Source organism: Salmo salar, chromosome 12, assembly GCF_965601325.2.
Source record: "Salmo salar chromosome 12, fSalSal1, whole genome shotgun sequence".
Taxonomy (NCBI): domain Eukaryota; kingdom Metazoa; phylum Chordata; class Actinopteri; order Salmoniformes; family Salmonidae; genus Salmo; species Salmo salar.
The window spans coordinates 68,547,709-68,619,797 of NC_138302.1; the positions used below are offsets into that span (position 1 = coordinate 68,547,709).

The 72,089-nt window shown below is 42.2% G+C and overlaps 3 protein-coding genes across 3 annotated transcripts; 1 reads left to right on the top strand and 2 right to left on the bottom strand.

The window, feature by feature from the left end:
- Positions 1-1,124: 1,124 nt before the first annotated feature.
- On the top strand, positions 1,125-22,831 carry LOC106565531 (5'-AMP-activated protein kinase subunit gamma-1). The gene is made up of 13 exons (XM_014132768.3): positions 1,125-1,407; positions 3,328-3,379; positions 18,844-18,944; positions 19,043-19,124; positions 19,236-19,294; positions 19,525-19,570; positions 19,660-19,714; positions 19,870-19,996; positions 20,257-20,422; positions 20,518-20,555; positions 20,717-20,863; positions 21,101-21,206; positions 21,374-22,831. Exons 1-13 carry the CDS (start codon positions 1,399-1,401, stop codon positions 21,382-21,384), a joined length of 999 nt encoding a protein of 332 aa, XP_013988243.1. The 5' UTR covers positions 1,125-1,398; the 3' UTR covers positions 21,385-22,831.
- Positions 22,832-23,080: 249 nt separating this feature from the next.
- LOC106565530 (activin receptor type-1B) lies at positions 23,081-46,964 on the bottom strand. Its single transcript, XM_014132767.3, has 9 exons — positions 46,791-46,964; positions 28,847-29,092; positions 28,370-28,636; positions 27,857-28,087; positions 27,529-27,696; positions 26,982-27,138; positions 26,754-26,878; positions 26,349-26,479; positions 23,081-25,991 (listed from the first exon to the last, which is right to left on the bottom strand). The coding sequence occupies exons 1-9, from the start codon at positions 46,879-46,881 to the stop codon at positions 25,866-25,868; spliced, it is 1,542 nt and encodes a 513-aa protein (XP_013988242.1). The 5' UTR covers positions 46,882-46,964; the 3' UTR covers positions 23,081-25,865.
- A 3,569-nt stretch (positions 46,965-50,533) lies between these two features.
- LOC106565607 (ankyrin repeat domain-containing protein 33B) lies at positions 50,534-55,362 on the bottom strand. The gene is made up of 3 exons (XM_014132910.3): positions 54,674-55,362; positions 53,544-53,684; positions 50,534-52,227 (listed from the first exon to the last, which is right to left on the bottom strand). Exons 1-3 carry the CDS (start codon positions 54,792-54,794, stop codon positions 51,419-51,421), a joined length of 1,071 nt encoding a protein of 356 aa, XP_013988385.2. The 5' UTR covers positions 54,795-55,362; the 3' UTR covers positions 50,534-51,418.
- Between the last annotated feature and the right edge of the window lie 16,727 nt (positions 55,363-72,089).

The following is a 72,089-nucleotide window of genomic DNA, read 5'->3' on the forward strand; positions in this document are numbered from 1 at the left end:
CCGACACGTTGGTGTGGCTGGCTTCCGGATTAAGTGGGCATTGTGTCAAGAAGTAGTGCGGCTTGGCTGGTTCGTGTTTCGGAGGACGCACGTTCTTGACCTTCATCTCTCTCGGGGGAGTTACGGGAGTTGCAGCGATGGGACAAGACTGTAACTTCCAATTGGATACCACTAAATGATGTCTCGCGGGCCGGATTGAAGTGCCTGGTGGGCCGGATACGGCACGCGGGCCGTACGTTCCCCCCCTTGTCCGAAAAGGTCCCATCAATCAAAACCACAAGCACACCTCAGACACACACAAATCATATTTCTCCTTTCCTAAAACCATAGGCCTATTCAAAACCTAGGCTCACCGTCAAATGTTGGCTGTAGTCTGGGGATTCCCTGCTTTGCGATCTGTTGCCTCTTCAACAGCCAGGGTTTCATTAAAGAGGCGTAGTCAGGATACTTTCTTATTGCATATTTAATTAAAGTGCATCGCATTTGGGGACGTTGAACTTAAATTCATTGTCACAAAACGTGCGTCAGACAAAAAATATGTATTTTGTTTCTGGCTGGCATATGTGGTGGTCGCCTAAATTCATTGTATTAGGCAAGGCCTCATATATATATGATATATATATATATATATATATATATATATATATATATATATATATATATATATATATATATATATGATAGCAAACGAATGCTGGAATAATAGCCCAGCCTATGAATGAACCTTGCGCTTGCTTACAGCGAACTGGCGGGGAAGTTTGAATGGGTGAGAGCTTCTCTGGTGTTATGTGATGACATTGACTGGAGGTAAAAAGGCAATAAATGTAAATCCTCTGTTCTCCCCACGCCCAATGTTACAATGAAATGAATTCCGTTAGAATGCCCAATGTTAGAATGTTTCAAATCAAATGTATGAATTAAATTAGAACGTTTTCTTATCAGTGTAATTTCCATAAACCTTGTGATTGGATGAAAGCAGGGAGGGTTATCGAATCAAGATCAAATCCACTGTTCTCCTCGAGCTCATTAATGATAAAATGTTAATATTTGAAGATTGCCAAAAGGCCAGTCTCATTGGCAATGACAAGGAGTGGCAAGGAATGGAATGTTAGCTAAATAGAATGGTACCCAGGCTACCCCTTTTACCCCGTCTCACCCTTTCTTCACGGTCATGCGCAATCAGAAGGAAGTACTGTTAGCGGGGGCAATCGCAATCTCTCGCGTTTCCGGGGGAGTTCCAGTCATTCCAAGGCATCTTTCTCGTCGTTCATTTCAGCTATCAGTCCAGCTAAGTTTAACAAACAGATACCTCGGGAAGAAGTCCGGCGTGAGAAGAACATTTTGTGGTTTACTTCGCTACCTTACAGGACCAAGCAAGGACGAGACAGTGAATGGAAAATGGAGTGTGTAAGTAGCTTACACCGCCAGCAACGTTCAAGCTGACACATATTCGTTAGCTACAGCTAGCAAGATCAACTTCGTTATCTATGGTTGTGTTTCGTAACTAGTCAGCGTACCAAGTTCATTAGTAGTGGCTAGCTAACGTTAAATGGTTGCATCCTTGTTGTTGTCACATTTCAGTCAGTAGCGTTCACTTCTTAGCGCTAACTAGTTTACATGGATACTTAACATACCAAATTGGTGGCCATCGTTGGCTATTGACATTGTCAAGCCCTACTAGTTATGTCAGCAGTTCATAAGTTTTATCTTATTCTACTTCGCTAGGTGAACTAACGTTGGATAGCTATTGTGTTAGCTAACGCTACATTGACAGCAGGAACTGAACTGTCTAGTACCGTTATCCTAGCTAGTGTTTATTTTATTTCACCTTTATTTAACCAGGTAGGCTAGTTGAGAACAAGTTCTCATGTGATCCAGCTAAGCCTGTTGTTGGCGAACGCGTTATCTTTCTGTCCAAAGGTTCTTCTATCTAAATGCGACAAGGACAGTTAGGCAATGACTCCCACGTGTTAGTTACATTTTGGGTTAGGAATAGCAACCCAACATGATTGAACCACTTTCACGACAGCAGTATGTTTGCTAGTTCATATTCCTGATATAAGGCAGGCGATGATTAGCCAAGACTAACATATTGGTGGTAATATAAAAAGCACTGGGTTTTGTAGAGGAAACATAAGTGATGTCATTTCCTTGGCATTTCGCAGCAATTACACTGAACAAAAATATAAACGCAACCTGCAACAATTGCAAAGGTTTTACGGAGTTATAGTTCAAATAACGAAATCAGTCAATTGAAGTAAATTCATTAGTCCCTGATCTATGGCTTAAACATGATTGGGAATACAGATATGCATCTGTTGTTCACAGATGCCCACAAAAAGGTAGGGGCGTGGATCAGAAAACCAGTTAGTATCTGGTATGACTTATCTTGCCTCAGGCTGTTGATTGTGGCTTGTGTAATGTTGTTCCAGTCATCTTCAATGGCTGTGCTAAGTTCCTGGATATTGGCGGGAAATGGGACACGCTGTCGTACATGTCAATCCATAGCATCCCAAACATGCTCAATGTGTGACATATCTGGTGAATATGCAGACCATGGAAGAACTGGGCCGTTTTCAGCTTCCTGGAATTGGGATGATGGTGGCGGATGAATGGCACGACAATGGGCCTCAGGATCTCATGACGGTATCTCTGTGCATTCAAATTGCCATCGATAAAATGCTATTGTATTCATTGTTCGTAGCTTATGCATGTGCATACCATAACCCCACCGCCACCATGGGGGACTCTGTTCACAACATTGACTCCAGCAAACGGCTGGTCTCAGATAGTCCCGCAGGTGAAGAAGCCGAATGTGGAGGTCCTGAGCTGGCTTGGTTAAACATGGTCTGCGGTTGTGAGGCTGTTTGGACGTACTGCCAAATTCAATGTTGGAGGCGGCCAATGGTAGAGAAATTAACATTAAATTCTCTGGCAACTGCTCTGGTAGACATTCCTGCAGTCAAATGCCAATTGCACGCTCCCTCAACTTGAGACTTCTGTGGCATTGTGTTGTGACAAAACAACATTTTAGAGTGGCCTTTTAATGTCCCCAACACAAGGTGCACCTGTGTAATGATGCTGTTTAATCAGCTTCTTGATATGCCACACCTGTCAGGTGGATGGATTATTTTGGCTCACTAACAGAGTTGTAAATACATTTGTGCACAAAATGAGAGAAATAAGCTTTTTGCGCATATGGAATATTTCTGGGATCTTTTATTTCACCTTATGAAACATGGGACTGGCACTTTACATCTTGCATTTATATTTTTGTTAAGTGTAGTTAAAATGAATCAATGAACCAACACTCTGACCCTCTTTCAGATTCCACTTTCTGTTGATGATGTGGATTGTAAAAAGGAGCCACTTCTAGAAGGTAAAGAACCTTATTTTACTTTTAATGCGTAGCCTAGCTATTTATCCTTTCATTGCTGTCTGTAGCTATCCTTTAGGATAAATAGCTAGGGTATGCATGATGGAGCAATCTTAATCCTATGCATGGTGAGAAATTGTTAAATGGATAATCCACCCTAGAAATGAAATGTGACATACTATGTCATAAGGTTCCCCTCAATGGAGATTGTTTGTTATCCCCTATCACATTTCATAACGCTTTTAAAACGATTACCTGCACTCCAGATCGCCAAATCGGTTAAAAGACGGTATGGGCATATCTATCCGTCGATCAGCATTACAAAGTATACATTTGCTGACAACTAAACAGTGGAGCAAATTATTCAGCTCATTTATTCCTTCAAGTACCATCGCGCAATGTGTTTTTCCTCCTCCCAGCTCGTCCTCTAGTCTTGAAAACCCGACCCTAGGCAACACAGTGGCTATGGTCTGGTTTCAATGATGGACCCTTTTGGCATAGAGGAACTACGTCTATGGTCATGTTTTCAAGACTACTTGACCTCTAGCCTGGTTGCCTTCTCTGTTCAGCTATTACATTCCACTCTTGTCATTTGCCAAAGATAATGCCTTTTCGGCAGTTTTCAAAAATTAACATTAATAATCTCGATGAGGTCAGAGGATTTGATCCTGATTTCAAAACCCCTCAGAGCTATCATCTAAATGTTTATGCAAATAAGTCTGATAGGAAAACGTTTAAACTTAATTCATACGTTTGATTGGAAACATTCTAACTAGTGATGCACCGATATATTTTTGGCTGATACCGATATCTGATATTTTCCTTGCCTAAAAAAACAATACCGATTATAATAATTTTGCGGCCTTTTTAAGCATTCTAGTATAGTTAAATAGTTAACACACACCCATGGACGCAGCGGTCTAAGGCAATGCATCTCAGTGCAAGAGGCGTCACTACAGTCCCTGGTTTGATTCCAGGCTGTATCACATCCGGCCGTCATTGGGAGTCCTATAGGGCGGCGCACAATTGGCCCAGCGTTGTCCGGGTTAGGCCGTCATTGTAAATAAGAATTTGTTCTTAACTGATTTGCCTAGTTAAAGGTTACACACACACCACACTGACCAAAAAGTTACTTTGTTGGCATTTACGTATGTCCCCATTACCAGTAAAACATAATCAAAACCTATTTCTTTCACTTACTTGCTGTGCTGTTTCGTTGTTCATTTGTTCAGTCGTTTCATTCTCAACCAGGATTTCTATGGAACGCCGTTGCATGTCCAAAAAGATACATGTCAAATAACACTATTTGACCAGTCAAATAACACTTTGACCAATCAGGACCCGAATATGACTGCACGTCACATAATAATTTAATGCGTTCATACATTTTTTATGTAGTTATTACACATTAATTACACTATCACTTGTATTTCATATGTCGCAACGATTCATCGATACGTATGATATGATGCTGGTAAAGTTGTCTCGCGCACCTACAGTCCTGGTCATAAAAAAAGAGCTGGCTAGCTCGTGGATGCAGACAATGTTCTTCCCCAAAAACATAGCTACTGAAACAGATTGTTGTTTTGCTTTAGTTAGCTAGCTTACTATATAGCTAGGTGTCATCATCTAAAATAACCCTAATTTATAAGACTGTTCATATTTGATTAATGGTGGTCGGACCCATCTATGTGAAGCTAGCCACAATAAGGATTAGCCACAATAGTGGACTTTGTGGTTAGCAAACCACAAATTCCACTATTGTGGCTAATCCTTATTGTGGCTAGCTTCACAACACATAACACGGTCCGGTCGAGCCTCACTAGCAAGATGAAGCTAGCTAGCTTTGGGCAACAGGGTTAAGTAGCTGGCTAGCTATTTATTTTCATGAACTGAAGTTCAATTTCAATAGGCGAACAACAAGTGGCAACCTAGCTAGTACTTACAAGGATTCCTAAATCATTGCTAAGAATGAAAATGACTGTAGTTTCTACTGGTCATTTGTTTTCAGGCTGGTTGTATTGGTGCTAGCTAGGTACCAAGCTAAAGCTAGCTACCCCAGAAGTTGCGGTCGAACAAATTATGCGGTATTGTAAACACATCGTTCGTGGCCGGTATTTGCTTATTTGCAGACTTTTTTTGTACAGCTTTGACAGTGCTCCTGTATCTTTTTTGACACACAGACCCAAATGGTGTTCCATAGTATGTATGTCGTGAAGCTAATAGCAGTGATGCTATTACTGTGTAACTCCGGTAGGGCAACATCTGAAAAATAGCGCTCTTGGTAGTGTGTACCAGTGCTCGACCAGTCGGCGAAAGTCAACATCACCCACGACAGAGAACTGTTGATTGTCAAGGGCAATGAATTCCATTATCTTGGCATTATTAATGGATTTCACCTTTTGAGTTGTCTCGCTGAAATGTTCTTACTCTTTCAAATGACTGCTCGACTTGTTGACTGCTTGATCCACACAGCAGACATTGGGCTAGGTTTGGAATGCTGTGTTGCACGTGTAGCGGGCAATTTTACGTGGCGTCATTACGTCATGTACCTACGTTGTGAACTTTCATGTGCCTTAATAACAAACTTAATCACACACTTGTATGCCATCTGTAAATACAATTGTTCAATTACGAGCCTAGAAGCGTGCCATATAACACGCTTCTGTCTGTTTGAGCTGGTCAGTATTTGTAGGTAAATCCCGTCTAACGCAGCTTTAAATTTTTTTTTGTTGTGTAGTAAAACTGCATAAGTGTTGCTCTCCACTTTCTGGAGGACCCAGTTTTGAAATCAGTGGAATTCGAGTATGATAGCTAAGGGGATGGAGAAAACACCTGTCTCCGGATTATATCTTCAAACTAAGGGAAACCATGGCATCCGACAGGAGATGCGTCCATCCATGAATGATGTATATGGGTAAGAGCTAGCTAGATACATTTTCAGATATTACACATTTCTAATTTTGACAGTGGTTTCATTTCAAGTTAGTGTACTGTTAGCTTGCTAGCGTTAGCTTGCTGGCTTGCTAGCTAACGTTACATTTATGATCTTATTATTCGTATCTCAGACCCGTTTGCTTAGCTAGCTATAGCCTAATGTTAGCTATCTAACATTGAACCTGGTTGTTTAGCTGCCTGCAGGGTAGTAACGTCATGAGTTGGGATTATAGTTCATTGGCATCTGACAGGAGACGAGTCCATCCATGAATGATAGTCTAGCTAGCTACATTTTCAGATATTACACATTTCTAATTTTGACAAACCCTAATTACATTGTTGCCAGCAGCAGTTAGTCACCAACATTCTGGATAACATGAAAACAGCCTAAAATGGTCAGAGTGGGGTGTTCTCTCATTTGTCTGGAAGTAGCTAGCAAACTAGCCAATGTTAGCCAGTTATCTTGGTTGCTTGACTGCCGTTGTGAGGTCAGAACGCTCGGATCAACCCTACTCCTCGGCCAGAGCGTCCAGTGTGCGCTCTGAATGCTCCAGAGAGCGAAACACTCTGAATTTACAAACGGACAATTTGATAGCACAGTTGCAGTCACCAACGTCTGGATAACATAACAGCCTAACCAGCTCTGCTAGGGTGAGTAATGTTCAGTGAGCTGTTCTCTGATTTGTGTCTGGAAGTAGCTAGAAAGTTAGCTTTGGTGCTTGACCGCTGCTGTTTAGTACAGAATGCTTGGATACACCATTAAAGAGGTTCTTCTTCGGTGGGCTTTATCGGCAGTTGGCATCCAACGTTATGGTGCATTACCGCCAGCTACTGTACTGAAGTGTGGGCCAGAGACAGGAAGAAACTATATAGACTATCTAATGACGTTCTACTCAATATACTATTTTAAACCTAATTTCCTGTATCCCCTTCTCCCTCATACTAGATCTCAGCCTCTCTCTTTCCCTCTGATACTGCCCACACTGTAGCAATACATGCTCCACGGTCTCTGTTTCCTGGCAATAATCACACTTTCCTGTTGGATGCTTTCCTATCACATTTAAGGACTTATTCAACTGGCAGTGTCCCACCATTAATCTTGTAAAAATAGCCTCTTCTGTCCCTTCCTCTGTACTTGAAATAAATGCCTGCCCTTAGTATCTCTATTCCCCCTTAAAGAGATGGGTGGGGCTAAACCTTAAGGGGGTGTAAACGATGCTGAATGGGTGTAGACAAAGAACGTCTCTCCAATAGTAGTACCAAAATATTAAAAGCAGAATTACTTTCCCATTGTTCCTCAACTGTAGTGTACGCTGTACCATTTTGTAGCTCTGAGTCTCTACTGTTATCCAATGTAAAAAAACTTTTTTTCAAATTTTCCTACATAAGACCGATTTGAGCCGGTCTGTCACATTTTGGCTCCATTCATTGTTCACTATCCTTACCAGTCTCCCAGTCCCTGCCTCTGAAAAGCATCCCCATAGCATTATGCTTCCACCACCATGCTTCACGGTAGGGATGGTGTTAGATGGGTGGTGAGCTGTGACTGGTTTTATCCAGACATAGCGCTTTGCATTCAGGCTAAAGAGTTACATTTGTCATCAGACCACAGAATATTTGCCTTATGCTCACTCATCCATGTGCCTTTTTGCAAACTCCAGGCGTGCTGTCGTACCTTTTTTTCAGGAGTGGCTTCCGTCTGGCGACTTTCCCATAAAGCCCAGATTGGTGAAGTGCTGTAGAGACTGTTGAGCGTCTGTAGTGACGCCTCTAGCACTGAGATGCAGTGCCTTAGACCGCTGCGCCACTCGGGAGCCCCAGTATGTTGACATCCATTGTCAACTGTGGGACCTTAAATAGACAGTGTTTATTTCTGAATGATGTTCCAAACAATTGAATTGGACACAGGTGGACTTTTTTTTTTTCTTAATGTAAATTATATATTTCTGTATTTTATTTTCAATAAATTTGTAAAAATGTCTAAACATGTTTTCACTTTGTCATTATGGGGTATTGTGTGTAGATTGGGGTGAGAAGTATTTCGTCTTTTTTTTTTTTTTTTCAGTCTAACACAACAATGTGGCATAAGTCAAGGGTTATGAATACTTTCTGAAGGCACTATATATTAGACCTAGCCTACTCCAGTGAATTTAGGCGACCGCTATAGTCCATGAGCCAGGCCCCCAAATTTGGGCCGTTCAGCTCACTTGGGCCAACGATGTCTGTTGTTTTTTTGTTTTTTTCAAGGTCTGTCACTGGAGTTGGAAAATGTGTGAGAGCAGTGCAGCAATGGTAGCTTTCTGTTATCACTTTTTTTTTTACAATTGTTTATCATAGTGTAAAATCCCAGTATCAGTATACAACATGTTCTTGCTCACGTATAGTTGCAGCAAAGTAGTCAATGGAATGTTCCATTGACCAAATTGGCGCACATTCAACAAAGTGGATATTCGTAAAATCCATCATGATTTATGTATTGTAACAGGCTCACAATGTGGCTACTTAAGTCTGATTTGGCTATTTTCACTGCTGAACATGTAGAAGTTGTCCCTTTTCAGGTTTAGAAGTAACTGCTAAATGCTAACTCCCGTTCGAATAAGCTGGTATATCGAATAGCTAGCATACAGAAATCGGTGGTGGTAGTCAGTCGTTTTTAAATTTAATGCAGTTGATTGGTAACGATGACATGAACATGTGTTAGGGTTGCAATTTTTCTTGACATTTTCCATGGGAAGTTAACCTCTCTGGGCTAGGCGGGACGAATTCGTCCCACCTACGTAACAGCCAGTTGAATCCGGTGGCGCGATTTTCAAAACCTTTGAAATGCTATTACTTCAATTTCTCAAACATATGACTATTTTACAGCTATTTAAAGACAAGACTCTCGTTAATCTAACCACACTGTCCGATTTCAAAAAGGCTTTACAACGAAAGCAAAACATTAGATTATGTCAGCAGAGTACCCAGCCAGAAATAATCAGACACCCATTTTTCAAGCTAGGATATAATGTCACAAAAACCCAGAAGACAGCTAAATGCAGCACTGACCTTTGATCTTCATCAGATGACAACCCTAGGACATTATTTTATACAATACATGCATGTTTTGTTCAATCAAGTTCATATTTATATAAAAAACCAGCTTTTTACATTAGCATGTGACGTTCAGAACTAGCATACCCCCCCGCAAACTTCCGGGGAATTCGCTAACAATTTACTAAATTACTCACGATAAACGTTCACAAAAAGCATAACAATTATTTTAAGAATTATAGATACAGAACTCTTCTATGCACTCTATGTCCGATTTTAAAATAGCTTTTCGGATGAAGCACATTTTGCAATATTCTAAGTACATAGGACATAGAGATTCTAAGCATCACAGGGCTAGCTATTTAGACACCCAGCAAGTTTAGCATTCACCATAATCAGATTTACTATAAGAAAAATGGTCTTACCTTTCCTGTTCTTCGTCAGAATGCACTCCCAGGACTTCTACTTCAATAACAAATGTTGGTTTGGTCCCAAATAATCCATCGTTATATCCGAATAGCGGCGTTTTGTTCGTGCGTTCCAGAAACTATCCGAAATGGTAAATAACGGTCGCACGCATGGCGCATTTTGTGACAAAAAAATTCTAAATATTCCTTTACCGTACTTCGAAGCATGTCAACCGCTGTTTAAAATCAATTTTTATGCCATTTTTCTCGTAGAAAAGCGATAATATTCCGACCGGGAATCTCCTTTTCGGCAAACAGAGGAAAAAATCACAAAGACGGGGGCGGCCAGGTCACGCGCCTAAGCCCACAGTCCCTTGATCGGCCACTTGAGAAAGGCGATAATGTGTTTCAGCCTGGGGCTGGGATGACGACATTCTGTTTTTTCCCGGGCTCTGAGCGCCTATGGACGACGTAGGAAGTGTCACGTTAGAGCAGAGATCCTTTGTAAAAGATAGAGATGGCAAAGAAGTTCCAGAAATGGTCAGACAGGCCACTTCCTGTAAAGGAATCTCTCAGGTTTTGACCTGCCATTTGAGTTCTGTTATACTCACAGACACCATTCAAACAGTTTTAGAAACTTTAGGGTGTTTTCTATCCATATATAATAAGTATATGCATATTCTAGTTACTGGGTAGGATTAGTAACCAGATTAAATCGGATACGTTTTTTATCCAGCCGTGAAAATACCCCTAGCCCCAACAGGTTAAGCACGGGAATTTTGGGAATTTTGCTTAAATTCGTCAAAAAAGTTAGCTTAACAGTGAACCTTTTTTGTGGGATACACAAGGCAATTCTAGGTCTTGTGGCATATTTTAGTTAAACTATCCCCAGTTCAATAGATTTGCAACCCTTTGCATGCACAGTGCATTCTTCCATCACGTACAGCTGACTCTCAAGATCTTGCACACTAATGAGATGCTATTGAGCCCACACTACTACACTGTCTGAGCCAAGGACTACATGCTTTCTGGTAAGTTTTGATTACAATACTGGGTGGGGTGAATATATTTAATGACGTACATTATTATTTTGTTAACTAGTAAATAGCCTACAGCAAAGTGTGTTTAAATCATTTCTAACTTGTTAACAATTTCTGCTAGTTAGTTTTTGCCATCATGTGGGTTTTAGCTTGCTTGAGCCTGCTAACGGAGTGTTAATTCACATGTTTCCGTACGTTTCATTTTAAAACGTGTATCTTAGAAAGGAGTTGTTTAATCTAACTGCGGAACTATATCTGTACATGGAATTGTATGTTTGTTTTTTACTCATTTTTTCCCTAATCTTTACAAGAAGATGTCACAGGCACTATGTGTGGAGACATTTCACTGCAGCTAATGTAGAAGGAAAAGCTGTGTATATTTGCAAATACAGGGCCAAATCGTATGTGAAATCAACAAAGATGCAGAATCATCTGGCCAAGTGCATAAAGTTCTCTCACCGCTCTCAACAAGCAACCCCTGACAAAAGTCCCTCTACTTCTATTCGAGGTGAAAATGATGAATCGGACACCTTATCGATAGCAACAGCACATGGTCCTCCTGGAATCAGAAGTTTTTTTGACTCAATGGAGGAACATAGTCAGAAATGCAGATGAATGTCTTGCTCGAGCTGTGTATGCAACTGGTTCACCTCTGATGCTCACAGGCAATGTATATTGGAAGAGATTTCTGAATGTTCTCCGCCCAGCATACACCCCCCAACCAGACATGCTTGATCTACTCATTTGCTGGATGCAGAGTTAAACAGAGTTCAAGTGAAGGTCAAGCAAAGCATATCGAAAGCAGACTGTATTACAATCATCACTGATGGGTGGTCGAATGTTCGTGGGCAAGGAATAGTTAACTACATCTCCACCCCTCAACCAGTATTCTACAAGCACACAGACACAAGGGACAACAGACACACCTGTCTCTACATTGCAGATGAGCTGAAGGCGGTCATCAATAACCTTGGACCACAGAAGGTATTTGCACTGGTGACAGACAATGCTGTGAACATGAAGGCTGCTTGATCTAAAGTGGAGGAGTCCTACCCTCACATCACACCCATTGGCTGTGCTGCTCATGCATTGAATCTGCTCCTCAAGGACATCATGGCACTGAAAACAATGTATAAACTCCACAAGAGCCAAGGAAATGGTTAGGTATGTGAAGGGTCATCAAGTTATAGCAGCAATCAACCTCACCAAGCAAAGTGAGAAGAAAAAGAGCACCACATTGAAGCTGCCCAGCAACACCCATTGGGGTGGTGTTGTCATCATGATTGACAATCTCCTGGAAGGGAAGGAGTCTCTTTCCAAGAAATGGCCATATCACAGTCTGCCCATTTGGACAGCCACATCAAGAGGATCCTCCTGGATGATGCATTTTTGGAGAGAGTGGTAACCAGCCTGAAACTCCTGAAACCTATAGCAGTAGCCATTCCAAGGATTGAGGGAGACCATGCCGTCCTGTCTGATGTTCAGACTCTGCTTGCAGAGGTAAGAGAGGAAATCTGTACTGCCCTGCCCACTACGCTTTCTCCAAGCAGAGGAAACTGCAGTTCTGAAATGCATCAAAAAGCTTGAAGACTTCTGCCTGAAGCCCGTACACGCCGCAGCATACATGTTGGACCCCAAGTATGCTGGCTAGAGCATCCTGTCTGGTGCAGAGATCAACAAGGCCTATGGTGTCATCACTACCGTGTCTCGCAACCTTAGTCTGGATGAGAGCAACGTTCTTGGCAGTCTGGCCAAGTAAACTTCCAAGCAAGGGCTTTGGGATGGAGATGCAATATGGCAGTCATGCCAACATCTCATCAGCCACCTGGTGGAAGGGACTTTGTGGATCTGAGGCTCTTTCCCCTGTTGCCTCCATCATCCTCCAAATTCCACCAACATGAGCTGCCTAAGAGCGCAACTGGTCCTTGTTTGGGAACACACACACCAAAGCACGCAACAGACTGACCAATTCAAGGGTTGAAAAATTGGTGGCCATCCGGGCAAATTTGAGGCTTGCTGAGCCTGACAACGAGCCATCTTTAACAAGATTAGAAAGTGACAGTGAAGATGAAGCCTCAGTCTGATGTTCAAGAGGTGGACGTTGAGGTCCAGGGAGAAGACATGGAAGCCTGAGAGGAAGACAACCAAAACTTGAGTTTCTACAGATGTAAACTCAGCAAAAACACTGATATTCCTGTCTTGCAGGAAATCACGCACAGAACGAGCAGTATGGCTGGTGGCATTGTCATGCTGGAGGGTCATGTCAGGATGAGCCTGCAGGAAGGGTACCACATGAGGGAGGAGGATGTCTTCCCTGTAATGCACAGCGTTGAGATTGCCTGCAATTAAAACAAGCTCAGTCCGATGATGCTGTGACACACCGCCCCAGACCATGACGGACCCTCCACCTCCAAATCGATCCCGCTCCAGAGTACAGGCCTCGGTGTAACGCTCATTCCTTTGGCGATAAACGCGAATCCGACCGCCACCCCTGGTGAGACAAAACCGCGACTCGTCACTGAAGAACACTTTTTGTCAGTCCTGTCTGGTCCAGCGACGGTGGGTTTGTGCCCATAGGCGACGTTGTTGCCGGTGATGTCTGGTGAGGACCTGCCTTACAACTGGCCTACAAGCCCTCAGTCCAGTCTCGCTCAGCCTATTGCGAACAGTCTGATCACTGATGGAGAGATTGTGCGTTCCTGGTGTAACTTGGGCAGTTGTTGTTGCCATCCTGTACCTGTCCCGCAGATGTTGTTACACGTGGTCTGCCACTGCGAGGACGATCAGCTGTCCGTCCTGTCTCCCTGTAGCGCTGTCTTAAGCATCTCACAGTACAGACATTGCAATTTATTTCCCTGGCCACATCTGCAGTCCTCATACCTCCTTGCAGAATGCCTAAGGCACGTTCACACAGATGAGCAGGGACGCTGGGCATCTTTCTTTTGGTGTTTTTCAGAGTCGGTAGAAAGGCCTCTCTAGTGTCCTAAGTTTTCATCACTTAATTGCATACCGTCTGTAAGTTGTTAGTGTCTTAATGACCGTTCCACGGGTGCATGTTCATTAATTATTTATCGTTCATTGAACAAGCATGGGAAACAGGGTTTAAACCCTTTACAATGAAGATCTGTGAAGTTATTTGGATTTTTACGAGTTATATTTAAAAGACAGGGTCCTGAAAAAGGGACGCTTGTTGAGAATGTTTGTTGGGAGATGCGATGGATCGTTGGGGATCATTCAATATTCCCTTTTGTTGTTCCGTGAAATCATCCCATGTGAATAGTCAACTCATTTCATTAAAGTTAAATTCGTAACTTAATTGTTTTATTTCTATTGGAAGAATTTAATTATTTGCAATTGTCTATTCATCATAGGGTTAACCTCTCTGGGCTAGGCGGGACGAATTTGTCCCACCTACGAAACAGCCAGTTGAATCCCGTGGCGCGATTTTCAAATACCTTAGAAATGCTATTACTTCAATTTCTCAAACATATGACTATTTTACAGCATTTTAAAGACAAGACTCTTGTTAATCTAACCACATTGTCCGATTTCAAAAAGGCTTTACAACGAAAGCAAAACATTAGATTATGTCAGCAGAGTACCCAGCCAGAAATAATCAGACACCCATTTTTCAAGCTAGCATATAATGTCAAATAAACCCAGAAGACAGCTAAATGCAGCACTAACCTTTGATCTTCATCAGATGACAATCCTAGGACATTATGTTATACAATACATGCATGTTTTGTTCAATCAAGTTCATATTTATATCAAAAACCAGCTTTTTACATTAGCATGTGACGTTCAGAACTAGCATACCCCCCCCGCAAACTTCCGGGGAATTTACTAACAATTTACTAAATTACTCACGATAAACGTTCACAAAAAACATAACAATTATTTTAAGAATTATAGATACAGAACTCCTTTGTGCAATCGAGGTGTCCGATTTTTAAAATAGCTTTTCGGTGGAAGCACATTTTGCAATATTCTCAGTAGATAGCCCAGCCATCACGGCTAGCCATTTAGACACCGACCAAGTTTAGCCCTGACCAAAGTCAGATTTACTATTACAAAAGTTTGATTACCTTTGTTGTCTTCGTCAGAATGCACTCCCAGGACTTCTACTTCAATAACAAATGTTGGTTTGGTCCCAAATAATCCATTGTTATATCCAAATAGCGGCGTTTTGTTCGTGCGTTTAAGACACTATCCGAAAGGGTAAATAAGGGTGACGAGCACGACGCATTTCGTGACAAACAATTTCTAAATATTCCATTACCGTACTTCGAAGCATGTCAACCGCTGTTTAAAATCAATTTTTATGCCATTTTTCTCGTAAAAAAGCGATAATATTCTGACCGGGAATCTCCGTTTAGGTAAACAGAGGAAAGAAAACAAAGCTTTCGGTCGACGCGGGCACGAGCCTGAGTCTCACAGTACTGTAACCAGCCACTACCCAAACGCGCTACTTTTTTTCAGCCAGAGCCTGCAAAGCCACGATTCAGCTTTTTGCCGCCTTCTGAGAGCCTATGGCAGCCGTAGGAAGTGTCACGTAACAGCAGAGATCCTTTGTAATGGATAGAGATGGCAAAGAAGGCCAAGAAATGGTCAGACAGGGTACTTCCTGTACAGAATCTTCTCAGGTTTTGACCTGCCATTTGAGTTCTTTTGTACTCACAGACACCATTCAAACAGTTTTAGAAACTTTGGAGTGTTTTCTATCCAAAGCCAATAATTATATGCATATTCTAGTAACCAGATTAAATCGGGTACGTTTTTTATCCAGCCGTGTCAATACTGCCCCCTAGCCCTAACAGGTTAAGGAAGTCTCGACGTTTCGCTCACCAGAGTTGGAAGAGTTTTCATCTATATTTTTCATAGCTGTCTATTTACCTTCACGAACCGACACTGGCACTAAGACCTCTCTCAAGGAGCTATACAGGGCCATAAGTAAACAAGAAAATTCTCACCCAGAGGCAATACTCCTAGTGTCCAGTGACTTCGGTGTAGGAAAACCAAAATCCGTTTGACCTAATTTCTACCAGCATGTTACCTGTGCCACTAGAGGCAAAAACACTCTAGAGCACCTTTACTCCACACACAGTTTTATACAAAGTTCCCTCACCTTCCATTTGGCAAATCTAACCATAACTCTATCCCCTTGATTTCGGCTTACAAGCAAAAAGTCAAACGGGATGTACTAGTGACGAGCTCAATTCGGAAGTGGCTGCAGAACTACATGACTTTCTTTAGCACAGACTGGAATATGTTCCGGGATTCATCCGATGGCATTGAGGAGTTTACCACATCATTCACCGGCTTCATTAATAAGTGCATTGACAACGTCGTCCCAACAGTGACCGTACGTACATATCCTAACCAGAAGCCATAAATTACTGCCAACATCCGCACTGAGCTAAAGGCTAGAGCTGCCGCCTTCAAGGAATGGGTCACTAATCCGGACACGTATAAGAAATACCGCATGCGGGGGACCAGTACGAAAAAACTATGAAAAATGTATGCACTACTGTAACTCGCTCTGGATTAGAGTCTACTAAATGAAAAATGTAATGCAACCTCTCCATCAGCAAGACAGGAGCTGATCGTGGACTACAGGAAACGGAGGGCCGAGCACACCCACATCGACAGGGCTTTAGTGGAGTAGGTCGAGAGCTTCAAGTTCCTCTGTGTCCACATCCCTAAGGTATCATGGTCCACACAGATAAGATTTGACATGGGCCTTCATATCCTCAAATTTCTACAGCTGCACCAATGAGAGCATCTTGATTGGCTGCTCATCGCTTCGTATGGCAACTGCTTGGCATCTGACCGCAAGGCACTACAGAGGGTAGTGTGTATATCCAGGACCTCTATACGGGGCAGTGTCAGGAAGGCCCTAAAAATGGACCGACTCCAGCCACCCAAGTCTTGGACTGTTCTCTCTGCTACCGCACAGCAAACGGTACCGATGCACCAAGTCTGGAACCAACAGGACCCTGAACACCTTCTACCCCCCCGCCCCCCCAAGCCTTAAAACTGCTAGCTAAACTTGTAGCATCATACCCAAGAAGACTTGATACTGTAATCACGGCCAAAGGTGCTTCAACAAAGTACTGAGTAAAGGGTCTGATTACTTATGTAAAGGTGATATTTAAAAAAAAAAAAAATACATTTCAAAAATGTATAAACCTGTTTTCGCTTTGTCATTATGGGGTATTGATGGGGGGACGTTATCAAATTTAGAATAAGGCTGTAACGTAACAATGTGGAAAAAGTCAAGGGGTTTTTACGAAGGCACTGTATGTAGGTAATTTTGTGACCTTTCAGAAGAACCACGTGTCAAACATGATTCAAATGTATCAGGGTTTTCTTTTTTTAAATAATCTATACAGGCAATTCTGATATGTACCCTAGAGGTCAAAGGTCAAGGTTCTGTTGACTTGAATATTCAAAAAATGTCACTGATAGCTGTGAATGAAAGCTTTCCAAAGATATATGATTAAAGGATATACGTGAGCAATAACTTTTTGTATACTGTCGTTATTTGTCATAGGGTAGAATCTCGTATGGGGAAATCATTTCTGGGATGGAGGAATGAGAGTAATGCACACAGTTACCACTGCTGCACTGCATTTTCCAACTCTAGGGACATAGACCTTCAAGAAAATCAGAGACTTGTCATGAACTTCCACCTGTGCTATGCAAGCCAGGGACCCAAAAATGATTTTGTCTGATGCACGTGCCAATGAATTGAAGTTGAACATCGCCAAATGCGTCAGTTTAATTAAATGTGCAATAAAAAAGTATTTAATGAAACATTGGCTGTTATAGCATTATGCTATAATGTAGCCTAGGGCTACTTTCTGATGGACTACAGCCAAGATTTGAGGTGAGCCTAGGTTTAGAAAATGTTTTATGGAAGGAGAAAGTGATTTGTGTGTTTGAGATGTGCTGGTAGCTTTGAGTCCTTTTTAGGATGTGTGTGAATTCACTAGTTCTCTAATGTCCATTCAGAAATGTTCCTCAAGTAGCCTTTCTAGACTCCATCACTTAAGAGAGGAGGGACAAATAATATAACTGAAATTAGCATAACATTAAAAAAAAATCAAAGCAAGTCCTGATGATCAGCTTTATGTGCGAGGAATGACGACAGGTGCCAGTTTTGCTTTTATTTTCTCTCATAATTAGGCCTTTGTAGCCACTTTGAACGACATGATCTTCCATTGACACTGCCTCCTGACGAGAATGACTGCAGCAGGTCGTAACAGTATCGTTTATTGTTCATAAAATTCAAATTCTATATTGCGCCAAAATTTGTTACGCCCATGTTCCGTAACATTGTTATGGAAAATATGAATGTTTCCAACTACCAATCAGCAACTGCGCTGTAAATCCGGCTGCATATTGAACGTTGAAATTGCTGAAAGGCAGTCTCTCTGGCAAATGACAGGAATGGAATGTTAGCTAAAAAAGACTGGTACCCAGACTCACGAGGGACACGTGATCTAAACCAGGGGATCCAAAAACTTTTCATGTGTGTAGTAGCCATGTTAGCTTTCCAGCTTGACCAGAGAGAGAGCACCGCATTGTGTGTTTTGTGGTCGATTTAGCTGCAACAGATTTCCACAACGATTCTCACGTTGCCCCCAATTTTATTATAACGACAAAATGAAACTTATGTTCACCAAAAATGTTGTTCTCATATATTAGTTATTCAGGAATGTAAATCATAGGAATTATTGGTTTGGAGTGGATTGCTCTTTTATTTTTATATAGATATATAGATAGATATAAATAGATATTAATTTAGATATAGATAATTTATATAGATATATAGATATAGATATATAGATATAGATATATATAGATATAGATATATAAACACACACACACTTGAGTTTGTAAAAGTATTATGTTGCCTGTGTAGGAAGGAATCCTCAGTGTTACATTGACAAATTTTGGAATGTATTGAGGCAGCTCTTAAAATTAAATATATAATATATAATGAATGCACAGTACATTGAACCCATTTCCCTCTTGTCCTCAGACTCGGATTATAATGTCTACACCAGGTTTATGAAGTCTCATCGGTGCTATGACTTGGTGCCTACCAGCTCCAAGTTGGTGGTGTTCGATACTTCACTGCAGGCAAGACCACATCCTGATTTTAACTCTTTTCTGTCAAATGAATCTAGACCTAAGACGCTGCTTTGTGTTTGTCTATAACTTGGTTGATCTCTCTGTAGGTAAAGAAGGCATTTTTCGCTCTGGTGTCCAATGGGGTGAGAGCAGCACCACTCTGGGACTGTAAGAAGCAGTGCTTTGTAGGTAAGAAAGACAGTTCATTGTTGCCTGGGCTTTTGGGTGTTTTAATTTTTTTATTTTTTTATGCACAATGAGTGGAGTTGACTCTGTTCTCCTGCTGATCTCTCACTGCAGGCATGCTGACCATCACAGACTTCATCAACATCCTCCATCGCTACTACAAGTCTCCTTTGGTAAGGCCTAGCTTTCAGCCTGCCCTCGTCTTCCACTGTTTCTATGCTTGCTTGTTTATAGCATTCCCTATCTCAATTTCACATTTTAATCATATCAGTGGTGGTGGAGGTTGGAAAGGTGCGACAAGTGATTTGCAGCACTTACATCCTATCTAATGAACAGTTGACCTTCATGCCTCTCACTACCCTTCCTCTGTTAGTCAGCATTTTCACCTGTTTTAATGTTTCAGGTGCAGATATATGAGCTGGAGGAGCACAAGATAGAGACGTGGAGAGGTAAGGGCATTTAGTAACTGTGTAATAAGTGATTGATCATCTACTGGCATAAGGCTAACAAGTGCCTATTCTGTTCTCCTTCATCATAGAAGTCTACCTTCAAGACTCCTTCAAGCCCTTAGTCAGCATATCCCCCAATGAAAGGTAGGTCTACTGCCATGGTGAGGGTTGTCACTGGACAGTTGGTTCAAGTAGCCAGAGCTCAATTCAGTTACTGACTGGCACTAATGTTTGTCTGAAAGGGCCCTGATACGGTCACAAAAGTATTTTAATTTCCCCTTTCTCCTTCCCTGTTTCAGTCTGTATGACGCCGTGTCGTCTCTGCTGAAGAATAAGATCCACAGACTGCCTGTGATCGACCCTCTGACAGGGAACACCCTCTACATCCTCACTCACAAGAGGATCCTCAAGTTCCTCAAGCTCTTTGTGAGTCTCTTTTGTGATCCTCTTTCTCACGCTCTCCCCGTTCATCTCTCTCACCACGTTTTATCACCTGCTGTTCCTTGACATCTCAAGGTTGCATTCTCGGCAGGATAGAAGTTAAGACGAACAGTACTAGGACTGTAGGCCTTGTTAATGAAATCCACACCCCAATGTTTATTGATTGTGGTGAGGTAATATATTGTGTTTAATTTGGGATTTTTTTTCAAGCCACTTACATTAGTGTAACCTTGTGTTATTCCCAGATATCGGAGATGCCGAAACCTGCTTTCTTAGGCCAGACTCTAGAGGAACTGGGCATTGGAACATTCCATAAGATTGCAGTGGTGCGTTCTGACACACCTCTTTACACAGCACTGGGCATCTTCGTGGAGCAGAGAGTGTCTGCCCTGCCTGTCGTCGATGACAATGGTGAGTAGGGGGGACTTTTTGTTGAATGAAGGGATAAATATGACTTCTGACCCTGATATGGTATGTAGTACTCATGTCTTTCTCTCAACACACAGGACGAGTGGTGGACATTTACTCCAAATTTGATGTCATTGTAAGTACTGGACAGCTGTGCTACCAATGAGCCGTATTTAAACAGTATAGTCACTGATCAGCAGAAAATATAGTTGTTTTAGCTCTTTGTGGGTGTTTGAGAGACAGGCAAAGAGTACTGAAAACAAGCAGCATTGAGAAGTAATAATGTCCCCCACACAGAACCTAGCTGCAGAGAAGACATACAACAACCTGGATGTGACTGTGACCAAAGCACTGCAGCACCGCTCTCAGTATTTTGAGGGAGTGCTCACCTGCAACACACACGACACACTGGAGTCCATCATCAACAGACTGGTAGAGGCAGAGGTGAGAGAGACGGAGACGCCTGTGTAAACACATTCTATTACTGTTTGGGTCCACAATTTAAACAGTTTCTTGGGAGTTTGTCAAGGTCAATACAACTAGTACACACAATCATAATGTAATATATACACCGGTGCTGAGATCTAACCTTGCCATTACTAAGTCAACATCACCTTACTTGAAGGTGGAACAACTGCTAAGCCTTTAGTTTGTGTAACCTATGGTTTGTCTCTCTCTCAGGTGCACAGGCTGGTGGTGGTTGATGAGCAGGAGGTGGTGAAGGGTATCGTCTCTCTCTCAGACATCCTCCAGGCACTGGTGCTCACTAATGGAGATGGAGACAAGGGTAAACACAAACCTGCGCTATGCACTGACCTTGATGAATCAAATGAAAACGTCATTAAGTTTCAACTCAGTCCCTGTGAAGCAATGTCTTAAAATAGTTTTGTGGTTTTAAAGGAATGAAATACTTTAAGGTGAAATAAAGTGATTTATCTGGTGTTTGTATTTCAGGAACTGCTTAAGGGAGTGATGAAGGGAAGCCTCCAAAAAGATGAGGATAAATAGAGAGGAGGATGATCCTGGAGGAGTGGAAGAAATTGGAGTGACGTGGGAGAGGGAAAGATAGGAATCTGTCAACATAACCCCTCCTGTACAAATGTACGTCTTGAACACGAGGATCTCTCTCTGCACAAAAATGTGAATCCCATTGACTCTCAATTCAGCAATATAGACACATACTGTACCAAGGGACACTTTAAACCAAGCCAAAACCAAACAAGAAGCCGGACCAGAAGTGGCCAATGGAGTGGAGCTATATGTGTATTGTCCACTCTGAGTGGCCCAACACAACCTAGTGTCCCTCTATTGGTGCAGGTGATGGACCGATTCAGTACAGGAATGATGTCTAGTTATGTGAAGGGTATCAATTATCCACTTTTCAGACAGATCCATTCCCTATCCGTTCTCTCCCATTTGGTCTGTAGACACTGGAGAGAGGAGTCGGTAACTTTCCACCCTGGCCCTTAACTGAGCAGCATTCCTTTTCCCCCATCATCCTATAGGGCTGGAGTCTATAAAGCACAACTAGCCAATCATGGAGCAAAAGATCATGTATGTCACAGTGGATATATATATATTTTAGTACTGGAAGCTACCACAGCAACTCTGCTGTTTTGGTTACAGTAGGTGAAGTCTGGAATGTCCGAGTTGGCACTGCTGTAGATTAATTTTATTTCTAATATATCGATGCACATACAACTGACTTATGTAATCACGAGTTGTTTCTGATTTGCTATTTGGCATAGCGTACATTTCACAATGTTTTCTTATTTCCTCTTCAGTTTGTAAAGTGTCATGTGAATTGGAGTGTTATGGTTTTGCTCAGTGTGTCCTTGTTTGATTTGACACTCACATTGTCTGACCCAGAAGACTGGAGACATTTTTATGGCAGTAACACGAGTCTGTGCTTTTAGGGTTTGCTTAGCGGTGTTCCTCAAAATCCTTCTAGCGCTAGATGAGATTATTTTGCCTTTAAGTTTTACTCAAGATTTCTTTCTAGAAAGTTTAACAACATGCAGTGTGAGTGTGTGGATTGATCATGATGGATTCAGTCACTTTCGCTTGTGAACAATTGCCTGTCTTCTGATTGGATGTATCCGAGTGCTTCTGAGATATTCATCCTGATTGTGTTGGGTAATTCGGTGAAGCAGTTGACATTTTGGACAGTCCCTTTATTCCATTTTAGCCTTTCATTACTACCCGTACTTTCCTTTTCACGTTCTCAGAGGGCAAACCATGTATGAAAGGGACTTTCTTGGGCCATTGACTCAGTACATTTAACTTTTCAAAATGGACTTTTGCTCACTGGTTTTAAGGTATGAATAAGATGTGTACAAGTATGTAAATATTTTTTTTTCTTCCTAATGTGAATTGTAATTAAATGCATGAGCAATAAATTGTTTTTCTGCAGTTTCCTGTAATTATTTGTTATGTACGTTTTGGTGGAGCAGTAGGGTTGTGTAACTGGGGCTGTAGGTTGTGATACAACACTAACTTAGGGTAATGAGATGATCAGGGGATAGACCTTAAGCCAGAACTTTGTTCTGATTTGAATGAGGGGTAGAAAGGTTGCATTGGAAGACACACCAAAAGGCACTAATGGAAATCGTTTTTGCATTAGATGTACATACTGGTATGTGTGAGTAAAATAGACAAAACTTAGGAAAACGTTTGTATTATTACTCTAGGCTATATACATGATTGGAAACTAGTCCTGAAACGGTTCACAAAGCTTGATGTCTGGACAGAGACCTGGGTGTTCATAATTCAGTGCTTAATTAAACACAGTGCAATACAACAGCATATCATCATCATACCACCCCTTAACAGTGTGTGCTCAAAACAAGGCCATAGACACATCCCAACCATGGCCTATGACATTTGCATAGGATCACTCCCCGACCAGACAGACAATCTCACCACACATCCGCCTAACAGTATGCAGACAAACACCCAGGTCCCGCCTTACAGCCATAAACGTAAGCAACCACATTTTCAGGAAGAACATGTACACAGGCCATGTCCTCTTGGACATCTCCCAAGAACTATATAGAAGAAAAAAAAGATACAGTACAGATGACATGGTCATAAACTAACACAAATCAAATAAATACATACAGTATTTCCTGTGGAACAGCAGTGATAAGTATCAGTAGTATTTCTTTTTCACAAAGGTTCAAACCCTATCTGTTTGTGCTATAGCCATACTGAATAAGCACCCTTTACAGAGGGTCTGGTGAATCCTCACTCTTGCTTAGCTTTCTGAAAATGTGAAGAATTCTGGGAGAGGTATTTACCTATCACTAAATGAGGAACTGCGATTAAAATGCTTACTGACATATTAAACACCCTCTGCTTTCACTGGTATAATCTGCAGTAAAACAGTGAGGGGTGTTGAACAGTTTGGTTGTGATGCTGTGGAGTTAGGGCCCTGAAGAGCCTTTTCTAGGAACTCACAGCAAACTGGCAGGATTAAGAACACAAGGAAAGAGGCTTTATGTCTGCAGTACCTTTTGAGTTAGTGGTCAACAAAACAAACATTTTAACAGTACATAGTTTTCCTGAAAACAACATTTGGTGATATGATTTGACATTAGATAAATCATTATGCAAAATAGGTGGAGAAGAATTTAACAATATGGAGTGGAATATTGACTCAAAATCAAATACTGTTCTATAGTCATGTGAGACATCAAATTGGAGGGACTCAGTATGCGCTTTCAATGAGTGTACAGTAGCGTTGGTTTGGAGAATAACCAATGGAATATCAGTGGATGATTGACAGCACAAATAAGCCCCTCCGGTTGTCTCCCATCCAAGAACAGTTACCAGTGTTAAACTTGTCAAATGAATCTAAAACATTCAATTATCAATGGAAACTCAAATCATAAAGGGTAATATATACAGACAACCACACTAACCATTTAAGGTGAGACTGTGGTTAAGCTTGGCCCGGGAGAATATAACCTGAGGGGAAACGTACATGGAAGTATTGTGAGGAAATAAAATCTAATTCATAACAGCAACCCACCATTAGAGCGTGTGTGTGCGTGCGCATGCACACACACGAAATGGCTATACAGTCCGTCGTCATGAAATACCATAGAGCCAGGTGTTTGTATGGACCATTCCTGCCTCTAAGTAGGCAATAGGAGTTACAAAACACAACATTGGTTGCTGTAAACCTACGTACTGGTAACCTGATCTCTGTGACTCACAGACCACTGCTCCCATAAATGATACATAACATGCCCACATAAATGAGGAAGACTTGGTCTTCATGGATTTTAAAATCAATTTCTCAGTGTGTATGTACATACAACGGAGAGATCAGTATACAGTATTCAAAGACGGACCTCATCTTCCACACACACACACACACACACAAAAAAAACAATTGAAAAACGGACCTCTGCCAACAGTGATTCAACATGGCATCAATACAGTATAAAGGCAAACAAATACAAATGTATAGCTACTTGTGAATCGAATAAAAAATATTGTATAAAATTAATTTACACATCCTCTTACTAACTAGTTGTATACAGTATACACTGAGTGTACAAAACATTGTCTTTCAACGGCAGACTGACCAGCTGAATCAAGGTGAAAGTTATGATCCCTTATTGATGTCACTTCAATTAGTGTAGATGAGGGGGAAGAGACAGGTTAAAGAAGGATTTTTAAGCCTTGAGCCATGGATTGTGTATGTGTGCCATTCAAAGGGTGAATGGGCAAGACAAAGGATTTAAGTGCCTTTGAATGGAGTATGGTAGTAGGTGCCAAGCGCACCGGTTTGAGTGTGTCAAGAACTGCAACGCTGCTGGTGTTTATCCCGTGGAATATCAGTGGATAATGGTCCACCACCCAAAGGACATCCAGCCAACTTGACACAGCTGTGGGAAGCATTGGAGTCAACATGAATTGAGGCTGTTCTGAGGGCAAGGGGTGGGGGGGTTCCACCCCAATATTAGGAAGGTGTTCTTAATGGTTTTGTACACTCAGTATATATCCTGCCATTGAGATTATCATGGGCATTATCGGTAGTAGTAGTAGTAGTAGTAGTAGTAGTAGTAGTATCAGTAATTGCAGTCAGCCATTTTAGCAGGAACAGAATGGAGAAGGGGGGCTGCAGGGACAGGTTTGTGGGTCAGAATGGTGGGATAGGTTGGGGGCAAGGGAAGGACAGGGGTGTCAGTAGTTTTGGCTGAATAGACGAGGTAGGGTTTGTCACAACTCAGGCGGTGGTGGCTTTAAAAAAAACTGGCAGGAGAATTATGATTATTATTATTTTTTAACATTTTGCTTTTGTCATTGCGTTCTTATTTTCTTTCGTTAGCTTGTGCATTCTTTGAAAAGACCCTGTCCTTCTATCTCTCTCAGTATTCTTTAGTGCAGGACAGAGTCCCCAGTGCTCTCCTCGGGTCTTTGGGATAGGGCCCTCTCAAACTTTGATGTCCTCCTGGACACTCAGCTGGGACAGGGTCTTCTTGATGCGCAGGGCAGTGAGGCGGGCGGCTCCGTTGGCGTACCAACACTCCCTCATAATCTTCCCCATCACACGCAGGGTCTTGGGGGATGGGGAGGGAGAGAGAGAGAAAAAAAGAGGAAGATAAAGTACAGTGTTATATAAAGCTCAGGAAAATTGGACCAACGGTTGAGCGAACAGGAAAATGAGGTTAGAGGAAGTCATACATGAAAATATGGTGCAGATATGCACAAGGATAAATAAGCTTATCAAAACCATCAATGCATCCCCAGAGAACAAGTTCGCTAAATGAACATACTTCATTTAAAATACACCAGCATACAATTTAATACTTATAAGAAACCAGTGACACTTTCATATTAGTGAGTGACTGCTGTGTTATCATAATAGGATTGTTTGATTGACCTCAAATGAACATGCATATCCAAGTGTCCCTACCTCGTAGCTCTGCCACCAGTTGGGCACGTTGGGCCGTAGCTTCTGGTCACACACCAGCTTCCTCATCTCTTCTATGGAGGGGTCAGAGGGCACCAGGTCAAAGTATGGTAGCTGGTACTCCTCATGGATACCTAGGGGCAGAGGTCAAAGGTCAGGTAAGGTCCAATATCTGGGTTTCTAATCAATGGTGAATTAAACTTAACTACAGTGAGATAGAGAGATGCATCCCAAATGACACCATTCTCCTTATATAGTGCACTACCACTTGGAGACCAATGGGCCCTCGTCAAAAATAGTGCATTATACAGGGAGCCCTATGGGCCCTGGTTAAAAGTAGTTGACTATATAGGGAATAGGGTGCCCTTTGGGACCAGCCAGAGTGTGCTGAGGGGGAGCCTGTCTGACCTCCAGCGTTGCAGCGGCGTGCGATCTCCCAGTAAACCAGGCCCAGAGCGTAGATGTCTGCACACTTAAATGAATCAAAATGCCTCATGTTGATGCTCTCATCCAGAACCTCAGGGGCCATGTACCTTACAGAGAGAATGCATGTTTTTATTAAGCTGGGGTGGCATGAGGGTTGTAAGTTGAGAAACCAAGTACTCCTTAAGGTTGAGGACATGTGTGTGTTTGCACCTCTTTGTGCCCACTCTCTGGTTGGGGGCGATGTCTATGGTGTCGGTGGTGGACTCGTGGCGCACGGCCAGCCCCAGGTCAGCAATGGCACAGGTACTGTTTTTCTTCACCAGGATGTTCTTAGACTTGAGGTCCCGGTGGGCAATACCAGGCTTACCTAGAGGAGGGCTGAGAGAGTGAGCCTACCTGACAATTACTGCATTCCTGGCAATCAATGGAAGTCACGTAACTGATCATTAACATGTTTGTGTGAAACGTGTGTTTTTTGTTGTCCAATTCATTTGAATCAAACAATCATGGATATCTGCAGTATACCATTGTATACTACAGTAGACAAAAATGTAAATGTTCTTCCAGAATGACATCAATAATTGACCTATCAAGGAACATCTCTGTTGGTCTGAGTCGGTGCACTCAACAGAGAAGCTTTAGTTTAGAGGGGCTGCTGTGTGACTGATACGGGGCAGATCCATAACCCAGACTCTGACCAGGCTACCAGCCTACCAGCTATGAAGCATGGCCTACATTTACAGAGGCACACCCTCACCCTGTGTGCCCAGGATCTCCATGTGCAGGTGTGCCAGCCCGCTGGCAGCAGACAGTGCCAGTTTGATCATTCCCTCGATGGTGATGGCGTAGCGGTTCAGGTAGTCAAACAGAGAGCCGTACTCGTGGTAGTCTGACACCAGCCACAGCTGGGTCCATGTGCCATTATCTATGACAGAAAGATTGTTGGACAATAAGTTCAGAGACCAATGTTCAGACCCTACACCTAATCCGAAAAACTGACCTGAACACCAGAAATCTACAAGCAGTGCTCTTCGAAGGGGAATATTTGTTGTGATGTCATAGGACGACAGCCAGTATTTTGTTACCTTTGTTGTCGGCGGCGATGAATCCCAGGATGTTTTCGTGGCGCAGCATGATGGTCTGGTAGATCTCGGCCTCGCGGAACCAGGAGCGTTCCTCTCTGGACGAAAAGATCTTCACTGCCACGTCTCCTCCTCTCCAGCGGCCGCGCCACACTTCCCCGAAACGCCCTTTCCCTATAATCTCCTGCAGCACGATGGTCCTGGCCACTGTTCGCTGGACAAACAGAGGGAGGCCTGTACAGAGACAGAGGACGGAGAGGACCAAGGCATACGGGACACAGAGACAGAGGACGGAGAGGACCAAGGCATTCGGGACACAGAGACGAGGCAAAAAGAAAGAGGACTATACAGTTAGACAATCACATTGTGACACATGCCTAATATCAACCACATTTCCCCCTATGCATTTTGTTTTCTTCTATGGAAGACATTATTAAAGCTACAGTCACTAATCTTTTTTTCCCCCTGTTTTGTGACTGCTTGAATTGATCAGAGCCCTAGCGTTGCTGTACTGACCGGAGCCTGATCCAGAGGTGGACATGTCGTAGATGAGGTCCTGCAGGGTCTTGTCCTTGGCCATGTAGAGGTGATCACAGGAGGGGTCCTCCACCTCCAGCCTCTGCCTGTGGCTGTAGGCCCTCTGGTGGTACTGGAACAGGAACACAGCCATGATTAGCAGCACACACAGCAGGCAGACGGGCCCTGCGACCACTGCTACCAGCTCCACTGGACCCCATTTACCATCAGGGCCAAAGACGCCCCCCAGGCCCGGCCGCGATGTCACTGAAAGAGGGAAGAGAAAGAATCAGACTAAATACATATTTCACGAGTGAACATAACAATTCACTGAACTGTGTTTGAGACCCTTGTCCTCTATTGTAGCAGACATCCTAGCCCTGTGGTTCGTAACGTGAGGGTGTGCAACCTGGGACATGCGCTTGTGTGTGGCGGTATACAGCTTATATTCCATGGTCGAGGTCGAGGTCGACTCACCAGAAGTTACTTTGAGGTCGAGGCTGTTGCAGTAGTTAGTGTAGCAGCAGTGTGTGTAGAGGAGGCCCTCAGCACTCAGGCAGTAGAAGGGCTGGCCCGGGGGCACCAGGTTGTCCCGGGTGATGCAGATACGGATGTGCTGCTCCAGCCCATTGATGAAGGACGTGGAGGCCATGCAGGCCCCGTCTGTCTCACACCGGGAGCCAGTCTTCTCACACTGGGCTGTGGTGCAGTTACACCACAAAGCTGTACAGACAGAGAGAGACAGAGAGAGACAGAGAGATTATTTCAATATTTTGGAATAATGGTTTGGGTAAACTCAAAACACGCTCAAAGCTGTAATTTCATAAGAAGTTGTGCTGGCACTGCCACATAAAAACCACTTCAAGGCAATTTCACTCCACTGTATGAGATGCACGTTTATATACAGCAGAGGGCGCTCATAGACAGCAGCAGTACCACACAGGGGCCCTTTGACAATTACATTTCCCTGGCACCAACTTAGTCCAGCGTGATCAAACGCACATCCTTTACCGCGGTGCAGGGCCAAAGAAAGTTGGTATAAAATGAATAGAGGCCGTACAATCAGAAGGTCCAGCAGGTATCTTTGTTCACAAACAACATTTAGATCCTGCAAGGATGACCTGATGAAGATCCTTGCTGGATCAAAATGTTGTTTGTGGTGGAGCTTCTGAGTGTGCTGGCTCTATTTATTTTATACTGACACCAACTCGCCCTATGATCATACCCCTGTAAGGTAAAGCATAGGACTACAGAAAAAAGGATTCACTATTACATTTTTCCTCCAAATAAACAACACCATTTCCCAGAGAACACCCAAAATATTTCAGCTTTTCTCTTGGAGAAAATCAGACAGACGTCAACACTACTTTTTGTTCTTTGACCTCGAGCCACACACATTGCATTTCTAAAGGACACGTTGAAATAATAGCCAGTGAGTTTATTTGAAAATAGCCCGAGATTTTAAAGAGAAATATATCTCCTTTTGATAAAGCTGGTAGCATGCTCCATCAGGATAGAGAAGGCACCAGAGAGTGATTCAACATCTTGAGTATTTTGGGTCGTAGGGACTAGGACTAAGTTGACATTGTACAAATCTTTAGTCGTTGAAGAGGTAAACAACCCTTTAGTTTGATGAACCTTTAAACAATCTTTTGAACTTTACCTCTCAGAAATGTTTCAATTATTTACCATACCCCAAATGGCATAATTTCACAAAACTAAGCAGATGCAGAAAAGTGTGTTGTTTGAAACCATTCCATATGGGGACAAATATGTTTTTAACCCAAACGGTCACAAAATTGACCCTATTAGCTAACGGTGTTTTTAACATCACAAGAGTACAACAAGACAACACAATACCCCTACAGAGGTGGTTCATCCTGGAAATAGAGGATCAACAGTAATCAAACTGCGTGCCAAAGCTGGCCATTTCAAAAAGACACGTTCAGCGGCAGGCCGGGAAACAATTCTAGCCATTCCAGAGATGGATTGAGATCTCTACTTGGAAATAACCTGATTTTGCATGGACATTGGCAGTGTGGTGCCAGGGCAACAACCTCTCCCTCAATGTGACCAAGACAAAGGAGCTGATCGTGGACTACAGGAAAAGGCGGGCCAAACAGGCCCCCATTCACATCAACGGGGCTGTAGTGGAGCGAGTCGAGAGTCTTAAAGTTCATTGCTGTCCACATCACCAACGAACTATCATGGTCCAAACACACCAAGGCAGTCGTGAAGAATGCACGACTTCCCCCTCAGGAGACTGAAAAGATTTGGCATGGGTCCCCAGATCCTCAAAAAGATCAACATCGGCACCATCCTGACCGGTTGCATCACTGCATGGTATGGCAACTGCTCGGCATCTGACCGTAAGGCTCTACAGAGGGTAATGCGTACGGCCCAGTACGTCACTGGGGCCAAGCTTCCTGCCATCCAGGACCTATATAATAGCCGGTGTCAGAGGAAAGCCCATAAAATTGTCAGAGAGTCAGACTGTTTTCTCTGCTACTGCACAACAAGTGGTACCGGAGTGCCAAGTCTAGGACCAAAAGGCTCCTCAACAGCTTCTACCCCCAAGCCATAAGACTGCTGAACAATTAATCAAATGGCCACCGGAATATTACCTTGACCTCCCCTCCATTTGTTTTGTACACTGCTGCTACTCGCTGTTTATCTATGCATAGTCACTTCACCCTTACCTACATGTACAAATTACCTCAACTAACCTGTACCCCCGCACACTGACTCGGTACCGGTACCCCCTGTATATAGCCTCGTTATTGTGTTACTTTATTATTTCGTTTTTAACTTTTGTTTATTTGGTAAATATGTTCTTAACTCTTCTTGAACTGCACTGTTGGACCTCTCTAGGGTATGTGGGACGAAATCGTCCCACCTAGTCAACAGCCAGTGGAATCGAGTGGCGCGATACTCAAATACCTTAGAAATGCTATTACTTCAATTTCTCAAACATATGACTATTTTACACCATTTTAAAGACAAGACTCTTGTTAATCTAACCACATTGTCCGATTTCAAAAAGGCTTTACAACGAAAGCAAAACATTAGATTATGTCAGGAGAGTACCCAGCCAGAAATAATCACACACCCATTTTTCAAGCTAGCATATGTCACAAAAACCAAAACCACAGCTAAATGCAGCACTAACCTTTGATGATCTTCATCAGATGACACTCCTAGGACATTATGTTATACAATACATGCATGTTTTGTTCAATCAAGTTCATATTTATATAAAAAAAACAGCTTTTTACATTAGCATGTGACGTTCAGAACTAGCAAACATACCGAAAACTTCCGGTGAATTTACTAAATTACTCACGATAAACGTTCACAAAAAACATAACAATTATTTTAAGAATTATAGATACAGAACTCCTTTATGCAATCGCGGTGTCCGATTTTAAAATAGCTTTTCGGTGAAAGCACATTTTGCAATATTCTGAGTAGATCGCTCGCCATCACGGGCTAGCTAATTTGACACACACCAAGTTTGGCACTCACTAAACTCAGAATTACTATAAGAAAAATTGGATTACCTTTGCTGTTCTTCGTCAGAATGCACTCCCAGGACTTCTACTTCATCCACAAATGTTGTTTTGGTTCAAAATAATCCATAGTTATGTTCAAATATCCTCTGTTTGTTCTTGCGTTCAAGACACTATCCGAACGGTGACGCGCATCGTGACAAAAAAATCTAAATATTCCATTACCGTACTTCGAAGCATGTCAACCGCTGTTTAAAATCAATTTTTATGCTATTTTTCTTGTAAAATAGCGATAATATTCCGACCGGGAGACGTCTTTTTCGTTCAAAGACTGAAAATGTAAAATGGCCTCTTCACGTGCATGCGCGCACCCGTCTCATTGTTCTCAGATCGACCACTATCCAAATGCGCTACTGTTTTTCAGGAAGGGGCTGCAAAGTCATCATTCAACGTTCTGGCGCATTCTGAGAGCTTATGGGAGCCTTAGAAAGTGTCACGTTACAGCAGAGATCCTCTGTTTTCGATAAAGAGAGTATAGAAGGCCAAGAAATGGTCAGAGTGGGCACTTCCTGTACAGAATCTTCTCAGGTTTTGGCCTGCCATATGAGTTCTGTTATACTCACAGACACCATTCAAACAGTTTTAGAAACTTTAGGGTGTTTTCTATCCAAATCAAACAATTATATGCATATTCTAGTTTCTGGGCAGTAGTAATAACCAGATTAAATCGGGTACGTTTTTATCCGGATGTGGAAATACTGCCCCCTACCCTAGAGAGGTTAACCTGTTATGGCTAGGGGGCAGTATTTTCACGGCCGGATAAAAAACGTACCCGATTTAATCTGATTATTACTCCTGCCCAGAAACTAGAATATGCATATAATTATTAGCTTTGGATAGAAAACACTCCAAAGTTTCTAAAACTGTTTGAATGGTGTCTGTGAGTATAACAGAACTCATATGGCAGGCCAAAACCTGAGAAGATTCCATGCAGGAAGTGCCCTGTCTGACAATTTCTTGCCCTTCTTGATTATCTCTATCCAATACAGGGGATCTCTGCTGTTACGTGACACTTCCTACGGCTCCCATGGGCTCTCCGAAGTCGGCAAAAAGCTGAATCGTGGCTTTGCAGGCTCTGGCTGAAAAACATTAGCGAGTTTGGATAGTGGCTGGTCACAGTACTGTGAGACTCAGGCTCGTGCACGAGGGGATCCCATGCTTTTATTTTCTCTCTCTTTGTACGTATACACGCTTTCCCGGTCGTAATATTATCGCTTTTTTACGAGAAAAATGGCATAAAAATTGATTTTAATTAGCGGTTGACATGCTTCGAAGTATGGTAATGGAATATTTAGAAATTATTTGTCACGAAATGCGCCGTGCGCGTGACCCTTCGTCACCCTTGTATAGTGTCTTGAACGCACGAACAAAACGCCGCTATTTGGATATAACAATGGATTATTTTGAAACAAACCAACATTTGTTATTGAAGTAGCAGTAAAGCTATTTTAAAATCGGACACCTCGATTGCACAAAGGAGTTCTGTATCTATAATTCTTAAAATATATATATATTTTTTTTGTGAACGTTTATCGTGAGTAATTTAGTAAATTCACCGGAAGTGTTCGGTGGGAATGCTAGTTCTGAACGTCACATGCTAATGTAAAAAGCTGGTTTTTGATATAAATATGAACTTGATTGAACAAAACATGCATGTATTGTATAACATAATGTCCTAGGGTTGTCATCTGATGAAGATCAAAGGTTAGTGCTGCATTTAGCTGTGGTTTTGTTTTTTGTGACATTATATGCTAGCTTGAAAAATGGGTGTCTGATTATTTCTGGCTGGGTACTCTGCTGACATAATCTAATGTTTTGCTTTCGCTGTAAAGCCTTTTTGAAATCGGACAGTGTGGTTAGATAAAGGAGAGTCTTGTCTTTAAAATGCTGTAAAATAGTCATATGTTTGAAAAATTGAAGTTTTTGTATTTTTGAGGAATTTGTAATTCGCGCCACGCCTAATCATTGGATATTGGAGCAGGTGTTCCGCTAGCGGAACAGCTAGATGTAAGAGGTTTAAGGGCTTGTAAGTAAGCATTTCACGGTAAGGTCTACACTTGTTGTATTGGGCGCATGTGACAAATAAAGTTTGATTTGATTTCACATTGAGGGCTTCCACTCTTTTAAAGTAGTAAACTAGGTGGGGATTCCTAACTTGTGAGTGATCAGCCAATGATAAGAGAATTGTGTGTTTCTTTAAAATTGGTTTGCCCAGTTTGTAAATGGCTTTAAGCTATAACACCGCCATCTGGTGACACACACAGTACAACAACAACAAAAAATGCATGAAATGAAATGTATGTATTCACTACTGTAAGTCGCTCTGGATAAGAGCGTCTGCTAAATGACTAAAATGTAAATGTAAGATTTGGTTCAAGACTCCAGCATTGCAAGTAGGTGTAAATCACAAATATTAGCTTTACATGTTTTTCCAAACATCAAAAGAATAAGAAAATGTACTACTTTAAAATGGAGATAGCTCTAATGGCATTGCCCATGCGATTACAGATGCCATAATGGCACAGATACAACGTTGAGTACCTCTTTCCCTCTCTAGGATTCTAATCTCTCACAAGAATACAGTTCTGTTTTAAAAGGCCAGCTTGCTACCCATTTTCATGATTCTTCTCCTCCTAATTAGCCTATTGTCCACAAGTTTCATAACTAGCTAGCTAGAGCAAGTAACATTCGTTAGCTTGAACTAGCTTTCTAAATAGGACAGAGCCTTCATTTATTTTCGCTAGCTAAGGAGAAAATAAAGATTTGAGTGATTAGCAGAACTTATCACAAAGTAAAAATGTAGGTAAGTTACCATTTTCTAGCTTACTTTTGTGACTGACTTTCCTTCACTGCCATAAACTGTTGTTAATAACCTGCACCTCATGTAACTATTTCACCTTGAACTCCTAGCCTGAAACAGGTTTTTGGATAAAACATTTTTTTTTTTTTAAATCACACAATATCAACCCAGTTCAGTAGACTTGTATGGGGAGCATGAGAGATTTTCTCAGGTCTGTCAGACACCAAGTTCAGCACAGCAGGCAGTGAGGTCTCCTTGGGTGAACCAGATCACAGAAAGGACACACACACACAGAACGTGAAGCAATTTTACAAGTTATTGCACATTGCAGACATCACAAGACAGCTCAAAGACATCTGGGTAATTTGATACTCTCAACATACAGGCTCTATAATGGTAGACATACAAGAGGGAAATGAGGTTCAAAGACAAAAGGTCTCTGTTTAGTGCAGACAGCTTGCTTTTAAATAGTGGTGTTCTACTGACAGTGTTACTATAATCAGAAGTGGACTTTGCCCATACAATTTCATAATTCTTAATCAACATCACATTGGCCCTTTGTGTGGCGATTACAGGGAATTTGACCAACTTAGACTGATCTGAGATCAGTGGGGGTAGGGGAGTGAACCCAGAATGTAGTTGTTGGGATAAGCCATCCTCCAGGTCAGCTTCCTGTGTACAGGGAGGGGTGATAAGACGAAAGGGGGAACCCCTAAAGTTTAGGAGTTTGTGGTCTGTACTGGAGGTTTGGGATTAGTCCTGGGCAGCCTAGTCCTGAAAACTAGGACAGGGGAGGTAAAAAAAATAAAATAAGTGAAGGCAGAGAAGGGGCGTTCAATGCGTTTTAAACCCCTGCGGCGAGGGCTTTTTTTTTGGGGGGGGGGGGGGGAGAGAACGTTGGTGGTTTTTGGGGCGAGTTGTAGTAGTGGTTGGTACAGAGGGGGTTGACTTGTGTGAGCAGCTGCAGCTGTCATTAACCCAGTCTAGACAGTGACTGCCTCAGTGAAATTTTGGATAATTGAATTTCATTAGGACACCGAGGCTGACATGGTGCGAAATTCCGATATTTTTTCTTCCATCGTAGTCTGTAAATGACCCTCTGTTGCATTTGTATTTCCCACACAACACACATTCCCAGGAATGAAGGAAACATGAGCTTTTTGGTTTCCAGAAGGTTCATCCTTTTGCAAATAGATTGATTAATAGGCTTAATGTTGACAGGAGCCTAATTAAAAGTGCAACCAGAACCCTGTGAAGATAAAGCTTCATGGATAGCTACAGTAAAGTAGTGAGAAATGAAAAGGTGATTATTACTTGCTGACATTCTGTAAACTGGGGTTGAGGTTGGAGGTGTTACTCTAGACGAGGGCGGCGGACAGAGCTCTGCACGAAGCAGGCAGCACTCAGACAGGGAATACCTGATTAAGACACCCAGACGCCACCAGGCAGAAGAAAAAAAACACACACCACTGTACTCACCCCATCCCCTACTATCCCACTCCCATCGATACACAGGAAGTGTGTGTGTGTGTGTGTGTGTGTGCGCGCGCTTGTGCACGATGCACATGCTTCTGTTATTGTATCTGGGCTCCCAGTCTTCTGATTCTATAGCAAAAGCTAGTTGGCTTTCTAGACACAAGTTCAGTGATCTTAAGCAGGCAGTGTGTTTCTCAAACAGTACTTAATCCGTGAGAATGTTTGGAGGCATGTTTACGTTGACATGTTGGATTGACCATTGAGGCAAGACTACAATCCTGAGTAAATCTAGTATTAGAAAACATGCTAATCAGGTCGGGGAGAACATGTAATGCGATGCTGGAACAAAATATGTTTCCATGCCGATCAATCAAGGCCATAGTGAGGTCTGTTCAAAGAGTTCCCACTTTTAAACAGACAGTAAAACCTGATTGTTAATAGCTAGGAGGCCCAAACTTGTATCTGGTTATAATAAGAAATGCTAATTATTAGGTGAGTGTTTATATTTGTCCTATTTCAAGGGCACATTGGTGGATTTTTCACCTTGTCAGCTCGGGGATTCGAACTTGTAACTTATTGGCCCAATGCTCTAGACACTAGGCTACCTGACACACAGATTAGACCCCCCCCAGATTAGATTAGATTTCCCCCACCCACAGGATGCATAGTCTCAATTTGAGGGGGGGAAAAAAACATTGAAAAATTCAATGAGTGACTACAGAAGATTCGATAATACAGTTATAGATAATACTCATAGAAATGAGAATAGAAGGAAAAACAGACCTCTTTAAATGACTGAATGACTCATGTAGTAAAAGATAACGCTGCAAGCATTTTACGAATGCATGTCTCTCAATGCAATTACATGGCCGTTTCCCAAATCCCATGAACTACGTTTTCTTATCTTACTACCTAGTCCAGCTCCCTTGTTGTCCAGCTCCTCCCTTCCCATCCTCAGTCTAAATCTCTCTCCCTTTCCAAATATCACAAACCCAGGGAACGTGAGTTGGTCACTCACTGTAACCTCTCTTCGTCAAACATCTCAATCATACTGTTTCACACACAATATCCTGTTTGCCTTTAAGCTTCCTTACTCTGATGCAGTTTATCAACAGGTATGTACATGCCACATTAAAGGCCAGGGATTTTTTTCTATTTTCTTTAAAAAAAAAGTGAATGAACCCTTTCACCTCCCAACCTTGGCACAAGGAACAGCTGTGGTTTAAAGCTTCCCCTTGGTTTGAGCGAAGTAATAATTCATTTGGGGGCTTTTATTTGGTGTGGTTTAGAACTTTAACACGCGCACACCCACCTGCCCGTTCGTGTCTGAGTGGTCTTTCAGTTTCAGTGACTATGCTGTGGGAGTATTCCCACAGCATAGGACTATTCTCATTTACGTCAGAAGGGAAAAAACATTTCTTAATGACATCTGTGGCCTTGACTCATACAGACTACACACACACACTGTAAAAGGCAATCACTAGATTATGCATTGGGGCGAGCATATATATTTGAAGTCATATTTAGGCTAACTCATATTTTTCCCTTTTGAAATGTACACATTGGGGTACATGAGAGCATTTGAAATCGACCCCAATGTGTCGACCCCAAACAAATGATAGTCCCACTAAAACAAACCAGATGGGATGGCGTATCGCTGCAGAATGCTGTGGTAGCCATGCTGGTTAAGTGTGCCTTGAATTCTAAATAAAATCACAGACAGTGTCACCAGCAAGGCACTCCCACACCATCACACCTCCTCCTCCACGCATCACGATGGGAACCACACATGCGAAAGACATCCGTTCACCTACTCTGCATCTCACAAAGACAGTGGTTGGAAGCAAAACTCTTACACTTGGACTCATTAGACCAAAGGCCAGATTTCCACAGGTCTAATGTCAATTGTTCCTGTTTCTTGGCCCAAGCAAGTCTCTTCTTATTGGTATCCTTTAGTAGTGGTTTCTTTGCAGCAATTCGACCATGAAGGCCTGATTCACGCAGTCTCCTCTGAACAGTTGATGTTGAGATGTGTTTGTTAGTTGAACTCTGAAGAATTTATTTAGGCTGCAATGTCTGAGGTGCAGTTAACTCTAATGAACCTTTCCTCTGCAGCAGAGGTAACTCTGGGTCTTCCTTTCCTGTGGCGGTCTTCATGAAAGACAGTTTCATCATAGCATTTGATGTTTTTGCGACTGCACTTGACAAAAAACTTTCCGAATTGACTGACCTTCATGTCTTAAAATAATGATGGACTGCTTATTTGAGTTGTTCTTGCCATAATATGGACTTGCCTTTTACCAAATAGGGGTGGTATACAGAAGATAGCCCTACCTTGTCACAACAACTGATTGTCCCAAACACATTACGAAGGAAAGAAATTCCACAAATTCACTTTTAACAAGACACACCTGTTCATTGAAATGCATTCCAGGTGACTACCTCATGAAGCTGGTTGAGAGAATGCCAAGAGTGTGCAAAGCAGTCATCAAGGCAAAGGGTGGCATCTCAAACATATACTGCTCAAAAAAATAAAGGGAACACTTAAACAACACATCCTAGATCTGAATGAAAGAAATAATCTTATTAAATACTTTTTTCTTTACATAGTTGAATGTGCTGACAACAAAATAATCAATGGAAATCCAATTTATCAACCCATGGTGGTCTGGATTTGGAGTCACCCTCAAAATTAAAGTGGAAAACCACACTACAGGCTGATCCAACTTTGATGTAATGTCCTTAAAACAAGTCAAAATGAGGCTCAGTAGTGTGTGTGGCCTCCACGTGCCTGTATGACCTCCCTACAACGCCTGGGCATGCTCCTGATGAGGTGGCGGATGGTCTCCTGAGGGATCTCCTCCCAGACCTGGACTAAAGCATCCGCCAACTCCTGGACAGTCTGTGGTGCAACGTGGCGTTGGCGGATGGAGCGAGACATGATGTCCCAGATGTGCTCAATTGGATTCAGGTCTGGGGAACGGGCGGGCCAGTCCATAGCATCAATGCCTTCCTCTTGCAGGAACTGCTGACACACTCCAGCCACATGAGGTCTAGCATTGTCTTGCATTAGGAGGAACCCAGGGCCAACCGCACCAGCATATGGTCTCACAAGGGGTCTGAGGATCTCATCTCGGTACCTAATGGCAGTCAGGCTACCTCTGGCGAGCACAGAGGGCTGTGCGGCCCCCCAAAGAAATGCCACCCCACACCATGACTGACCCACCGCCAAAACAGTCATGCTGGAGGATGTTGCAGGCAGCAGAACGTTCTCTACGGCGTCTCCAGACTCTGTCACGTCTGTCACGTGCTCAGTGTGAACCTGCTTTCATCTGTGAAGAGCACAGGGCGCCAGTGGCGAATTTGCCAATCTTGGTGTTCTCTGGCAAATGCCAAACGTCCTGCACGGTGTTGGGCTGTAAGCACAACCCCCACACCACCCTCATGGAGTCTGTTTCTGACCGTTTAAGCAGACACATGCACATTTGTGGCCTGCTGGAGGTCATTTTGGAGGGCTCTGGTAGTGCTTCTCCTGCTCCTCCTTGCACAAAGGCGGAGGTAGCGGTCCTGCTGCTGGGTTGTTGCCCTCCTATGGCCTCCTCCACGTCTCCTGATGTACTGGCCTGTCTCCTGGTAGCGCCTCCATGCTCTGGACACTACGCTGACAGACACAGCAAACCTTCTTGCCACAGCTCGCATTGATGTGCCATCCTGGATGAGCTGCACTACCTGAGCCACTTGTGTGGGTTGTAGACTCCGTCTCATGCTACCACTAGAGTGAAAGCACCGCCAGCATTCAAAAGTGACCAAAACATCAGCCAGGAAGCATAGGAACTGAGAAGTGGTCTGTGGTCCCCACCTGCAGAACCACTCCTTTATTGGGGGTGTCTTGCTAATTGCCTATAATTTCCACCTGTTGTCTATTCCATTTGCACAACAGCATGTGAAATTTATTGTCAATCAGTGTTGCTTCCTAAGTGGACAGTTTGATTTCACAGAAGTGTGATTGACTTGGAGTTACATTGTGTTGTTTAAGTGTTCCCTTTATTTTTTTGAGCAGTATATCTTGATTTGTTTAGCACTTTTTTGGTTACTACATGATTCCATGTGTTGTTTCATAGTTTTGATGTCCTCACTATTATTCTACAATGTAGAAAATAGTACAAATAAAGAAAAAGCCTTGAATGAGTAGGTGTGTCCAAACTTTTGACCTGTACTGTCAATTATTTTACCATTGGGGTGATTACGATGCTGGACAGTGCCATGGCACCTTTTGGACATTTGACATCCAATCACACCTCAGACCTTTTTGGCACACACGCGCCGTGATCCAGCACACACACCGTGATCCAGCACACATGAACTCGAGAAGGTTGTTATTTTGTTGTTATTGAATTTGTATAATTTATGAAAGTTTCATAACATGTATTTTTGCCATTAAGTTTAAAGCACTTTAAAAAGGAAATATGGCTTATATAAATCTAGATGCAAGTGTTTTAGATAAAATGGGAGGACCTTGATGAGATTTGAAATACACACCACAAACAGCATCTGTGTTATTGTACCGGATCTGAGCACACACAGACACACCACACACGTCAAGTGGCCCTGTGCTGAATGTGTGGCAAGGTTATTCACTGGCACTATCGTAAAACATATACAATAAATAGGCTATATAACTTACAATTTATACACAGACAGGCTAGGCCTTGGGAGAAAGGAGATGGTGTAGAAGTAAAGTGAGTGAGACGAAATGTTTTCAACAGCAACATGTTTTTTTCTCAGTTTTTAGAGAATGCTGTGATGCGTCAAGACTTGAAGAAATAGTGTGGCAGAGCAAACACTTGAGGACTATGGTTGTGTTAAAAGCGGGGGTTTGGCGTGTTACTAAAGTCAAGCACAGTACAGGTATTGTTTGGCGACAGGGCTGTGTGAAGGGAGAGAGGAGAAAAAGGGTACAGTAGAGAGAAGGAGAAAAAAGGCTAACTGCACATTGTATTGCTTTGTACATTGTGATGTAGCCTAATGACACTCTTCACTTTAAATGTATGGCAAACAAAAAAAATACAACTCTATGTTGACTACTTTTAATGACTACTTTAAACAATTTACACTGAACATTTTACAACACTTTTACTGGAAGAACTGTGCAGATGCAAAGTTGGTAACATTTCAGTAAAATCTCCCTCTGTTTTTTTATGCGACCATATTATCCCAAAACTGTTAAATAGGCCTATCTGCTCCGAATTAAGATTCAAAGATGTCTGCAGAAAGAATGGGGTGTCAGCTACAGATGTAGGATCTTCATTTCAGACAGTTTGTTACACCTGGAAAATAATCATGCAGGAACAGGACATGTTTTTGTAGGGGTTAATACATTTTTCGTTAGAGCAAATCATGTCTGACATTTTAAAGTGGAAATTATAAACATTAGAAGTCTTTTTAAACCATGAATACACTACAAGTTTGCATTTCTTGCTGGGCAGGAACATTCTCAGCAACAAAAGAGTGATCAAATTAACATCCTACATCTGAATGACATGACACCTTGAGTTTGAAAAAAATATATATTTTGGTTTATTGAACTACACGCTAAGTGAAGTGGATTTACACCCGGTAACCGAATTGCAGTAATGAAATTCCATCATGGGTCTCTGATCTGTAATACACAGAAATTCATAATTATGAATATGAATGCAGGGCTCTGAATGCAGGTCTCTACAGTGTGACAATTTTACTCAAATATGCACCTGAATATTTAGGAGCACCAGTGCGCCTGGAAAAATTAAAAGGTCCTAAACTGTCATTCTGAAAAGTACTTTTTCTCCTATGGCTAACTACCAGAAAGTTTGAAAAGACAGGCTGAATGGGCGGGGAGCTTCAGTACAGTAGAGTTCAGTACAGTAAACTTGAGTATAGTTCAGTACATTATAGTGTACTCAACTCTAATGTGCACTTCTGTGTACTGTACTGAACTCTACTCCACCCTACAGTGAAGGACTTTCAACGTCCGGTGTCGATTGGTGCTCAGTGGGTGAGGATGCAGGCTACAGTAAATGGAAAGATGGGACGCATGGGTAGGTAGGTGTCAGTCAGAGCTGGAAAAGGTGACATTAATTGGAGAGAGTGAGGGATGAACAAAACAGTATGCCAGTGAAAGGGAGGACAGTAGTGACCCAACTGTGGTTTGTGACTACTATGGATTTCTCAATGTAGCCACTCAATTGCAGAAATTCTGTTACCGATGTTTTCGGAAATTCTGTTATAGTTTTAATCACTTAATAATTCATAAAGACAATTGATATCAGTAAAAACACTATAACTAATTGATAGGTTTACCTTTACTTGTTACTTCCGTGAACTTTTATTAAGGTCATTCCACCTCAAAAAGACCAAGAAAGATAGACACCCACCATTTCAGATGTTTTTTTTTTATTATAATTTGTTTTACCCCTTTTTCTCCCCAATTTTGTGATATCCAATTAGTAGTTACAGTCTTGTCCCATCACTGCAACTCCCCTTCGGACTCGGGAGAGGCGAAGGAAGAAAGCCATGCATCAATGTGTCGGAGGAAACACCGTCCAGCTGGTGACCAAAGTCAGCTTGAAGTCGCCCGGCCCTCCAGAAGGAGTCACTAGAGTCCGATGGGACCTGGAAATCCCGGCCGGCCAAACCCTTCCCTAACCCGGACAAAGCTGGGCCAATTGTGAGCCGCCTCACGGGTCTTTTGGTCATGGCCGGCAGTGACATAGCCAGGGATCGAACGCGGGTCTGTAGTGACACCTCAAGCACTGCGATGCAGTGCCTTAAAACACTGCACAACTCGGGAGGCCCCTCCATTTCAGATTGTTCTGAAATTGTTTCTGTAGTTAGAAACAGATAAGATTAGCATTCCTGCAACATATTTTGTTGAAATATAACTTGATCTGAGGAATTAAGCTAATTGATTGGACCCAAATTGGTAATTTGAAGTTATAGGACTCATATAACATTCAATAAATATTGTACATAATATCTGATTTGGACCCAAAGCATTCTTAACAATAGCTAGGTTTCCATCAAATTGGCGACAGATTTTCATGTGAAAATTTCCCACCGGAAATGCTTTTCCATCAAATTGACTTGAGGATAAAAGGCTTGCGTGATGACCTAGTGCACATAAATACCTTTTGCGGTTAAATGGGTTTCCATCGCATTTTCATGGTTTTCTCACCAATTTTTTTTTTGTTATATAGTGAGTGTGCCCACTCTGGTATTGGCACATGTACTCTAGCCCAGAGTTTCATCTGTAGCCTAATAAACGGCATCCTTTTCCAACAAGTTGTAGTGGGAGGTCCACACATTTTACACATGACTCCAATTATATTTCGATGTGATTGTTATTATTTCAATATTTGCGCATAAAAGCTTTTCCACCGACATTTCTCTTATAATTAATTTTACTGACACAAAAATACCTCATCTTGTCTACTGTATTTTGTTTTGTCAGTCATATATTTTTGTATCTGACATGTACTTTACTGGCTAAAGAAATGTTGGATGGAAACCTGGTTAATGGATAAGACATGGGAATTCCAAATAAATGGTCAAAAGCCACCCACAACAATCAGTATGGAGCTGCGGCTTGGAGTATTGTTTCTAGTATTTATTCCTAGTGAATTTTCCCCCTTGTTCAGAGGAATTAGTAATTGACATTGTTAGGTTTATATCCAATCCTACATCCTGATATTACCAGGTTCTGAGCACTGTCCCTGCTAGACGGTGAATTTTTTTAAAGATTCTTGGAGCGGTATCACAGCTCCCCGGCGAAACGGATGCCGTATACTTAAAAGGTTTCCAACCTTTGCATCGTATTTAGTGCCGCCAGAGTCTGTCAATAGAAAAGGAAGTTACCAAACCACAGAACAAGATGAAAATGTGGTTTTAGGCAATGAATTTATGGGATAACTACTAAACAATTAGTACTCACTTATAGGAATGGATAGGCCTATTGGAATAGTAAAGTTAAATAATACTCATTATATGACTGTTGCCTCACGTTTTAGTTTGCGATGGCAATTACATTTGTTTTTGATGATAATTATTAGGTTGAGGTCGCTAGCGACAGTATCTTCAACCTAGGGTGCGTTCGTAAATTCACTCTGGCTAGCTACTCGTATTTCAGAGCACTCTCATCTGATCGTGCCAGAGCGCAGAATAACTGATGAATTAACAAACGCTCAACACCCATTGAATATGGCTGGGGTGTCAGTAAACATCGGAAAAAAAGCTTAATTAAAATTGTTGCCAGCAGCACAGTTACAGCCACCAATGCTCTGGATAACATGAAAACAGCCTAACCAGCTCTGCTAGCAAGCTAGGGTGCGTTCGTAAATTCAGTTTGGAGTGACAGAGTGCTCAGAGTGTGCTCTGGGCGTTCGTAAATTCAGAGCGTTGACAGATTGTAAATAGTCATAGTCAAACTGACAACGTTAGCCAGTTAGCTTGGGTGCTTTAATGCCATTGTGAGGTCAGAACGCGGATCAAACCTGCTCCTCGGCCAGAGCATCCAGTGTGCACTCTGAACGCTCCAACAGCGAAACGTTCTGAATTTACAAAACTGACAACCTCTGAATTTATTAACACCCTGTGCGCACTCTGGCACTCCAGATTGAATTTAAAAACACACCCCCAGTCTTGCAGCTCTTTAGCTAGCTACTCTGTAAACTAGCTTGACTTGCTAGAAAATTAGATAAACAAGATGAGGAAAAAGTAACAAAACATGTTTTATTATCACCTGAAACAATGTTTTTTCTGTCTTGAATGAAAAGGTCATATTTTGTAAAGTCCCAAAATAAATAGGATCTCTTACAAGAAACTAGGCTCTCCTCCATCTTGTCTTGTTGTGAAACCCTATGCTCTCTGTCCAGTAGTAGCGGAACGAGATTGCGTGAAGATGACATATAGCATAATGAAATACATCACGATGTGTATGGGGCATAACCTTCCACAGACTTAAGTTATTTTCCAGAGAAGGCATAGAGAAAAATATGCCTAATGTCACTGATCACATCAACAATGGGTTTATTCAACTCATAATGGTAAACTAGATCATCCTAAAGTTACTTAACTTTGCAGACTCAACAGATAAAGTGTATAGAAAAGGACATGTTTAAATGGGTATATTAGGCTAAGTGACAAAAGTTGAGAAGAGCAATCAAATAGGCCCACAGAATGAAACAGGATAAAAAAAGTTGAAATATTGTGAAAGTTTCAGCCTAAGTCACAGTTGTAAAGAGAAGCTGTGATAATTGAGTCCAGGATTTTAACATCATTCATTCCAGTAGATTAGATAACAAACTGGAAAATCTCCATTACCCCATTGTTTGGGCATTTTTAATCTACATACATGGATACAACCTAGCCCCCTGCCCTGCCCAGATAAAAAGGTCCATATACATGCAATCTGTATTTACTGTTGGACACTTTTGAAGACACAAGCGCCCAACCATATCATCCATGTTATTCAAACATTATGAGTTCACGATCAAGGGCTTTTTTTAAGAGACTAGGACTGAGTGTTTATAGACCTTGCAGCCTCTTATCTCTCTATGTACGAAAAACGCTAAAGGCCAGGGAGAGGGAGAACTGAGGTTTACTCATTTATGCTTTTCATAAATTCATATTTTATCCAGAAATTATAAACTAACTCAGGCTGATTGGTAGAACAACACACAATGGCCCGTTTCGCAATGTACTGCAGCTCTTCAAAGCTAAATAGGTCAGCCTCAGACTCCAGCTTGCTAAACCATTGTGTTGTAGTCTCAGCAAAATCGTTTAGCGCTGCACTTTAAAACCACGACACTAGCTATCTTGTTTGCAAAGTTTACAGTTCACACACCAAAATTAAACTGCTAAAAAACAGATTTTCACAGGAAATGATGACAAAAACATAAGGTCAAATTTGGGAATAAGGAACTCATACCTTACTTGATGAGGAATCTGAGTGAGCACATTTATATGTTTTGATATTGAATATTATGTGGTAGTTTATGATAAATAAATAAACCAATATTTCCATAATCGTTTTTGAGAATACAGCAAATTAATTAATTCAACTTTGATTAGATGACTTAAGGTAATTTGTTAAACCACTGCTGTTGGATTCTTGTGAATTGTATCAAGGAATGGTGGAAGGTCCTTGGTAGACAACCTTGGCTGTTCATCCCAAATCCCCCAAATTGTGTTGTCTGATATGTTTACTAACGCGATCCAAGTATCCATCCAATTAGCTTCTAGCTGGCCAGAGAACTAACGTTATGCTATTCTCAAGCAGTTAGCTAGCTAGCTATAAAGCATATTTAAACATAACGTCAAACAGTGTAGGTAGCTAGCTAGCTGATTCTCTTATTTTCATCTCTATTACGGCTAATAGTATTGCAAACAAGCCGGTTCAATTAGCTAACTCGACTTGCTTGGTACCAAATCCGTGCGCCATGTTGTGCTATTACTAAGCAATGTAAATTCCATTCACACACCGAGCAAGTAAATACACACAGGCGGAATAAAAACGTAATCGGAAAAACATTACACTTACCATCATAAGTTCCGAATATGCAAACCAGGACGAGAATAATTAACAAAATTAGATTCTTAGCCATGATCGCTATATTCCCATTGCATTGCATTAATATTTGGGTTAGTGGTGTGGTATTGACAGCGGAGCGGACATATAACACACAGCTCCAGTCAGACAACAGACAGACAGACACCTTAAAGGGGGTGAGTGGAGAATTTAAAGGGGAGTAATGGCTAACTAGTTCTTATTATGAGGTATGTCGATAAAATAAAGTAGGTAGGCCCTCTAGAAAGCACAATGTAAAGTTTGTATTATCTGGTCAAGGCTTACTTTTAAAATCAGGTGGTTTACATATTGAATATGCCTTTAACCTTGTAGCTATACACCATGTACCACACACATAATATAACCTTATATGATCTCTATGATACCCAAGGTGGACGGTGGCACAACTTTCACTGGGGACGGGAACGGGGGACATGACCCCCATTTCCCCCCACCCCCCACGAAATTGCATTTTTGTCCCCCCTAGCCTTATCATTGCACTTGTGATACAAAACTGGATATGTGTACTTTAGGACCATGCGGACGCCACAGAGCGGTCGGGTAGGTTGTGAGCAGGATAGATTTAGGACCGCACGGACACCACCACCTGTGAGAAGGCAAAGCTTCTGAAAGGTTGGTGTATAGGACCAGCACAGGAGAGATGAATAGTGGCAGCTGTTGTCTGTGTTGTGCTTTTTCTCCGAGTTGAAAACGCAAGGAGAGCAGAAACTGCCTATTTAGTTGACTGATCTAGCTAGCAAGGTAACTGCAATTTGACAGAAAAATAAGTTGTTTTCCCACTCCTGAGCTAGTAGTGTAACTGACATTTTAATTCAGCTAACATTTCATTGCCTTTCGACTGAAATTGATGAACTACTAGCAATTCATTAAATTATATAATATAATTAAAATATACAAATATTTAGCTTCTATATCTCAAATGACACATGTGTTTATAGATTTTGTATAGGCCTGTCTCCCATATGAATCTTCTCTTTGTGCCAGACTGGGTTCAAATGCCTTCTGTTTGAAGGTGCTACACAATATTGATTATTGAATTATCATTGATCTACTGTAGTTTAGTCTTATCAATAACTTAAACATATTTAATAATGATCTCTTACCTAGAAGGGCCATGGGTCATAATAGATTGTGTACAAATGCAGGAAATTTGCTTTAGATATCCCCAAAAATGGGAGGACCCCAGACCCCACACCAAGTTATGTCCCTCCCACGTCTAAAACCAAAGTTGTGCCCCTGATGATACCTATACCACATCCCTTAGCAGACTATGCTACTGAATTTCTGAAAAATAAGCAGTGTGAGTGTATTGACATTGACACTATACATTTAGAAAAGAGGACACAGAAACCAAATCCATCTTTCCTCCTAGACATCTCTTCCTCCTAGACACCGAAACGTGCCTTTAGGCTGGATGTAGTACAGTAATTCGTTCTCATTGTATTGTGTTACATTGAAGAGGCATCAGAGTTACCTCATACTGTCCTTCCACTCAGCCCCACCTTGGGTTGATGTATGCGGTGACAGTAGAAGAGGGTGTGGCCCTGCTCACGTATGTCACCCATGCTAGTTGTATCCAGTTTATTCTCTCTCTCTCTCTCTCTCTCTCTCTCTCTCTCTCTCTATCACACACAGAAACAGACAGACACGCGCACACACACACACAATTGCTGCACACATTCAAAAATCGTTTTTCACTTCATAGAAAGTATCCAGTATTAGGCTATTTAATGCAGTCATAAAGAACAGTATAGTGTTCTTTTTTGCAATGCAACTCTGTCTTGCTGTATGTATCCTCCCAACATTCCTCTTGGAACCCAAAATACGATTACAATCTAGATGACAAACACAGTGAAGCACTCGTGATCTTTATCGCTCTCTCGTTTTTTTTAAATAGAAGGAAGCTCTCTTTTACTCTATAACTCTCCATGTGTCTAGCAGTCAAAGAATGAAAAGTGCAGCAATTTACTGGAAATAAAGTTTGTAATCTCTTTGCTTAATTAAATCAGTCATCCATGATTATTGACCCTACTATAGACTAATTACATTTGTAAGTATTTGCTTATAGGTTGAACTCTTTTGAATTAGCTCTAGACCATAATATAGTGTGTCCTCCACCTTGATAGGGTTATTGGTCTGCACATCATGGCGGCGCATGCCCCTGGCCCCCGTCAACTCCCAGTTGCCAGACTGCCAGACTGACCAGACAGGTGGAGTCTTTGAATGGTGTATTATCTCTCTGAATTTCACTGAATCCCACACATACTTTACAGATATATACAGCCATACCGCAGACAAAATTCTATAGTATACTATGCTCTAAATACTGTAGTATTTCTATATTTATATACTATAGGATTCACTGTAGTGTTTTTGTGGAAGTCTATTGTAGTATTTACTGGAATGTTTTTGCGGACTTGACTGTATTATACTATAGTATTCACTATAGTGTTTTTGTGGACTTTACTGTAGTAAAATGCTATAGTATGCACTACATGATATAGGGATACTACAATGTGGAGAATAATATTCTCCAGTATACTGAAAAATTATATAGTAAGCACTACACGATCGAGGGATACTACAGTGTGTAGTATAGAATTCTCCAGTATACTACAACATTCTAAAGTAAGCAGTACATGATCAAGGGATACTACAGTGTGTAGTATAGTATTCTGTAGTATACTACAAAATTATATTGTAAGCACTACAGAATCGAGGGATACTACAGTGTGCAGTATAGTATTCTACTGTATACTACAACATTCTATATAGTAAGTACTACACATGATTGAGGGATATTACAGAGTGTAGTATAGTATTCTACAGTATACTACAGTTTATCAAAGTTTACTACAGAATACTATAGAGTTCTATAGTAAGTACTACAGTATTCTATAGTAAACTGTACTATGTTTTTATGTGGGAGGCCTACACATAGCCTACACAGAGCGAAGGGTAGAGAGCAAACACTGCCTTCAACCCCATACTGACCAACTTTAAGACACACTATGGCTGATGAATAGGAGTGTGAGACTGAAATGCAAGACTTTAAAAATAGAAATGTAAGGGTTTGAGTTCTTAGTAGAGAACTATGAAGCAGAATCCAAAGAGCCAATGTGTTTGATGTATCATTTTTTCATTAGTGTTGTGTATTACAGTCTGATCTTCAAAGTGTTTTGTATTCACTTATTGTACTTAGGCCCTCTTAACCTGATCGTATTTACAGACAAAGTAAGAGAAAGTCTCTAGTAAAGCAATGAGGAATGTAAAAAGAGAAACAAGGTCGCTCTCTGCTGGCAGGCTTGAGGTAATGCGTAGGCTAAGTGAAATCTGTTTTTTTACCAACAAAAATAAAAAGGTGCCAACTTTGCACCAGCGCATGCTTATATCTGGCTCATCCATCAGATTTCTTTTAGATACTTAATGATGGTATGGCCAGAACTAACTTCCCATTACCTTCGTTCCCCATCTCAGACTGAGATTTTCTAGTTTGGAAGTTACATATCTTGAAAACTTGATTGCTGACATGCAAAACATTTTGGGAATATATCAACAATGGACTAATGAAACAATTACCAAAGGATAGTTTTTGGGTGGAGTTTTCCTTTAAGTTGTCCCAAGTTGTCTTAAAATATCTTCAGCACCACAGTAAACAGCACATAATCAAATCTCTTCAAAAATCACATCATCTCACTATGGTTTATTTACAATATTTACACAGTAAAAGGACCAACACATTTATCAACAAAATCAATTCATTATATCAGTAGTAAGATAGCTATTGTTTGAAAATGGCATCCAAATTTGGAAAAATACAGACTGCAGAAATGTTCAACTGCAACACCACCCAAAGTGCCTTCGTTTCTGTATAAGCATTCAACAAATCGCAATATTTTTGCACACTTGCATAAGCCTTTAAACATTTGCAGAAATCATCATTTTAGCACTGTAATTTGATTTAAGTTATCCCTGAGGTGTAGGCCTAGTATACGTGTGTTTTTGTGTGTCTAGAATTTCTGAGAATTTACAGAAAGGGACTAACCCTATCCTTTTCCGCAATAAACGTGTACATACAGTAGGTCTATGTGTAAAGAGAAATTACCATATAGGATGATGGTTTAGGAAGACTGTCTCTTTCACTGTTGAAAGACACCAAAGGCAATTGAAAGTTCCTTGTGATAGTAAATCAGTAAACTCTGAGTCGTACATTTATTTTAGATACAGCAAAATCGTATTTCTCAATTGACACCCATGCCAATAAGACAAAAAGACAGCATTGTATTATAGGCAGAACCTGGATAATAGTTTCATCCATCCCCTAAAAGTCAAAGAAAGTTTCTAAAACAGTTTTCGGAATATTTACAAAGCAGTATGAATGATATGGCCTTAAGAAAAACTTTCACTGCGTTGGCCAAATGATCTGGAAAAAGTTCAGCCCTTCTAGTACTGAGCAGTACTTCAGAATTCAGATGCAGTTAAGCTCACAGTGTGAACGTGGCATAACGTTTTAAGTGTAACTCTAGGAAACAAATATTGGAAGTGGGAGGAATTAAAATAAATTGGCAGTGTTAGACACCTCACTTCTGTTTCTTCTCTTTCTTTTCCTTCTTGCTCTTCTCTTTTTCTTTCTCTGCCTTCTTCTTCTCCTGCTTCTCTGCCTTGTACTTCCATATGGGCGGCTCCAGATGACCCTTGTGCTTCTTCCTCTTCTTCTCCTTCTTAGGTGTGGGCTCTCCAGACTTGACTATCTGGATCTTTGGGATGCAGCCAGAAGGGAAGACACTGTTCCTGTGGGCCATGTGCCTGGGGATGAAGGTGCGCACCCCGGTGGAAGCTATAGAGATTATGCTGCCCCTGCGCTCTGTGTCCACACAGCAGGACGTGGCGATGGTCTCGGCTGAGTGGATGTTGGGAATGATGGAGGATATGGAGCCGTTGCTGTGGCACACAGAGCTCTCCCCCAGCTCCTTCTCCGAATGCTTCTTCACCAGCTCTGGCACGGCCAGGCGCCTCTTCCCCACTTCAGGGGGGCTGGTGGGGCAGAGGGGACGGCAGCCGGTGGCCACTAGAGGGCTGTGGATGCTGGTGGTGATACGCACCATGTGGTCCAAGACCCCGTTTTCCTGGGGATCTCGTGGAAAGTTGAAGCCGAAGGTGGACTTGATGCGCTGGGTGATCTTCTGGCTGGCGCTCTTGTTGACCATGGCCTTGGCCACCAGCACCTTCAGCTCTGGCCACTCGGGGACGTAGCTCTCAGCGAACTGCTCGGCTCTAGGCCGCAGGTTGAGGCGGCGGAGGCGGTTCAATGTCTCGTAGCGGCCCGTCTTTAGTGCCCAGTCCCGTGCACACTTCTGCTTCGTGGTGTCTACTGCATTTAGGTCTGCACCTGGGAGAGAAATAGCACAGAAGGAAAATAATTGCTTTCAGGCCACAATATGTATCCATTGAAACACTTTCATTCATGTTACATTGCATATAGCCCTGTAATATAGTATCATAATGATGATCTTGTGCTACATGAATAATAGAAAACAAAGATCCTTCTTGGTTTATGATGGAGAGAAGGGAGAGTCAATTATATTTCAGTTGATGGGGTCAAGGCTACAGCTAGCTGAACATGTTTTCCTCAACTCTTTCAGAATATTGATAAATGTGAACTGGCATTGAGAGACTGTGACTCCGTTGGATACTACTGATCTTCCGCAGAGGCCAAAATAGCTAAATAACCCTGGATAATCCCCTGGCAACCAAGACGAAGGAATCAAAGATTATGGCAGAGTGAATTAAGGTAGGCTGATGTCCCCAAATTGATCCCTTAAACCTGGCAGCCATCAAAAACACATTCAATCAACCAGGGAAAGCTGACCTCAAACATGGGTAGACACACCACAGGTACATCCATCCATCCCAACCCAACTACATTACTACATACCTCCTATAACCTTAGGCCTTCAATCAGTATGTTCATGCCAAGCCCCAAATGGAACAGAAATTAATTAAGACCATAATTGCAATTTTGCTGACTGGGGAGCAAAGCATAGGGTAATCCCAATATTCTGTGTGTACTACTATCTCTTCCTCCTCTCTCCTTCTCTGGTCCTTTTTTCCAAATCTGCTTAGAGGTATGCCCTTTGGAATCTGGAGTAATTGAATTACTTCACCTAGTGGGACCTAATAGATGGCATTGGACACAGTCAACTGTTGTGTGTCACTACCAGGGGCAGACTGGGACCAGAAATCGTCCCTGGCATCTATAACACACCAGCCCATTTTTTCCTTGATGCCCCCACCGGCCCGTTTTTTTCCTCGAGGCCCACCACATCGGCTAATTTTTTTCCTTGAGGCACCCATGTTAGAAGGATAATTATAATTTTGAGCAAAAACCCCAAGTTAGACAGGCCCACTTGGCTAAAAATGGACCAACCCATCTGGCATTGGCCAGAAATGCCAGATGGCCAGTCTGTCCCTGTTTTCTACGAACAATGAGGTGCCTCTGATAATACACACATGTGAGCTATTTGCTATTGTGAACGATGCACAAACATATAATGTAGGCTTATACTCAGTACACACAGGTAGGTAGATTACATTTTTGTACTTCTAACATCTATTTGTCTGGTTGTCTAAACACTTCTAAGACATTCCCTCATGTATACAGTAGGGTGTATAGTAGTGTTGAAGTGGAGGAGGCCTCTCACACACCGGCCATGACGAGGGAAGACACCACATCGTCTCGACCCTGCATGGCAGCTTTGATGAGTGCAGTGAAGCCACGGCAGTCCCGGATCTCTGTGTCTGCTCCGGGGTAGTAGTTGAGGATGTAGGTCACTGTAATGGTGTGACCTGGAGAAGGACACAGGGTGAGAATGGGTTTAGGAGATCATAAGATGCCATTGAAAAGATTAAAGGCCTGTCACAAATGGCACACTATTCGCTATATAGTGCACTTCTTTTAAAATACGCTGAACAAAAATATAAATGCAATATGCAACAATTTCAAATATTTTACTGAGTTTCAGTTCATATAAGGAAATCAGTCAAATAAATTAATCAGGTCCTAATCTATTGATTTCACATGACTGGGATTACAGATATGCATCTGTTGGTCACAGATATATTTTTAAAAAAGGTAGGGACGTGGATCAGAAAACCAGTCAGTATCTGAGTATCTGAGTCAGAAGGTGAGTATTTGCCCACTGAAGTCGGTTACAATGCCGAACTGCTGTGGCTGGTCTCAGATAGTCCCGCAGGGGAAGAAGCCGAATGTGGAGGTCCTGGGCTGGCATTGTTACACGTGGTCTGCGGTTGTGAGGCCGGTTGGACGTACTGCCAAATTCTCTAAAACGACGTTGGTAGAGAAATGTATATTAAATTCTCTGGCAACAGCTCTGGTGAACATTCCTGCAGTCAGCATGCCAAGTGCACGCTCCCTCAAAACTTGAGACATCTGTGGCATTGTGTTGTGTGACAAAATTGCACATTTTAGAGTGGCCTTTTTATTGTCCCTACCACAAGGTGCACCTGTGTAATGATCATGCTGTCAGGTGGATGTATTATCTTGGCAAAGGAGAAATGCTCACTAACAGGGATGTAAACAAATTTGTGCAAAACATTTGAGAGAAATAAGCTTTTGTGTGTATAGAACATTTCTGGGATCTTTTATTTCAGTTCATGAAACATGGGACCAACACTTTATATGTTGCGTTTATATTTTTGTTCAGTATAGTACTCTAAAAAGGGTGGTGACATTTGGGACGCAACCTAGAAATCTTGCTAGTGAGGCTTGTTTTACTGTGTAGTATTTAGTAATAGGTCTGGTGAGAGTGGCTAACCTGCTTGTGAAGCGATCATCAGTGCAGTGTTGCCATCGTTGTCCTGGTGATTTATGTCCAGGTAGGGACAGTGGTGAAGATGTTGCACAATTTCCAAAAAACCCTTATAGCACGCCACCATCAGACCGGTCTATTGGGTGAATAATTAGGATTAGAATGATATTTAAAAAATCACACCGCAACGGATTCAAGGCTGCAATTAAATCCAAAACCAATTCTGCCTGGCTTTAATGAAAGCATTCAGTGTCTTTATACAGGGCACGGTGCTCCTGGTATTTGAACTAGTAACCCTCAGGACACGCTGGATCATACACCACCAAAAGGCATCCCAAATGTGAAATAACAAGAGACCCATACCCAGCCATTGTGGTCCACCTTCATGACCTCCTCTTTGGTAACCCCTCTCTCCAGAACCTTCCGGAGCGCCAGGGTGTTGTTCCGAGCACACGCCTCATACAGCGTGTTGGCGGTGCCCCGTGAACCACCTTCCTGCTGGTAGTCTGGAAGCACTGAGTCATCTGAGAGGACACTCCCAGAATCCGACTCACTTTCTGACAAAGACACCTCTGAGGTGTCCTCGTCAGGCCCTTTGCCTAGGAGGGGGTCCTCGGAAACAGAATTCTTCACGGTGGCCATCTTGTGGCTCCGAGAGACCCGAAAGCAGAGTGGAAGAGACGGAACTGGACCCTCAGTCTACATCCCAACTGGAGCTCTGAGGAATAGAACCAGAAGGGTCAAAGGTCAGAGACTGAAACACAGTCTGGCATGGGCCCACACCTAGAGATCTAGGGAACTAAATCAGTGGTCAGACCAGTTTGTTCATTGTGTTAGCATTGAAGTTGAGGCACACGCATAAAGATAGATAGAGGATGCAACATTGAATCTGTCCCATTATGGCGTCTGTGAGAGCATGGGCAGCACCATTAAGGCCATCACCATTTTGAAGTAGTCAATTTTCTTCTTCTACTACTTCTATGAGTTGGTTAACAAACTGAAAGAGTGCATATTGCCACCTGGAGTGTGTTTGAACAGGTATAAAGCCAAGGTTGTTAATTTACTGCCACCTGCAGTTATGGAATGTTTCCTTACGAGTATAATTAATTGGCTGATCCCTCCTGATGACCTGGATGGAATTATTTGATCCTTCCTTAACTCATAGCAAGTCCCATCGAGTTGACTACTTCAAAATGGTGAAAGTGCTTGATGTCACTGCCCATGCTAAAACAAGCTTTTGGGCACTAGAGTCCTCAATCTATTTCTATGGGCACACGCAAACAGCCATTCAAGGAGCTCTTAGAAGGATCTGTAGATCAACAACACATCTCTGATATGATTGACAGTTTGACTGAAGATAATGTAACATAAGGATCTGTCAGGGATCATGATAGTTAATCTCTTTGAGAGTGGTTACATTTATCTAGTCCCGTCGCTTTGCTGTTTACCAAAGAAGTGGCGGGATGTCCGGTTTGTTGTTGTTTGAATCCCAGATTGCCTGTTTAATCTCTGTGTGTGGCAACGGAACGGTCGTGGCTGAGCATGCTCAACGTGCCTTCAGTGTTGAATAACTGGATCAGCATCTGAAAGCCCTTCTGAACACAATGCTAAATCAGGCAACATCACATTAAGAATAACCTGAGTCACACGTGGGACTTCAGCCGCTCGTGTTTGGGCTTTAAATCCAGCCACACCTGTATGAGGCATTTCTGTTATCCTGGCCACTGAAACTACTCTTGTTGTTTTTCTCTTAAGAGGACAAGCCTCAGAGATGTTGAGTTTTTGGATATACCTATTACTGATGCATAAAGCATTACAGATGCCTCACATCAACAGCATCCTCCCGGACACCCTAGACCCACTCCAATTCTCATACCGCCCCAGCAGACCAACAGATGACACAATCTCAACTGCACTCCACACTGCCCTTTCTCACCTGGACAAAAGGAACACCTATGTGAGAATGCTGTTCATCGACTACAGCTCAGCGTTCAACACCATAGTGCCCACGAAGCTCATCACTAAGCTAAGGACTCTGGGACTAAACACCTCCCTCTGCAACTGGATCCTGGACTTCCTGACGGGCCGCCCCCAGGTGGTAAGAGTAGGCAACAACACGTCTGCCACGCTGATCCTTAACACTGGGGCCCCTCAGGGGTGTGTACTTAGTCCCCTCCTTTATTCCCTGTTCACCCACGACTGCGTGGCCAAACACGACTCCGACACCATCATTAAGTTTGCTGACGACACAACAGTGGTAGGCCTGATCACCGACAACGATGAGCCGGCCAAAAGGGAGGAGGTCAGAGAATTGGCAGTGTGGTGCCAGGACAACAACCTCTCCTTCAATGTGAGCAAGACAAAGGAGCTGATCGTGGACTACAGGAAAAGGCAGGCCGAACAGGCCCCCATTAACATTGACGGGGCTGTAGTGGAGCGGGTTGAGAGTTTCAAGTTCCTTGGTGTCCACATCACCAACGAACTATCATGGTCCAAACATACCAAGACAGTTGTGAAAAGTGCATGACAAAACCTTTTCCCCCTCAGGAGACTGAAAAGATTTGGCATGGGCCCCCAGATCCTCAAAACGTTCTACAGTTGCACCATCGAGAGCATCCTGACCGGTTAAATCACTGCCTGGTATGGCAACTGCTCGGCATCTGACCGTAAGGCGCTACAGAGGGTAGTGCGAACAGCCCAGTACATCACTGGGGCCAAGCTTCCGGCCATCCAGGATCTATATAATAGGCGGGGTCAAAGGAAAGCCCATAAAATTGTCATAGACTCCAGTCACCCAAGTTATAGACTGTTTTTTCTGCTACCGCACGGCAAGTGGTACCGGAGTGCCAAGTCATGGACCAAAAGGCTCCTCAACAACTTCTACCCCCAAGCCATTAGACTGCTGACCAATTCATAAAAATCGCCACCGGACAATTTACATTGACCCCCCCCCCCCCCCCCCCACTTGTGCACTGCTGCTACTCGTTGTTTGTTTGCTACCTATGCATAGTCACTTCGCCCCACCTACATGTACAGATTACCTCAACTAGCCTGTACCCCCGCACACTGACTCGGTACCGGTGCCCCCTGTATATAGCATCGTTATTGTTATTCTTGTTGTTTTACTTTTTATTATTACTTTTTATTTTAGCCTACTTGGTAAATATTTTCTTCTTCTTGAACTGCACTGTTGGTTAAGGGCTTGTAAGGAAGCATTTCACGGTGAAGTCTACACTTGTTGTATTCAGCGCATGTGGCAAATAAAGTTTGATTTGATACATGTATCCTCACACTAGAGGTTCAGTTGAGCCAATCACATTAGTGCAAGTGTTTCAGCGACCCCAGTGACCCCACATCATGCCAAACTGTTAAAGAACAAATGGAGAGTTGAGAAACCAACAGATAGATAGAGGTCCACTGAGGACATATTGTCACCCAGGGAGACAGGTGTTTCAGAGTCCCTGGGGTTCCAAATCCTTTTATGCAAGATTAAAGATACTCTATTTGCAACAACAACAAAAAAAAATCTATAATATCAGATTTGTTTTACATTGTCTTTGATGTCCACAGCAGAGACTGAAATGCAGTCGAGTGTCTTCAAGCATTGCCACTCAATGACAGAACACAGTCAACAACCTCTTGTGGTCTGTTCAGTTATCGTTAACTAGAGAATGTACATTTCTAGGAGGCCATATCATTATAAATAACACATCATCTACAACTGAATCTTCAAAACTGTCTCTAGTAGAAACGGTTTCTACTCGAAAATCTTTAAAAACCCATCCCTGAGGAATGCACTTACCTACAGAATCCAACAGGTTTCTTCACACTCTGCCTCTTTTGAGAAGATACTGTTCAAAACGCTCAAAAAATGTATTCTCTGTAGTTTTTGTCTTAAAGTATCCAGGTGTATATATATATATGGTACGCCACCAAACAACCGTGTGAAGTTACAGCAGCCACTTCCTCGTCCACCTCTTCTCTTGTGTCTTTACAGTGAGTGACAGGTGCGTCCAGGTTTCCCACACATGCCCGTCTACGCCGGTGTATTTCCCTTGACCATCCCACAGTTTGCCTGATGACATGAGGATCAGAGGAGGTGTCTTAACATAGACATCATGTGTCTCGGGTCAGCCACATGCTCTCTCACCTCATCCTAATTACTGAGGATTTCAGGAGGGGATTATTGCCACAAATGCATTGAGACCTACGCGTTAAAACTAACTGACTGTCCCTTTTCCCATTATATTGTCCTTTCTGAGCTACTGTAACACAGTGTTAGCAAATTATGTAGTGTACTCACAAGTGTCATGTAAGGTTTTCCCCAAATGTTTACATTCAGTTAATCCGTTCCCTTATTGGACATAATTTCTGAAGGAGTCAGGTATGACTGTGGTGCCAAAGTTCCCCTCAAACCAACACACTTCCCCCTTGTGTTGTCCTACTGACCAGTGAGAGTTATTTATCTTACAGTCATACTTACCTCACCATCCCGTGGCTCCCTAGTTTGGAACCTGTTCTGATGTATCATTCATAGTTTGTGAAGCTTAAAAACTACACAATTGTGTTTACAAAGGAGTGTGTAAAAGTTGCAGTCAGAACAGACTGACCAGTCCAGTGGAGTTGAAGACAGGGAAGCCAGGAAGGAGAAGGTAAATATGAATATCAAAGTCTGATCAACAGCCTTTCCCATGATGCCTCAGTCATAATATTTTTTGGTCTGTTCTTTATTTTCTCTGATGTCCCACATGTCTGGCAGATTGACTCGCTCCACCTTCTCGTTCCATCCAACTACACATGGTCCTGTCTGGTCAGAGTTTACTGTGGGACACAGCCTTGTTACCAAACACACTGCTGTTTGTCAAACCTCACCAATGGGATGGTCTTGACTGGGATAAGGCTTGACTAAAGTACTAGTATAGGGACACATGGCATGGATATAAAATGTGAAGTAGCCCGATTTTTGTATTTTTATTTTAAAGAACCAAATACATTTTTCCCTTTCACTCCCAACACCTCTTTCACTCGAACAGACAGAGAGCAATGAGCAACAATGGTGCTTCACTAAGAGCAATTTATGGCAGTGGAGCCAAATTGTTTTCTAGGACTAACTATCAATTCTCATATTTCTTTTTACCAGTACCGACAGGGGGTGTCCAAGTTTATGTACAGAGAACCTTCAGAGGCTAGAGGCCTGTATATTATTTGTTATTCTTATTTCTTACTTTTTGTTGTTGTTGGTATTTTCTTAAAACTGCGTTGTTGGTTTAGGGCTTGTAAGTAAGTATTTCACTGTAAGGTCTACACCTGTTGTATTCGGGGCATGTGACAAATATAATTTGATTTGATATATTACATGTGTAAAATATTTCAATTTATGGCACTCTCATCCACATGCACCTAACACTTTTCCCATGATCGTTTAATTTCCACAAGGATCTTCAGGTCTGTCGGTTTGATTTTGCAGACAAGTGGAACAGCTTAGAGTTACCACAGAGTGGCGCTACTGCTGAGCTAAACACAATACAGCACTCTGGTCCTTTTACAGCAGGGTTTCCCAAACAGTTACAAACAGCAGCTAATTCTCTCTCAGTCTAGTTGTGTACTGTAAAGCAGGGTTTCCCAAACTCGGTCCTGGTGGCCCCACTGGGTGCATATTTTGGTTTTTGCCATAGTGTTTGAATCAGCACTACACAGCTGATTGAAATAATCAAAGCTTGATGATGAGTTGGTTATTTGAATCAGCTGTGTCTGTGGTACTCAGTGACGTGTTGTGTTGGATTTGCCCTATTGATACACCCTCCAAAGCTTAATTAATAACTTCACCATGCTCAAAGGGATATTCAGTGTCAGTTTTTTTTATTTTTACACATCTACCAATCGATGCACTTCTTTGCGAGGCATTGAAAAACCTCTGTGCTCTTTTTTGTTGAATCTGTGCTTGAAATTCACTAGTCGATTTAGGGACCTTACAGATAATTATATGTGTGGGGTGTAGATATGGGGTAGTCAATCAAAAATCATGTTAACCACTATTATTGAACACGAAATGCAACTTAGTCCAACTTATTATGTGATTTGTTAAGCACATTTTTGCTACTGCACTTATTTAGGCTTTCCATAACAAAGGGGTTGAATACTTATTTACTCAAGACATTTCAGCTTTAAATGTTTTATTATTTTCTAAAATGTTCTACAAACAAAATTCCACTTTGACATTATGGGGTATTTTGTAAGGATCGGTGACACAACATCTCAATCAAATACATTTTTACTTCAAGCTTTAACACAACAAAATGTGGAAAAAGTAAAGGATTGTGAATACTTTCTGAATGCACTGTATGTTCTTTTCAGAGGTAAACTGGCTCGGGCAGACAAAACAGCCAAATACTCCATGTAAACATGAATAACTTCTCAATTGCGATACGTTTCTAGAAACATAAAGCCCTTTACTTTCATATCACATATAAATCATTTCACGAATGCAAAATACACACTTACTGTACACCAGTGGCGGTTGGTGTCATTTAAGATGAGGGAGGATGATTCTTTTTTTTTTATGAGTGCGGTCTTATTTCTATTGCAGCCTGTTGGATGACTGTCATTCATGTTCCATTCACCCAGCTCAATGTAACATCAATAGGTTTGGGCTACTACGTGATACAAACATTTTCCCTGTACCCATAATGAGGTTGCTACATTTTTTACATTTACATTTTAGTCATTTAGCAGACGCTCTTATCCAGAGCGACTTACAGTAGTGAATGCATACATTTCATACATTTTTTTTTTTTCTGTGCTGGCCCCCCGTGGGAATCGAACCCACAACCCTGGTGTTGCAAACACCATGCTCTACCAACTGAGCTACAGGGAAGGCTACAACCTAGCCTATGAATGAAAGTTGACAATGTGGAGAATTTTAAGGAGTCAAGGTGACAGACAGTGACACACACATTCAATATCTCCTTGCACACTCTTGCCTGCATCTAGCTAATCTAGGGAGTAATCATTAGTCCAACAATTGCAAAAGTGAATTTCTATTCCCCCTTTTGTTCCGTTTATGAAACTTTTTTCAACAGAATTGGCAGAATTTGCAAATCTTTATTTATTTCACCTTTATTTAACCAGGTAATATGCCAATAAGAAGGATAAAGGTCCTTCTGCTAACAAAACCATACCTCAAGCAATGCATGTTAATGTTCAGACCAAGTGTACAGAAGACGCCTTCGTCCAATGACTCTTATGTGTAATGTAATGGAAATGAGAGTCATGATCAAGGGCTCCTGGCAGACGTGATAAGCTACATTGATTGATGGTCAATGTCAAATTGGCTAGCTAGCTAATAACAGATCACGTCAATATAGATAACAAGCTAACTTTCAGTGGATAAACTAGATGGTTGTATTTGTTTGCCATCTATAGTTGTGATGACAGTAGTCCGACTAACAACTTTACCAGGACGAGAACTTGCCGATGTCAAGCTCTTTCCAAAAGCATAATCTCTAATGAAGCAAGCTAAATGACACATTGTTTGCTTAGCTACATGCCAAATGAATAAGGTACCCTCACGTATCTGAAAATACATGATCAATTGCTGCTTACTGATCATGAAAAGCATGCAGTTACTTGCTGATAATAGAGCTAAATGTGGAATAATCGGAAATGTCTGTGTAGTTCTGACTATGGTCTTCAAGAGGTGATGATATTAAAAACAAATAGTTATAACATTTATTTAACGATCCATTGAAAACGGCACGTAGTTGTCAATGACTTTAGCAGAGCTGAGGGTCTCCTTCAACCCCAGCAGCCAAATCAAATGCTCTGCACCATATTGTGAAGTTTTCTTGATAATGACCTATTTATACAGGCAGGCCCTTTTAATCCGGGTCCTTCTAACAGACAGAGCTGAGTAGTTGAGCATGACAAACAACTCTCACAAACAACAACCAGTATGCATCATTGAAATGTGAGTTGGGGTGCCTGGAGAAGACACGTTTTCCGTGGAGGGAGGAAGAGTCACAAAATGGTGGGTACGGTGAAGAACGCTGAGTTTGAGCCTCGTCCCAATGGTTATAAAGACGTTTTTTTGCCCAGTGGGAGTGAGATTTTAGGAGAGAATGGATCCTTGCCTTCTGGCTGATCCATATGTGGTGTCAGGTTGGGTGGAGAAGAGGTTGGGTAATGTTGGGTCGGTGAAAGTGACTCGTAGGGGAATCGTGTTGATTTTGAGCATTTCTGCCATACAGAGGAGTGTTTACACCGCACCACGTGACGGGACAAGAACTGTGATTTGCTTTCCTTTCCGGATCAGGGCGCCATTGAAAGGAGTGATAGCTGGAGTGGCATTAAGTGTTAAGGAGGGTCAACTGAAGTTGAAAATCCCCAGTGTCTGTGACGCCCGCCGTTTGATAAGACGCTGACCTGGTGAAGAGCGTGGTGAAACAGAGAAGGCCATGTCTTCTCTGAGTGTTGATGTAGAGTTTTTACCAGATAAAGTCAAGTTAGGATGTGTCAGTTATCCCGTGAGAGCTTTTGTCCCCAATCCATTATGGTATTTTAGGTGTCAAGTTTATGGTCATGTGGCAGCAGTGTGTAGGAGGGAGATTCCTAGATGTGGAAGTGTGCAGGAGGACATGAGACAAAGGAGTGTGTAGTATCTTTGGAAAAAGATGTGTGTGTAAACTGTAGAGGTAATGATGGTGCTGGAGATCAGAGTTGTCCGGTGAGAGAAAGGCAGGTTGTGGTTGCCAGGATCAGAGTAGTGTAAAAGGTGTCGTATGCTAGGCAGTGAAGAGAGTAGTAGAGGAAGATGGGTCCAGGGAGTGGGATTCTAAGAGGATCCCTGTGAGTAGGTCGAGGCCAATAGAGAGTGATAGGAATAACATCTGCTTCAGTAAGGTTGTTTTTTTGGCCATCATGGCCATGGTTGTCAACTGTACCGCAGGAATGGAACGTAAATCACAGAGGATATATGTTGTGGTGGCAGTTGTAGAGAAGTACTTGGGTGTTCGAGATTTACTGCAGAAGAGTTACAAGGTGCTTTGAACGATAGTGTCCCGTCCTCCCAGGCTGCTGGCCTGGTGGAGGATGCGATAGGGCCAAAGTAGTGGAAGAGTGTTGAGGTTTTAATGGGAGTAGGGTTAGTTGGTTGGGAACATTTTTAGTAGTAGGCTGGTACACAGCCAATACAGTAGGTGGCGGCATGCACCTTCTAAGTCAAAGTATTGTCGTGGCTTTGGCTATGCTGGATTATGTGATATAACATGCTATTCTATAAAATCCTTTCTCTGTAATTAATATTACCTGATTAAGCTAATCATGTAAATGAAATTAACTAGAAAGTCGGGGCACCACGGAAGAACGTTTATAGAGCCGTTATCTTCCGAATAAACTCTTAAAAGACTTAGTAATATTTCACATCGATAGCCGCCATCTTAATCCTCACCTTATTTCAGTCTCATAATGAAAGTTGTAAATTCTTGGTTATCTTCACGAACCCTGGCTAACAAGTTGAATCAGCAATACAAAATTGGGTTTAATTATTTATTTACTAAATACCTAACTAATCACACAGAATTACATATACACAGAATACAAATTATGTCATACAGAAAACGTCCCTGGTGGACGGAGCCGACATGGCGGATGGTTACACAAAGAAAAGGGGTTGGGCTTGAATGAAAGAGCGGGAAGACTGAGGAACAAAGAAACAGCTATGCTATCGTAAATACAGAATCTTATGCATTCTAAATCACAGCCCTATGGAAAAGGAAAATGCAATACATTTTTACTCTGAGCTGCGCTTCGGTAGATTGGTCGTAGATAGTAGGCTGGGTTGGCCAAGAGAGATCTTCCTGTCCTCGGAAGAATGTCTCTGGTGGTAAATTGGATACTTTGTGGTATCTTCGTCTGTGTTAGACTGGATCCGTCGTCCGTCCTTTCCTAGCCCACGTCTACAGCGGCCGCTGCTAACTCAACGGCTAGGAAGTATCACTTCTGTAGTGAATAAGCGTTCAAAGTTCATACCATTCACAACCAAAGCTCACGCCGAGGTTGGCTTAGTTCTGTACTTGACATGTGTGTCCTTTTAACGCAGAGGCTGCAGACCTCACGTAGTGGAACTAACCTGGTTACATTGTGTCATTGTCTTATATAGTGGCGAGGGGAGAAGGATGTGTTTCATCGTTTATGACCCCTGTCTCTTCACAGGGGCGGGCCACTGATCAAGCAGGGCACTTTCCTTATGAAAACCCAATCCTCTCAATTGGAAGCTAAAATTACATTTAATCTCCTAACAAACAATTTCAATATCAAACATTTCAATTGCATAAAAATTCCATGTGACTCTGATAACTAGAGGGTGTATACTTTCCCAGGTACAGTTTATGTCGTCCTGTCATCAGTCATAATGTCTCAGATGACAACCGAACTGACATCCATACTCATTAAGTTCCAAAGCATATTTCCAACTGGTTTTATTACCAAAATATGGTTCCTTTTCCCCATTTGTTTAATGTTCCCAGACTCTCTATATTGAACAAAGGCTATTCAAAAGTCCTTCAGTAGGGTCAGAGAGAGAGGGGAAGGGAGAAAGGTATTTATGGGGGGGTCATAAACCTTACCCACAGGCCAACGTCATGACAGTATACATATTTTCAAATTCCTTATATTAAGCAAACCAGACAGCACAATTGTCTTGTTTTTATTTATTTACAGATAGCCAGGGGCACACTCCAACACTCAGACATAATTTACAAATGAAGCATGTGTTTAGTGAGTCTACCAGATCAGAGCCAGTAGGGATGACCAGAGATGTTCTCTGGATAAGTGTGTGATTTGGACCATTTTCCTGTCCTGCTAAGCATTCAAAATGTAACGAGTACTTTTGGGTGTCAGGGAAAATGTATGTAGTAAAAAGTACATTATTTTCTTTAGGAATGTAGTGAAGTAAAAGTAAAAGTTGTCAAAAATACAAATTCTGAAGTAAAGTACAGATACTCCAAAAAACTACTCAAGTATTTTTACTTAAGTACTTTTAGCTGAAAACGTCACGAAAACGATGCATGCGCTTCAATGGGCCGGAAGCCATGTGTTGTGATTCTGGATGGACAGATAGATAAAGAACAATGACAAGAAACTGCCATGTGGGGAATTGTAGTGGCTCGTTTCAGCTAGTTTTATCTTGTTTTTGTTACCATGTCTTGCTTTGAGGTGTTTTGACTGATGTCACGTGTATGCTAATATGGCTAAAATTCGCTAGTAAGCAAACCAACAACTGGAACAATGTATTTGAGACAACAAGTGCTTATTGTGCAACTATAGCTTCAGCCTACCTGTCGCATGCTGTTGCACCCCCTTTCTGGCCATTCATTGTTAACTGCTGCTATATGCATACTTTACCAATTGATATGCGTATTGCATTTGCATATTGTCAGCCGATTAATTATGTACAGTGCCTTCAGAAAGTATTCCTAGCCCTTGACTTATTCCACATTTTTTACAGCCTGAATTCAAAATGTATTTTCTCACCCATCTACACACAATACCCCATAAAGACAAAGTGAAAACTTGTTTTTTGACATTTTTTGCTAATGTATTGAAAATGAAATACAGAGATATCTAATTTACATAAGTATTCACACCCATGACTCAATACTTTATAAACTGAACAAAAATGTAAACACAACATGTAAAGTGTTGGTCCCATGTTTCATGAGCTGAAATAAAAGATCCTAGACATGTTCTATACGCACAAAAAGCTTATTTCTCTCAAATGTTTTGCACAAATTCCATGTTAGTGAGCATTTTTCCTTTGGCAAGATAATCCATCCACTTGACAGGAGTGGCATATCAAGAAGCTGATTAAACAGTATGATCATTACACAGGTGCAGCTTATGCTGGGCACAATAAAAGGCCACTGTAAAATGTGTAGTTTTTACACACAAGACAATGCCACAGATGTTTCAAGTTTTGAGGGAGCGTGCAAATTGCATGCTGACGGCAGGAATGTCCACCAGAGCTGTTGCCAGAAAATGTAATGTTAATTTTTCGACCATAAGCCGCCTCCAACAACGTTTTAGAGAATTTGGCAGTACGTCTTACCGACCTCACAGTTGCAGACCACATATATCGCATCGTGTGGTTGAGTGGTTTGCTGATGTCAACGTTGTGAACAGTTCCCCATGGTAGTGGTGGGATTATGGTATGGGCATACATAAGCTACGGACAACGACCACAATTGCATTTTATCGATGGCAATTTGAATGCACAGAGATACCATGATGAGATCCTGAGGCCCATTGTTGTGCCATTTATCCGCCACCATCACCTCGTTTCAGTATGATAAAGCATGGCCCCATGTCACAAGGATCTGTACACAATTGCTGGAAGCTGAAAATGTCCCCAGTTCTTCCATGGCCTGCATACTTCCATGGCCATGTCACCCACTGAGCACGTTTGGGATGCTCTGGATCAACATGTAGGACAGCGTGTTCCAGTTCCCGCCTATATCCAGCAACTTCGCATAGCCATTGAAGAGGAGTGGGACAACATTCCACATTCCACAATCAATAGCCTGATCAACTCTATGTGAAGGAGATGTGTCGCACTGCCTGAGGAAAATGGTGGTCACACCAGATACTGACTGGATTTCTGATCCACACCATACTTTTTTTAAGGTATCTGTGACCAACAGATATAGCTGTATTTCCAGTCATGTGAAATCTATAGATTAGGGCCTAATTCATTTCTAATTGACTGATTTCCTTATAAATCAAATCAAACTTTATTTGCCACATGCGCTGAATACAACAAGTGTAGACTTTACCGTGAAATACTTACTTACAAGTCCTTAACCAACAGTGCAGTTCAAGAAGAAGAAAATATTTACCAAGTAGACTGAAATAAAAAGTTATAATAAAAAGTAACACAATAATAATAATAATAACGATGCTATATACAGGGGGCACCGGTACCGAGTCAGTGTGCAGGGGTACATGCTAGTTGAGGTAATCTGTACATGTAGGTGGGGGCGAAGTGACTATGCATAGGTAACAAACAAACAGCAAGTAGCAGCAGTGGATGGCAGGTAGCTTGGCCCCAGTGATGTACTGGTCCGTTCGCACCACCCTCTGTAGCGCCTTACAGGCAGATGCTGAGCAGTTGCCATACTAGGCAGTGATGCAACCGGTCAGGATGCTCTCGATGGTGCAGCTGTAGAATCTTTTGAAGATCTGGGGGCCCATGCCAAATCTTTTCAGTCTTCTGAGGAGGAAAAGGTTTTGTCGTGCCCTGTTCACGACTGTCTTGGTATGTTTGGACCATGATAGTTCGTTGGTGATGTGAACACCAAGGAACTTGAAGCTCTTGACCCGCTCCACTACAGCCCCGTCTATGTTAATGGGGGCCTGTTCGGCCCGCCTTTTCCTGTAGTCCACGATCAGCTCCTTTGTCTGCTCACGTTGATGGAGAGGTTGTTGTCCTGGCACCACACTGCCAATTCTCTGACCTCCTCCCTATAGGCCGTTTCGTCGTTGTCGGTGATCAGGCCTACCACTGTTGTGCCGTCAGCAAACTTAATGATGGTGTTGGAGTTGTGTTTGGTCACGCAGTCGTGGGTGAACAAGGAATACAGGAGGGACTAAGTTCACAACCCTGTGAGGCCCCAGTGTTAAGGATCAGCATGGCAGATGTGTTGTTGCCTACTCTTGCCATCTGGGGGCAGTCTGTCAGGAAGTCCAGGATCCAGTTGCAGAGGGAGGTGTTTAATCCCAGAGTCCGTAGCTTAGTGATGAGCTTCGTGTGCACTATGGTGTTGAACGCTGAGCTGTAGTTGATGAACAGCATTCTCACATAGGTGTTCCTTTTGTCCAGGTGAGAAAGGGTAGTGTGGAGTGCGATTGAGATTGCGTCATCTGTGGATCTGTTTGGGCGGTATGCAAATTGGAGTGGATCTAGGGTGTCCGGGAGGATGCTGTTGATGTGAGCCATGACCAGCCTTTCAAAACACTTCATAACTACCGACGAGAGTGCCACGGGACGGTGGTCATTTAGGCAGGTTACCTTCGCTTCCTTTGGCACAGGGACTATGGTGGTCTGCTATATGAACTGTAACTCAGTAAAATCTTTTAAATTGTTGCATGTTTCATTCATATTTCTATTCAGTATAAATCGTTTTCATACTCATCAAACCATTCAGTGACAACCCGTACCCTGTGGATGGGGTCATTGTCATCCTATGGTAGCAAAAATAATGGCCCGCCCACCCTTTTTATACATGACCCTAAGCATGTTGGGTCCATTGTTTAATTAAATCAGGAACCACACCTGTGTGGAAGCACTTGCTTTCAAAGTGTTTCCATTATTTTGGCAGGTAGTTGTATCTTCTTCCATGGAAGCTTCAGTACGGTAGCATTACTGTAGGCTTAAGAGCCGTATCATAGCACTGCAAGGCAATATGTAAACATCTATGCAGAATTACTGGTCAAAGTAGAAATTTAGAGCGCTACATGAAACTTTGGAGGACTGGATGGCTCCATATACGTACTTAACAAAAGATACAGCCCCTGGCTGACACGCCCTCTGAGATAAACAGGTTAACATTACATAGTTCCAGACAACTGTCACTACTTCCGCTGAAGTTGGTTCCTCTCCTTGTTCTGCGCCTCGCCCTCTGGGTCGTCCCCGAGGCTGGTGTCGGCGCGCGGGTCAAGGGGGGGTACTATCACGACTTCCGCCGAAGTTTGTTCCTCTCCTTGTTCGGGCGGCGTTCGGCGGTCGGCGTCACCGGTCTTCTAGCCATCATCCATCCACTTTTCATTTTCCATTTGTTTTGTCTTGCCTTCCCACACACCTGGTTTCAATTCCATCATTACATGTAGTGTATTTAACCCTCTGTTCCCCCCATGTCCTTGTCCGGAATTGTTTATTGTAAGTGCTTTTACACATTATTTATGGTGTGCGACAGGTTTTGTACCCATTGATTGTTCTGTTTCCGGTGGTTTTTATTATTAAACTGTGCCGTTGTAAACACAGTTTTTGCTCTCCTGCGCCTGACTTCTCTGCCGCCAGTACGCACCCATTACAACAACATTGTGCTGCTGCCCTGACAGTGTATTTTCACAAAGACATTCCACAGATGAGATGAGACCACTTATTCTAGGGCTGAGAAATAAACTGGCTTGTGGCTTAAACATTTCTAATAGCTTCCTTGGTTAAATGTAATTTTTTCAGGCACAATTAACACAAATCACCAGATCCAGCTCGAGTCTGATTTAATTTTGTCTAATTTAATTTTGTTGCGTGCATTATCCAGTCTGTTGGCTTATTGCATTCAGTAGGCTTGACTCTGTCCTGAATCTCTCTTGGATTGAAGACCAATGAGGACTGACTACTGCCGGGTCAGGAGAAGTGGAGAGCAGAGAGGGGATTCAGATGGACACATAGACCTAGTGAGATCCTGAGACTGGGAGGCCGGGTAGATGTAAGGAAGTGGGGATTGAGGATGGTAAGGGGGAGTGCTGTCAAATCTAGTAGCCCTCTATCAAGGGTCAGTTTGACCTGTCAATCAGAATCAAATCAACCATCAACTCTAGTGGGTCACACAAAAATATTTCAGGTGGACTGCATGGATCCAAATGGATTATATGGTGCAGTGATTTGCTTCACCACTAAGTGGCAGCATCAGACCCAGTCTCTGTGCCATGGGTTGAGTCCCTCGGCTCCTTGCTGCAGACAGGGCAGGTAAACACATAGAGGGGTGCCTGCCTGTCTGCAGCTGGAGGGCTCCAGGCCAGAGGTCCCTCTATGGAAAGGATTCTACCTGGAACCAAAAGGGTTATACCTGAACCAAAAGGGGTCCTTCAAAGGGTTCTCTTATGGGGACAGCCAAATAATAATTGTTGGTTCTAGAAAGCACCTTTTTCTCTAAGAGTGTAGGGAGAGAAATCAAGACACTTTTCCTTTGCCAGGAGTTGGATGTGGTTTCAGGAGAGTGCAGGAAATAAGAAGTGGGACAGGGGCTGGGGTTGGGTCAGGGGGCAGATGTTTATACAGTTTCGAATGGGAAGGAAAGGCTAATATGGCGGTGTTTAGATTTCAGAAGCATGGTTATTGGAAAAAGGTCAAAGTTTTTCAGGTCACTTGGTTTGTCATTTAGGCAGGGCTTTTAAAGGGGCTTAAGTAGATTGCCACGGGACCAAGCACATTGCGATATTTTTATAGCTGTAATCTCCTGGGGGGATTGTGATTGTCCACCCATGAATGAGACAGTCAAAAGAGAGTGGAAGTAAGATAGAAAGAGGATGGTTATATACTGAGCAAAAACATAAAAGCAAAATGTAATGTGTTGGTCCCATGTTGGGGCAGCAGGTAGCCTAGTGGCTGGAGTGTTGGACTAGTAACTGAAAGGTTGCAAGATCAAATCCCTGAGCTGACAAGGTATAAATCTTTTGTTCTCCCCCTGAACAAGGCAGTTAACCCACTGTTCCTAGGCCGTCATTGAAAATAAGAATTTGTTCTTAACTGACTTGCATAGTTAAATAAAGGTAAAATAATTTTCAAAAAAATGTTTCATGAGCTGAAATAAAAGATCCCAAAAATGTCCCACACACACGAAAATATTATTTCCCTCACATTTTTTGCACAAATTTGTTAACATTCCTGTTAGTGAGCATTTCTCCTTTGCCAAGATAATCCATCCACCTGACATGTGTGGCATATCAAGAAGCTGATTAAGCAGCATGATTATTACACAGGTGCACCTTGTGCTGGGGACAATAAAAGTCCACTCTAAAATGTGCAGTTTTATCACACAACACAATGCCACAGATGTCTCATGTTTTGAGGGAGCATGCAATTGGCATGCTGGCTGCATGAATATCCACCAGAGCTGTTGCCAGAGAAGCTGTTGCCTCACACAACATGTAACCATACCAGCCCAGGACCACCACATCCGGCTTCTTCACCTGCGGGATCGTCTGAGACCAGCCACCCAGACAGCTGATGAAACTGTGGGTTTGCACAACCAAAGAATTTCTACACAAATTGTCAAAAACCGTCTCAGTGAAGCTCCTCTGCGTGCTCGTCGTCCTCGCCAGGGTCTTGAACTGACACATATAATTACTCTGTAAATACAAAACATGTATCTAAAAGGCATGATAGAATAGTGGAAAATGAGTGCGAGAACTAGATTCAAAATGGACTGAAAAGAAATGAGAGTAGAAAATGAATTGCAAGAGATGAGAGAGAGAGATGTGAAAGAGATGAGAGAGAGAGATGTGAAAGAGATGAGAGAGAGTGATGTGAGTGGTACAGTGTGAGTGAATGGGCTGGTTGGTATGCAGTGCAGTCAGTTATGGTGGTTGGTGGTAATTAGGCTGAGCATCCCAAATGGCACCCTATTCCATCCGTATACAACATTTC

Coding starts and splice junctions, on each gene's coding strand:
- LOC106565531 (XM_014132768.3), top strand. Junction 19,295..19,524: donor GCTACTACAAGTCTCCTTTG/GTAAGGCCTAGC, acceptor TTAATGTTTCAG/GTGCAGATATATGAGCTGGA. Junction 20,423..20,517: donor GCCTGTCGTCGATGACAATG/GTGAGTAGGGGG, acceptor CTCAACACACAG/GACGAGTGGTGGACATTTAC.
- LOC106565530 (XM_014132767.3), bottom strand. CDS start 46,881: ATGCAATGCAATGGGAATATAGCGATCATGGCTAAGAATCTAATTTTG. Junction 29,093..46,790: donor CATATTCGGAACTTATGATG/GTAAGTGTAATG, acceptor CTGTCTGTACAG/CTTTGTGGTGTAACTGCACC. Junction 26,480..26,753: donor ACGCCGCTGCAACGCTGGAG/GTCAGACAGGCT, acceptor CTCTGCCCCTAG/GTATCCATGAGGAGTACCAG.
- LOC106565607 (XM_014132910.3), bottom strand. CDS start 54,794: ATGGTGGCGTGCTATAAGGGTTTTTTGGAAATTGTGCAACATCTTCAC. Junction 53,685..54,673: donor GATGATCGCTTCACAAGCAG/GTTAGCCACTCT, acceptor GTCCTTCTCCAG/GTCACACCATTACAGTGACC. Junction 52,228..53,543: donor GTCTTCCCTCGTCATGGCCG/GTGTGTGAGAGG, acceptor TTTCTCTCCCAG/GTGCAGACCTAAATGCAGTA.